This window comes from Bufo bufo, chromosome 1 (assembly GCF_905171765.1).
Source record: "Bufo bufo chromosome 1, aBufBuf1.1, whole genome shotgun sequence".
Classification (NCBI taxonomy): Eukaryota; Metazoa; Chordata; class Amphibia; order Anura; family Bufonidae; genus Bufo; species Bufo bufo.
Window position 1 is genome coordinate 81119840 of NC_053389.1, and position 72089 is coordinate 81191928.

Sequence of the window (72089 nt, forward strand, 5' to 3'; positions counted from 1 at the left end):
GTGACACTTTTTTGCAGCCTAGGTGGGCAAAGGGGCCCATATTCCAAAGAGCACCTTTAGGATTTCACAGGTCATTTACCTACTTACCACACATTAGGGCCCCTGGAAAATGCCAGGGCAGTATAACTACCCCACAAGTGACCCCATTTTGGAAAGAAGACACCCCAAGGTATTCCGTGAGGGGCATGGCGAGTTCCTAGAATTTTTTATTTTTTGTCACAAGTTAGTGGAAAATGCTTATTTTTTTTTTTTTTTTTTTTTCATACAAAGTCTCATATTCCACTAACTTGTGACAAAAAATAAAAACTTCCATGAACTCACTTTGCCCATCAGCGAATACCTTGGGGTCTCTTCTTTCCAAAATGGGGTCACTTGTGGGGTAGTTATACTGCCCTGGCATTCTAGGGGCCCAAATGTGTGGTAAGGAGTTTGAAATCAAATTCTGTAAAAAATGACCTGTGAAATCCGAAAGGTGCTCTTTTGAATATGGGCCCCTTTGCCCACCTCGGCTGCAAAAAAGTGTCACACATCTGGTATCTCCGTAATCGGGAGAAGTTGGGGAATGTGTTTTGGGGTGTCATTTTACATATACCCATGCTGGGTGAGAGAAATATCTTGGCAAAAGACAACTTTTCCCATTTTTTTATACAAAGTTGGCATTTGACCAAGATATTTATCTCACCCAGCATGGGTATATGTAAAAAGACACCCCAAAACACATTCCTCAACTTCTCCTGAATACAGAGATACCAGATGTGTGACACTTTTTTGCAGCCTAGGTGGGCAAAGGGGCCCATATTCCAAAGAGCACCTTTCGGATTTGACAGGTCATTTTTTCCTGAATTTGATTTCAAACTCCTTACCACACATTTGGGCCCCTAGAATGCCAGGGCAGTATAACTACCCCACAAGTGACCCCATTTTGGAAAGAAGAGACCCCAAGGTATTCGCTGATGGGCATAGTGAGTTCATGGAAGTTTTTATTTTTTGTCACAAGTTTGTGGAATATGAGACTTTGTATGAAAAAAAAAAAAAAAAAAAAAATCATCATTTTCCACTAACTTGTGACAAAAAATAAAAAATTCTAGGAACTCGACATGCCCCTCACGGAATACCTTGGGGTGTCTTCTTTCCAAAATGGGGTCACTTGTGGGGTAGTTATACTGCCCTGGTATTCTAGGGGCCCAAATGTGTGGTAAGGAGTTTGAAATCAAATTCAGGAAAAAATGACCTGTCAAATCCGAAAGGTGCTCTTTGGAATATGGGCCCCTTTGCCCACCTAGGCTGCAAAAAAGTGTCACACATCTGGTATCCCCGTACTCAGGAGAAGTTGAGGAATGTGTTTTGGGGTGTCTTTTTACATATACCCATGCTGGGTGAGATAAATATCTTGGTCAAATGACAACTTTGTATAAAAAAATGGGAAAAGTTGTCTTTTGCCAAGATATTTCTCTCACCCAGCATGGGTATATATAAAATGACACCCCAAAACACATTCCCCACCTTCTCCTGAGTACGTAGATACCAGATGTGTGACACTTTTTTGCAGCCTAGGTGGGCAAAGGGGCCCATATTCCAAAGAGCACCTTTCGGATTTCACAGGTCATTTTTTACAGAATTTGATTTCAAACTCCTTACCACACATTTGGGCCCCTAGAATGCCAGGGCAGTATAACTACCCCACAAGTGACCCCATTTTGGAAAGAAGAGACCCCAAGGTATTCGCTGATGGGCATAGTGAGTTCATAGAAGTTTTTATTTTTTGTCACAAGTTAGTGGAATATGAGACTTTGTAAGGAAAAAAAAAAAAAAAAAAAATCATCATTTTCCGCTAACTTGTGACAAAAAATAAAAAGTTCTATGAACTCACTATGCCCATCAGCGAATACCTTAGGGTGTGTACTTTCAGAAATGGGGTCATTTGTGGGGTGTTTGTACTGTCTGGGCATTGTAGAACCTCAGGAAACATGACAGGTGCTCAGAAAGTCAGAGCTGCTTCAAAAAGCGGAAATTCACATTTTTGTACCATAGTTTGTAAACGCTATAACTTTTACCCAAACCATTTTTTTTTTACCCAAACATTTTTTTTTTATCAAAGACATGTAGAACTATAAATTTAGAGCAAAATTTCTATATGGATGTCGTTTTTTTTTGCAAAATTTTACAACTGAAAGTGAAAAATGTCATTTTTTTGCAAAAAAATCGTTAAATTTCGATTAATAACAAAAAAAGTAAAAATGTCAGCAGCAATGAAATACCACCAAATGAAAGCTCTATTAGTGAGAAGAAAAGGAGGTAAAATTCATTTGGGTGGTAAGTTGCATGACCGAGCAATAAACGGTGAAAGTAGTGTAGGTCAGAAGTGTAAAAAGTGGCCTGGTCTTTCAGGGTGTTTAAGCACTGGGGGCTGAGGTGGTTAAGGCCGGATCCGGATTGATGCCTTTCAATGGGCATTAATTCCGGATCCGGCCTTGCGGCAAGTGTTCCGGATTTTTGGCCGGAGCAAAAAGCCCAGCATGCTGCGGTATTTTCTCCGGCCAAAAAACGTTCCGTTCCGGAACTGAAGACATCCTGATGCATCCTGAACGGATTTCTCTCCATTCAGAATGCATTAGGATAATCCTGATCAGGATTCTTCCGGCATAGAGCCCCGACGACGGAACTCTATGCCGGAAGACAACAACGCAGGTGTGAAAGAGCCCTAAGACGTTCCATATCAGCTGGTGGTGCTGGTTGTTGTGGCGTGCTGACAAAGCTTTTTCACATTTCGGCTATGCTAACCCTGCCTTCTGAGGTACTGGCGGTGCCCCAGCTGCGTTGGCGACCTCTTCCTCCTCCTCTGCCTTCGCCTTGTGCTTCCACTGTGCCCCCGCTGTCAGGTGGAAATGATACCAGCAGCGCGTTATCGGCACTGGCCATGTTGGTGGAGTACTCGAAACAGCGCAACAAGGAACACAGATCTTGCATGGAGGCCCAGTCATTGGTGGTGAAGTAGTGCTGTTCGGCCGAGCGACTCACCTGTGCGTGCTGCAGCTAAAACTCCACTATCGCCTGCTGCTTCTCGCACAGTCTGGCCAGCATGTGCAAGGTGGAGTTCCACCTTGTGGGCACCGCACATATGAGGCGGTGAGTGGGAAGGCTAAGTTAAGCTGCAGCGCTGACAGGCGAGCAGCAGCAGGGTGAGAGCGCCGAAAGCACGCACAGACGGCCCGCACTTTATGCAGCAGCTCTGACATATCGGGGTAATTTTTAAGGTATCTCTGTACCACCAAGTTCAGCACATGCGCCAGGCAAAGAATGTGCGTCAAACCGGCTAGTCCCCGAGCTGCTGCGAGATTTCGCCCATTATCGCCCACCACCACCAGGCCGGGCTTGAGGCTGATTGGCACAAACCACTCATCGGTCTGTTGTTCAAGGCCAGTCCACAGCTCCTGCGCGGTGTGGGGTTTGTCCCCCAAACAGATAAGTTTTAAAACTGCCTGCTGTCGTTTACCCCTGGCTGTGCTGAAGTTGGTGGTGAAGGTGTTACGCTGACCGGATGAGGAGCTGGTAGAGGATGAGGAAGCAGAGTAGGAGGAGGAAGCAACAGGAGGCAAACTGAAGCGCCCTGCAATCCTCGGTGGTGGAAGGACATGCGCCAAACTGCTATCCGCCTCAGGCCCAGCCACCACTGCATTTACCCAGTGTGCTGTTATGGAGATATAACGTCCCTGACCGTGCTTACTGGTCCACGTATCCTTAGTGAGGTTCACCTTGCCACAGATGGCGTTGCGCAGTGCACACCTGATTTTGTCCCCTACTTGGTTGTGCAGGGAAGGGATGGCTCGTCTTGAAAAGTAGTGGCGGCTGGGCACGACGTACTGTGGGACAGCCACCGCCAAAAGGCCTTTAAAACTCTTTGTCTCCACCAGACGGAATGACAGCATTTCAAAAGCCAGTAATTTAGAAATGCTGGCATTAAGGGCTAGGGATCGCGGGTGGGTTGGGGGGTACTTCCTCCTCCTCTCCAGAGTTTGGCAGATGGAGAGCTGAACGCTTCCGTGGGACATTGTGGAGATGCTTGGTGACCCAGGTGTTGGTGTTGCTGGCAGATCCTCTGTTTGCGAGGTGGCAGGTGGCACTGTCATTTCAGAGGTGGATGAAGAGGCCGAGACTGCATCAGAAGAGGAAGCAGGAGGAGCCAGAGACCTTTCTTGTTTTTTGAGATGTCTACTCCACTGCAGCTTGTGCTTTGCACTTAAATGCCTGGTCATGCAGTTTGTGCTCAGGTTGAGAACGTTTATGCCTCGCTTCAGGCTCTGATTGCACAGCGTGCAAACCACTCGTGTCTTGTCGTTAGCACATTGTCTGAAGAATTGCCACGGCAGGGAACTCCTTGGAGCTGGCTTTGGTGTGCTAGGTCCCCTGCTGTGGTGAGCAGTAGCAGGCGTACTGTCTAGATGATGGCCGCTCCGCTTTTGCACCCTGCTCCCTCTTCTGCTGTGCTGGTGGTTTTGTGCGACCACCGTCTTTTCCTCCGAACTACATAGGTCACTCGTATGACCTTGATTCCGTGTGGGGTCGAGGATCTCATCGTCCTCCACATCATCTTCCACCCAGTCTTCACCCCTGCCTTACTTGTCGGTCTGCACACTTTCTAAAGCCCCAGCAGTTGGCACCTGTTTTTCGTCATCAGGAAAGACGTGCTGCGATGGTCCTCCCATGTACTCTTTTTGAAAGATAAGTGGTTGGGCATCGGTGCACTCAATCTCTTCCACTTCTGGGGCAGGGCTAGGTGGATGGCCCTGGGGAACCCTGCTAACAGAGTCATCAAAAAGCAGAAGAGACTGCTGCATGACTTGGGGCTCAGACTGCTTGGCTGATTTGCAAGGGGTGAGGCGAAAGACTGATGGACATCGGCTGCAGGTGCCAACTGTGGTCTTTCAGCAGGAGACTGGGTGGGAGACAATGTGAAGGAACTGGATCCACTGTCAGCAACCCAATCTACTATCACCTGTACTTGTTCAGGGCTCACCATTCGTAGAGTCGCATTAGGCCCGACCAAATACCGCTGCAGGTCGCCTACTCGCACCTGAGGAAGGGGTTTCACTTGTGCGTGTAGCTGGCACAGATCAACCATGTCCTCTCCCTGCAACAGGAGCTCCACCAGCAGCACCACGACCTGGGTCACGTCCCTTATTTGACGCTCTCCTCATATTTCTCGAATTTAGAATATTGCCCTAAATGGGTGTTTAATTAATAGTAGAATAGAACGACAGTATGTAAAGGGTGTATTTCACACGGCTTGACCCAGACTAGGCCTCAATTAAAGATGTTTTTGCCCAAAATGGCTGTATTTCAAATGGCTGTATTTCAAATACCTGAATCAAACCCCTGTATGTAGAGGGTGTATCTCACACGGCCTGAACCACTGTAGGCCTAAATTAAAGATTTATTTGCCCAAAATGGCTGTATTTCAAATGCCTGAATCAAACCCCTGCATGTAGAGGGTGTATATCACACGGTCGGAACCAGTGTAGGCCTGAATTAAATATTTCTTTACCCAAAATGGCTGTATTTCAAATGGCTGTATTTCAAATGCCTGAATCAACCCCTGTATGTAGAGGGTGTATCTCACACAGTCTGAACCAGTGTAGGCCTGAATTAAATATTTATTTTAACAAAATGGCTGTATTTCAAATGCCTGAATCAAACCCCTGCATGTAGAGGGTGTATCTCACACTGTCTGAACTAGTGTAGGCTTAAATTAAAGATTTCTTTTCACAAAATGGCTGTATTTTAAATGCCTGAATCAATCCCCTGTATGTAGAGGGTGTATCTCACACTTTCTGAACCAGTGTAGGCCTGAATTAAAGATTTCTTTTCACAAAATGGCTGTATTTCAAATGCCTGAATTAAACCCCTGTATGTAGAGGGTGTATCTCACACTGTCTGAACCAGTGTAGGCCTGAATTAAAAATGTATTTGCACAAAATGGCTGTATTTCAAATGCCTGAATCAAACCCCTATATGTAGAGGGTTTATCTCACACGGTCTAAACCAGTGTAGGCCTGAATTAAATATTTATTTGCCCAAAATAGCTGTATTTCAAATCGCTGTATTTCAAATGCCTGAATCAAACCCCTGTATGTAGAGGGTGTATCTCACAGGGCCTGAAGCAGTGTAGGCCTGAATTAAAGATTTCTTTGCACAAAATGGCTGTATTTCAAATGCTTGAATCAAACCCCTGTATGTAGAGGGTGTATCTCACAGGGTCTGAACCTGTGTAGGCCTGAATTAAATATTTCTTTGCCCAAAATGGCTGTTTTTCAAATGGCTGTATTTCAAATGCCTGATTCAAACCCCTGTATGTAGAGGGTGTATCTCACACGGTCTGAATCAGTGTAGGCCTGAATTAAATATTTATTTGCCCAAAATGGCTGTATTTCAAATGGCTGTATTTCAAATGCCTGAATCAAACCCCTGTATGTAGAGGGTGTATCTCACAGGGCTTGAAGCAGTGTAGGCCTGAATTAAAGATTTCTTTGCACAAAATGGCTGTATTTCAAATGCCTGAATCAATCCCCTGTATGTAGAGGGTGTATCTCACACGGTCTGAACCTGTGTAGGCCTGAATTAAATATTTCTTTGCCCAAAATGGCTGTTTTTCAAATGGCTGTATTTCAAATGCCTGAATCAAACCCCTGTATGTAGAGGGTGTATCTCACACGGTCTTAATCAGTGTAGGCCTGAATTAAATATTTCTTTGCCCAAAATAGCTGTATTTCAAATGGCTGTATTTCAAATGCCTGAATGAAACCCCTGTATGTAGAGGGTGTATCTCACACTGTCTGAACCAGTGTAGGCCTGAATTAAATATTTCTTTGCCCAAAATGACTGTATTTCAAATGCCTGTATTTCAAATGCCTGAATCAAACCTTTGTATGTAGAGGGTGTATCTCACACGGTATGAACCAGTGTAGGCCTGAATTAAAGATTTGTTTGCCCAAAATGGCTGTATTTCAAATGCCTGAATAAAACCCCTGTATGTAGAGGGTGTATCTCACATGGCCTGAACCAGTGTAGGCCTGTATTAAATATTGGTGCACCAAATGGCTCTATTTCAAATCTCTGAATCTAACCCAAATGTATTAAGGGTGTATCTTACAATGACATCTGCATCAAAGGCTGCCAACTAAATTTTTTGCGCCCAAACGAGTGTTTGTTTAACAACTGAATTTGACAGCAGTATATAAGCCTGTAATTTCACACGTGCTGATGCTGCAAGGCCTGAAAATAGTGTTTTTTGTCAAAAAAGTGTGTTTTTAAAACCACAGAAAATGATGGGTGTATTTCTAGTTTAAATTGCACACTGACTAATGCAGATGTTGTAGATTGCCAAAAAAATGGTGATTTGCAATGTCCCAAAAGCTCAGATGCAGTGCTGGTGCACTGAGCTTACATAAAATGGCCGCCGCCGCCGCCCACCTAACTAACAGAATTATAAAAGTTTTTTTTTTTTTTTGGTCAATGGGCTCAGGGCAGGGTAAAATGTTTGTGCCCTGCACCCACACAACTATTTCTCTGTAGATCGCTGAGTTAGATTCTCTCCTATTCTCTCCCTGAAATCACAAGTCCAGCAGCATCCTCTCCCTACACTTGTAACAGCAGGGTGACGTGCAGCGCTATGTGACTCAAGCTTAGGCCTCTTTCACACTACCGTTTATTTTTCCCGTTTTGAGGCCGTTTTTTGCGGTCAGTATACGGTCCGTATATGGAACCATTCATTTCAATGGGTCCGCAAAAAAACCTGAATGTACTCCGTATGCATTCCGTTTCCGTGTTTCCGTATCTCTGTTCCGTGAAAAGATAGAACATGTCCTATATTTGGCCGCAAATCACGTTCTGTGGCTCCATTAAAGTCAATGGGTCCTCAAAAAAACGGAATGCATACGGAAATGCATCCGTATGTCTTCCGTATCCGTTCCGTTTTGCGGAACCATCTATTGAAAATGTTATGCCCAGCCCAATTTGTTCTATGCAATTACTGTATACTGTATATGCCAAAAATGGAACGGAAAAATGGAACCTAAACGGAAACACAACGGAAACAAAAAACGGAACAACGGATCCGTGAAAAACGGACTGCAAAACCCTGAAATAGCCATACGGTAGTCTGAAAGAGGCCTTAAATAGAGCCTGGGTCACATGCTGGTCTGGCCAATCACAGCCATGCCATTAGTAGGCATGGCTGTGATGGCTTCTAAGGTCAGACAATTAACCGCTTGTTGATTGGCTGCTCTGCAGCCTTTCAAAAAGCGCCAAGAAAGCGCTGAACACCGAACCCAAACTTTTACTGAAATGTTTCAGTTCGGGTCCGGGGTCCAAAAATCCTAAAGTTCGGTACTTTATAGTTCGGGTTCGTTCAACCCTATTTATTATTTATGGTGAAATTGTTATTTATTATTAGAATTTTTAAAATGATTTATTGTGGTTAATGTATACTTATTTGGTAACCGTTAATAAAGCAACGCAACCAATTCTTAGCCAATATCCACGGAGTGGGGTTTTGTCTTGTATTAGTGTTTTAGAATATGACGTGTGATACCATAAATTCTCTCATCTCCTACATGGTAAGGCTCCATTCACACGTCCGCAAATGGGTCCGCATCCGTTCCGCAATTTTGCGGAATGGGTGTGGACCCATTAATTTTCTACACACAGTGTGCTGTCAGCATTTGCGGAGCGCGGTCCCGATCTTCAGGTCTGCAGCTCTGCAAAAGATAGAACATGTCCTATTCTTGTCCGCAGCTTGCGGACAAGAATAGGCATTTCTATAGGGGTGCCGGGCGGGTGTGTTGCGGATCCGCAATTTGCGGGTCCGCAACACACCACAGACGTGTGAATGGAGCCTTAGTGTGATAACTGAGTGATAGACATCCAATTGAAAAAAAAAAAGATCAACCATGACATTAAAGCCACCCAAATGAGGTGAATAACATTGATTATCTGACCTCCGTTAACTAAATTGAGTTTATTCATTTTCCGTGGCTAGGGCAGCATATACTGCAAATAAGTTGCTGACAAAGACCTAAAAAGTCAAACCAGTTTAATGTGAGGGGCATGTGATCACTAAGCCAATATGTGGAGAACATCAGTCGTTAGCTGAGAGGCATATGATTGCTAAGCTAGTAATTGATTTACATTTTAATATGAGAAAAGCCTTGGCCAATCCTCCATGGACACAGTGTTTAAATTCGTAAGAATCGGATTCCTTATCACATTTTCAACCAGAACCCAAGTGAGGCAGATCGTCTTCTTCGGAGAAGACAATAACATGGAGACCTCATACTCTGCACAGATGTACATAAATGAATTTGATCCTGTAGTCTACTACCAGACATACTATTCTGCGGGGAAAGGAGGCATCGCTACAGAATGGGCAGACTTTGCCTTACAGAATCTGCATGAAATATTTTGTTCAGGTAAACTTATAAAACTATTCATTGATAAGTATAGACAGTTATTCTCTATTAAAACAAGTTTATTATTCAAATTCAAAAAGACTTGATAGCCTTTGTATGATTGTAACTTACCTGAAAAATGTGAAGTAAACTGTTATCCGGTAACCGTGTTATCCCATCAGGGCCACATCGTCCATCTGAGCAATGTCTCTAGGGGACTTGGGATGTTCATGTGAATGACAACCATATAATACTGCATTGTCTTTGCAGGAAGCCACACCTCATGACAAAATCAACTATTTTTTCACCTTGTCTTCCCTGAAAAATGTAATAAAAAATTATCCAAAAATGGTACCACTAAAATCTATAGCTTGCCCTGCAAAAAAATGGGAGCTCACACAGCTCAAATGGCAGAAAAATAAAATAGGGTGTCAGAATATGGCGACACAAAGCAATCTGTTTTTTAAGTGCTTTTTTAAAACATAAAAGCATTGTAAGTGTGGTATCTTTATACTCATACTTAATAAAGTTAAAATATTTTTACCACACGCCGAAAAAACAACCCCCCATTAATAAAAAATAAAAAGTTATAAAATTCCCCTGATGTACCGTACCTTAAAATGGTATGGTTAAAAAATTTAAACTTATCCTATATAAAATTAGCCCTCATATGCCTATGTTGATCAAGAAAAAAAAATATGGCTTTGGAAAGGTGGAGATAAAAAAAATATTAAAAAAATCACCTAGCCATAAACCGGTTGTGTCACTTTAGCAAGTGGCATTTGTCATGTAGAGAAAGTCAATACAAGGCACTTACTAATGTATTGTGATTATCCATATTGCTTCCTTTGCTGGCTGGATTCATTTTTCCATCACATTATACACTGCTTGTTTCCATGGTTACAGACCACTTTGCAATCCAGCAGTAGTGGTTGTGCTTGCACACTATAGGAAAAAGTGCTGGCCTCTCTGGTGACCAGGACCGTGGGAGCTCACATGGGCTGGTCCTTTTTCTATAGTGTGCAAGCAAGGCCACCACTGCTGGATTGCAGAGTGGTCTGTAACCGTGGAAACAAGCAGTGTATAATGTGATGGAAAAATTCATCAAGCCAGCAAAGAAAACAATGAGGACAATCACAATACATTAGTAAGCGCCTTGTGTTAACTCTCTCTACATGATAAATGTCATTTGCTGAAGTGACACAACCCCTTTAACCACTTCAGCCCCCCTAGCTTAAACACCCTTAATGACCAGGCCACTTTTTACACTTCTGACCTACCCTACTTTCATCGTTTATTGCTCGGTCATGCAACTTACCACCCAAATGAATTTTACCTCCTTTTCTTCTCACTAATAGAGCTTTCATTTGGTGGTATTTCATTGCTGCTGACATTTTTACTTTTTTTGTTATTAATCGAAATTTAACGATTTTTTTGCAAAAAAATGACATTTTTCACTTTCAGTTGTAAAATTTTGCAAAAAAAATGACATCCATATATAAATTTTTCTCTAAATTTATTGTTCTACATGTCTTTGATAAAAAAAAAATGTTTGGGTAAAAAAAAATGGTTTGGGTAAAAGTTATAGCGTTTACAAACTATGGTACAAAAATGTGAATTTCCGCTTTTTGAAGCAGCTCTGACTTTCTGAGCACCTGTCATGTTTCCTGAGGTTCTAGAATGGCCAGACAGTACAAACACCCCACAAATGACCCCATTTCGGAAAGTAGACACCCTAAGGTATTCGCTGATGGGCATAGTGAGTTCATAGAACTTTTTATTTTTTGTCACAAGTTAGCGGAAAATGAAGATTTTTTTTTCTTACAAAGTCTCATATTCCACTAACTTGTGACAAAAAATAAAAGCTTCTATGAACTCACTATGCCCATCAGCGAATACCTTGGGGTGTCTTCTTTCCAAAATGGGGTCACTTGTGGGGTAGTTATACTGCCCTGGCATTCTAGGGGCCCTAATGTGTGGTAAGTAGTTTGAAATCAAAATCTGTAAAAAATGGCCAGTGAAATCCGAAAGGTGCTCTTTGGAATGTGGGCCCCTTTGCCCACCTAGCCTGCAAAAAAGTGTCACACATGTGGTATCTCCGTACTCAGGAGAAGTTGGGCAATGTGTTTTGGGGTGTCATTTTACATATACCCATGCTGGGTGAGATAAATATCTTGGTCAAATGCCAACTTTGTATAAAAAAATGGGAAAAGTTGTCTTTTGCCAAGATATTTCTCTCACCCAGCATGGGTATATGTAAAATGACACCCCAAAACACATTGCCCAACTTCTCCTGAGTACGGAGATACCACGTGTGACACTTTTTTGCAGCCTAGGTGGGCAAAGGGGCCCACATTCCAAAGAGCACCTTTCGGATTTCACCGGCCATTTTTTACAGATTTTGATTTCAAACTACTTACCACACATTAGGGCCCCTAGAATGCCAGGGCAGTATAACTACCCCACAAGTGACCCCATTTTGGAAAGAAGACACCCCAAGATATTCCATGAGGGGCATGGTGAGTTCCTAGAAATTTTTATTTTTTGTCACAAGTTAGCGGAAAATGATGATTTTCTTTTATTTTTATTTTTTCTTACAAAGTCTCATATTCCACTAACTTGTGACAAAAAATAAAAACTTCCATGAACTCACTATGCCCATCACAAAATACCTTTGGGTGTCTTCTTTCCAAAATGGGGTCACTTGTGGGGTAGTTATACTGCCCTGGCATTTTAGGGGCCCAAATGCGTGCAAAGTAGTTTGAAATCAAAATCTGTAAAAAATGGCCGGTGAAATCCGAAAGGTGCTCTTTGGAATGTGGGCCCCTTTGCCCACCTAGGCTGCAAAAAAGTGTCACACATGTGGTATTGCCGTACTCAGGAGAAGTTGGGCAATGTTTTTTGGGGTGTCATTTTACATATACCCATGCTGGGTGAGATAAATATCTCGGTCAAATGCCAACTTTGTATAAAAAAAATGAGAAAAGTTGTCTTTTGCCAAGATATTTCTCTCACCCAGCATGGGTATATGTAAAATGACACCCCAAAACACATTGCCCAACTTCTCCTAAGTACGGGGATACCACATGTGTGACACTTTTTTGCAGCCTTGGTGGGCAAAGGGGCCCACATTCCAAAGAGCACCTTTCAGATTTCACCGGCCATTTTTTACAGATTTTGATTTCAAACCACTTCTCACGCATTCGGCCCCTAAAATGCCAGGGCAGTATAACTATCCCACAAGTGACCCCATTTTGGAAAGAAGACACCCCAAGGTATTTCGTGATGGGCATAGTGAGTTCATGGAAGTTTTTATTTTTTGTCACAAGTTAGTGGAATATGAGACTTTGTAAGAAAAAAAAAAAAGAAAAAAAAATCATCATTTTCCGCTAACTTGTTACAAAAAAATAAAAAATTCTAGGAACTCGCCATGCCCCTCACGGAATACCTTGGGGTGTCTTCTTTCCAAAATGGGGTCACTTGTGGGGTAGTTATACTGCCCTTGCATTCTAGGGGCCCTAATGTGTGGTAAGTAGGTAAATGACCTGTGAAATCTGAAAGGTGCTCTTTGGAATGTGGGCCCCTTTGCCCACCTAGGCTGAAAAAAAGTGTCACACATGTGGTATCGCTGTATTCAGGAGAAGTTGGGCAATGTGTTTTAGGGTGTCTTTTTACATATACCCATGCTGGGTGAGATAAATATCTCGGCAAAAGACAACTTTTCCAATTTTTTATACAAAGTTGGCATTTGACCAAGATATTTATCTCACATAGCATGGGTATATGTAAAATGACAACCCAAAACACATTTCCCAACTTCTCCTGAGTACGGCGATACCAGATGTGTGACACTTTTTTGCAGCCTAGATGCGCAAAGGGGCCCACATTCCTTTTATGAGGGCATTTTTAGACATTTGGATCCCAGACTTCTTCTCACGCTTTAGGGCCCCTAAAATGCCAGGGCAGTATAAATACCCCACATGTGACCCCATTTTGGAAAGAAGACACTCCAAGGTATTCAATGAGGGGCATGGCGAGTTCATCTAATTTTTTTTTTTTTTGGCACAAGTTAGCGGAAATTGATTTAATTTTTTTTTCTCACAAAGTCTCCCTTTCCGCTAACTTGGGACAAAAATTTCAATCTTTCATGGACTCAATATGCCCCTCAGCGAATACCTTGGGGTGTCTTCTTTCCGAAATGGGGTCACATGTGGGGTATTTATACTGCCCTGGCATTCTAGGGGCCCTAAAGCGTGAGAAGAAGTCTGGAATATAAAGGTCTAAAAAATTTTACGCATTTGGATTTCGTGAGGGGTATGGGGAGTTCATGTGAGATTTTATTTTTTGACACAAGTTAGTGGAATATGAGACTTTGTAAGAAAAAAAAAAATATTCCGCTAACTTGGGCCAAAAAAATGTCTGAATGGAGCCTTACAGGGGGGTGATCAATGACAGGGGGGTGATCAATGACAGGGGGGTGATCAGGGAGTCTATATGGGGTGATCACCCCCCTGTCATTGATCACCCCCCTGTAAGGCTGCATTCAGATGTCCGTATGTTTTTTACGAATCCACGGATACATGGATCAGATCCGCAAAACACATAGACGTCTGAATGGAGCCTTACAGGGGGGTGATCAATGACAGGGGGGGTGATCACCTCATATACACTCCATGATCACACCCTGTCATTGATCACCCCCCTGTCATTGATCACCCCCCTGTAAGGCTCCATTCAGACGTCCGTATGTGTTTTGCGGATCCGATCCATGTATCCGTGGATCCGTAAAAATCATACGGACGTCTGAATGGAGCCTTACAGGGGGGTGATCAATGACAAGGGGGTGATCAATGACAGGGGGGTGATCAGGGAGTCTATATGGGGTGATCACCCCCCTGTCATTGATCACCCCCCTGTAAGGCTCCATTCAGATGTCTGTATGTGTTTTGCGGATCCGATCCATGTATCAGTGGATCCGTAAAAATCATACGGACGTCCGAATGGAGCCTGACAGGGGGGTGATCAATGACAGGGGGGTGATCAGGGAGTCTATATGGGGGATCAGGGGGGATCAGTGGTTCATAAGGGGTTAATAAGTGACAGGGGGGGTGTAGTGTAGTGTATTGGTGTTTGGTGCTACTTTACTGAGCTACCTGTGTCCTCTGGTGGTCGATCCAAACAAAAGGGACCACCAGAGGACCAGGTAGCAGGTATATTAGACGCTGTTATCAAAACAGCGTCTAATATATCTGTTAGGGGTTAAAAAAATCGCATCTCCAGCCTGCCAGTGAACGATCGCCGCTGGCAGGCTGGAGATCCACTCGCTTACCTTCCGATCCTGTGAACGCGCGCGCCTGTGTGCGTGCGTTCGCAGGAAATCTCGGCTCACGCAAGATGACGCGTATATGCGTCGCTGAGCGCAGGGCTGCCGCCTCCGGACCGCAATCCTGCGTTAGGCGGTCTGGAGGTGGTTAAAGGGAACCTGTCACCAGGATTTTGGGTATAGAGCTGAGGACATGGGTTGCTAGATGGCCGCTAGCACATCCGCAATACCCAGTCCCCATAGCTCTGTGTGCTTTTATTGTGTATAAAAACTGATTTGATACATATGCAAATTAACCTGAGATGAGTCAAAGCTAGAAAATATGACTCTTCTCTGGTCACACAAGTAAGATATGACTCTTTTATGTTAATTTGCATATGTATCAAATCGTTTTTTTTACACAATAAAAGCACACAGAGCTATAGGGACTGGGTATTGCGGATGTGCTAGTGGCCATCTAACAACCCATGTCCTCGGCTCTATACCCAAAATCCCGGTGACAGGTTCCCTTTAAGTCCCAAACTAGGCTGCATCATTAAAGGGTTACATGCAAGGGTGGGATCCAGTCAGTTAGCTTCGGTGGTGCCAAACCGTTTGTTAAAATTACAGCAGGTTGGCAGAACAGGTCAGAAGCAGTGTCCTGACCCAGTGCTGTAGCTGTAATCACTACCGCAGCACTAGCGCTACATTTTGCTTCCAGAATGTCATTCATCAATCATTGCTACGATTAATCCTGTCCATGCGCTGAGCCTGCGCCCATCAGTAATGTGTGTAATTGTGGCTGCCCGAGACTAGGAGGACATCTCCACTGGTCTCAAAATGAATCCTAACACTGATCAGTGCTTGACTTGTTTTTCCTCCTGGCAGTCATGCCGTCAGCACAGCACACAAGCTAGAGCTGAGTTATATTACCCTTGTATAATTATGTACCCGGATACCCCTTAGTTATATGATCCCGGCGGGTCCTTAGTTATATTACCCCTGTATAATGTACCCTGATACCCCTTAGTTATAATATTACCCATAATGTCCCCTGACTGATACCCCTCAGTTATATAACCTATGTGCTCTCCCACAGTCCCGGCCACCAGAGACCGATGCTCTTTCCTATAATGTGCAAGCACGACTGTCACTTAAAAGGAAGCAATATGGATAATAACAATATATTAGTAAGTGCCTAATCCGGGATTTGGCTCACAATCACTGATGGAAATCACTGACCGAACACTGATGTGTGAATAAGGTATAACAGTTCGGGGATGATTAAATACTCGTACAGTCCTCATTGGGATACCTCCTTGCAGACTTTTTAATAATCAGGTGCAGAAGAAGGAAATATGTATTATTGCTGAAGAAACTTAATAGGCATACTTAACCCCTTAAGGACTTGAGACGTACCGGTACATCATGTGTTGCTCCTATCACCGCCGCCCGGGCGGGCGGCGATCGAAACCCGGTGCCTGCTCAAATTATTGAGCAGGCACCTTGGCTAAATGTGCTGGGGGGGGGTCCCGTGACCCCCCCGTGTCGGCGATCGCCGCAAACCGCAGGTCAATTCAGACCTGCGGTTTGCGGCTTTTACCTGCGGTTGCGGCGGTGATCAGGCGTGCCATCGGGTCCCCATGTGGCTGTAGGGGGGACCCGATGGCATGATAGGCAGCGCGATGCCTAAGGAAGGCATTGCGCTGCCTTCCGGTGACGAGCCTATGAGATCCAGCCCCCTGGATCTCACAGGCCGGAAGCTGTATGAGTAATACACACAGTTCGTATCGACCGGCTCTATAAAAATATCACATGACCTAACCCCTCAGATGAACACCGTAAAAAATAAAAAATAAAAAATGTGCTAAATAAACCATTTTTTGTCACCTTACATCACAAAAAGTGTAATAGCAAGCGAACAAAAAGTCATATGCAACCCAAAATAGTGCCAATCAAACCATCATCTCATCCCACAAAAAAAGAGACCCTACTTAAGATAATCGCCCAAAAACTGAAAAAAGTATGTCTCTCAGAATATGGAGACACTAAAACATGATTTTTTTTTTGTTTCAAAAATGATATTATTGTGTAAAACTTACATAAATAAAAAAAAGTATACATATTAGGAATCACCGCATCCGTGGCAACCTGGTCTATAAAAATATCACATGATCTAACCTGTCAGATGAATGTTGTAAATAACAAAAAATAAAAACGGTGCCAAAACAGCTATTTCTTGTTATCTTGCCTCACAAAAAGTGTAATATAGAGCAACCAAAAATCATATGTACCCTAAACTAGTACCAACAAGTTTCTAAAATGGGGCCACTTTTTTGGAGTTTCTTCTCTAGGGGTGCATCAGGGGGGCTTCAAATGGGACATGGTGTAAAAAAAAACAGTCCAGCAAAACGGTGTAGTTTATAGAATAGTGTCATTTTTGGGTGGTTTCTATTATGTAAGCCTCGCAAAGTGACTTCAGACCTGAACTGGTCCCTAAAAATTGGGTTTTTGAAGATTTGCTTCTAAACTTCTAAGCCTTGTAACATCCCCAAAAAATAAAATATCATTGCCAAAATGATCCAAACATGAAGTAGACATATGGGGAATGTAAAGTAATAACTATTTTTGGAGGTATTACTATGTATTATAGAAGTAGAGAAATTGAAATTTGGAAATTTGCAAATTTTTACAAATTTTTGGTAAATTTGGTATTTTCTTTATAAATAATTTTTTTTTTTTTTTACCAGTGTCATGAAGTACAATATGTGACGAAAAAACAATCTCATAATGGCCTGGATAAGTCAAAGCGTTTTAAAGTTATCACCACTTAAAGTGACACTGGTCAGATTTGCAAAAAATGGCCGGGTCTTTAAGGTGAAATAGGGCTACGTCCTTAAGGCTAGGTCTACACGACGACATTTGTCGCGCGACAAATAGGGCGCAACATTTGTCGCGCGACATTTTGTTGCACCAATGTCGCGCGACAATTTTTGTAATGGCAGTCTATGGTGTCGCACTGCAACATGCGACATGCTGCGACTGCGACGCAACAGTCGCAGAAAAATCCATCTCGATGGATTTTCTGTGACTGTTGCGTCGCAGTCGCAGCATGTTGCATGTTGCAGTGCGACACCATAGACTGCCATTATAAAAATTGTCGCGCGACATTGGTGCAACAAAATGTTGCGCGACAAATGTCGTCGTGTAGACCTAGCCTAAGGTGTTAAAGAGGACCTGTCACCTCCCCTAAAATGTCTGTTTTAGAAACTACTTGCATCCCGCATCTTATAACATTTCTGAAGCATTTATTCCAGCGGATATACTACAGGCGGTGCAGGCGCGCAATCATTCCGCCCGCCCCCTCTCATTTCCAGGATGGCAGAGCGGTTTTAGCAGAGTGTCAGCACATTGCTGACACTCTGCTTGAAACGGCTGACATCTGTGCTGTGATGTGAGCCGTTTAACCCTCTCCATGCCGCGGTCTGTAGGGACCACTGTATGAAAGGGGTTAACAGGGAGGGAGCTCCCATCGGGGCTGCTGTGCCGTTTCAGCCCCCGATTCTTAATGGGATCACAGAGGAAGGGGGCACCCCTCCCTCCCCATCACCCGCTGCTCTGTTGTGGCAGCGGGTGATGGTTACCATGGCAACCGGACGCCTTCACAGGCTTCCGGCTTGCCATGGTAAGGCTAAGTCTGATCAGACTTCTGCTAAAGGCAGAAGTCTGATCAGACTAAGCGTAAAGTGAAAATACAGTATAGTACACTATATAGTGTACTGTACTGTATTATACAGACATCAGACCCACTGGATCTTCAAGAACCAAGTGGATCTGGGTAAAAAAAAAAGTTAAAAAAAGTGAAAAAAAGTTAAAATAAAAAAACACATTTATCACTGATTGAAAAAAAAAAAATATTAAATGCACTACACATGTTTGATATCACCGCGTCCATAATGACCTGATCTATGAAACGGCCATGTTACTTTCCCCGCACGGTGAACGCCATGAAAAAATATAAATAAAAACTATGATGAAATTGAAATTTTGTCGACCTTCACAAAAAAAGTAATAAAAGTGATTAATAAGTCGTATGTATGTTAAAATGGTACCAATCAAATCAGCACCTCATCCCGCATAAAATGAGCCCCTACATGAGACAATCACCCGAAAAGTAAAAAAAATATGGGTCTCAGACTATGGAGACTCTAAGGCTCAGTTCAGACCTGAGCGTTTTACAGCGCGTTCCTACGCGCTGTAAAACGCTCAACAAGGAGAAACCAATGCTTCCTTATGGGAATGGTTCTCAACTGGGCGTTTTACAGCGCGTACGATCGCGCTGTAAAACGCCCGATGCTCAAACAAGTACAGGAGCGTTTTTTTGGGCGCTTGTCGCGCGTTCCCGTACATAGACTTTCGGGAACGCGCGACACTGTGTGCACACTTGTCTCTGTATGCGCGCTTGTAAACGTCCGTACAATCGCGCATACAGAGCGCTCCTTTCAGAACGCTCAGGTGTGAATTGAGCCTAAGGCTCAGTTCAGACCTGAGCGTTTTACAGCGCGTTCCTACGCGCTGTAAAACGCTCAACAAGGAGAAACCAATGCTTCCTTATGGGAATGGTTCTCAACTGGGCGTTTTACAGCGCGTACGATCGCGCTGTAAAACGCCCGACGCTCAAACAAGTACAGGAGCTGTACAAGTACGCTTGTCTCTGTATGCGCGATTGTAAACGCCCGTACAATCGCGCATACAGAGCGCTCCTTTCAGAACGCTCAGGTCTGAACTGAGCCTTAGGCTGGGTTCACACTTGAGCGTTTTACAGCGCATTCAAACGCGCTGTAAAACGCTCAACACATGAAAACCAATGCTTCCCTATGGCCCTGGTTCACACTTGAGCGCATTTTATATGTGCGTTTAACGCGCGTTTTTGTCGCGCGTTTTTATGCACGTTTTTTGCAATAGTAAACGCGCGTTTGACGCGCGTCCTATGGCCACAAACGCGCGTCAAAACGCCCCAAAGAAGCTGTAAAACGCTCAAGTAAGAACCAGGGCCATAGGGAAGCATTGGTTTTCATGTGTTGAGCGTTTTACAGCGCGTTTGAACGCGCTGTAAAACGCTCAAGTGTGAACCCAGCCAAAACCCTTTTTTTTTTTTTTCTAAAATGCTGTCATTGTGTTAAAGTAAAATAAATAAAAAAACTATACATATTAGGTATTGCTGCGTCCGTAAGAACCTTCTCTATAAAAAAATCACATGACCCAAACCCTCAGGTGAACACCGTAAAAAAATAAAAACTGTGTAAAAAAAAGCCATTTTTTGTCACCTTACATCACAAAAGGTGTAATAGCAAGCGATCAAAAAGTCATATACACCCCAAAATAGTGCCAATCAAACCGTCATCTCATCCCACAAAAAATGAGAACCTAATTAAGATAATCGCCCAAAAACTGAAAAAACTATGGCTCTCAGAATATGAAGACACTAAAACATGATTTTTTTTGTTTCAAAAATGATATTATTGTGTAAAAGTTACATAAAAAAAGTATACATATTAGGTATCGCCGCGTCTGTAATAACCTGCTCTATAAAAATATCACATGACCTAACTCCTCAGGTGAATACCGTAAAAGAATAAAAATTAAAAAAAGGTGTAAAAAAAGCCATTTTTTGTCACCTTACATCACAAAAAGTGTAATAGCAAGCGATCAAAAAGTCATACACACCCTAAAATAGTTCCAATCAAACCGTAATCTCATCCCGCAAAAATCATACCCTACCCAAGATAATCGCCAAAAAACTGAAAAAACTATGGAGACACTAAAACATGATTTTTTTTGTTTAAAAAATGAAATCATTGTGTAAAACTTACATTAAAAAAAAGTATACATATTAGGTATCACAGCGTCCGTAATAACCTGCTCTATTAAAATATTACATGACCTAACCCCTCAGGTGAATACCGTAAAAATAATAAAACAAAAACGGTGTAAAAAAAGCAATTTTTTATCACCTTACATCACAAAAAGTGTAATAACAAGCGATCAAAAAGTCATACGCACCCCAAAATAGTGGCAATCAAACCGTCATCTCATCCCGAAAAAAATTAGCCCCAACACAAGACAGTCGCCCAAAAAATAAATAAAGCTATGGCTTTCAGAATGTGGAGACACTAAAGAATATTTTTTTTTTATTTTAAATGCTTTGTTATGTAAAACTGAAATAAACAACCAAAAAAAGTAGTCATATTTGGTATTGTCTCGTCCGTGACAACTTGCTCTATAAAAATTCTGCATCATTTAACCTGTCAGACGAATGTTGTAAATAGCAAAAAATAAAAACCGTGTCAAAACAGCTATTTCTTGATACCTTGCCTCTCAAAAAGTATAATATAGAGAAACAAAAAATCATAAGTTCTCTAAAATAGTACCAACATAACTGCCACCCTATCCCGTAGTTTCTAAAATGGGATCACTTTTTCGGAATTTCTACTCTATGGGTGCAAAGGAAAAAAAATATTAATGGAAAATCTGCCAAAAAAGTGAAATTTTGAAATTTTATCTCTATTTTCCATTAATTCTTATGGAACACCTAAAGGGTTAACAAAGTTTGTAAAATCAGTTTTGTATACTTTGAGGGGTGTAGTTTCTAAAATGAGGTCACTTTTTTGGAGTTTATACTCTAGGGGTGCATCGGGGGGCTTCAAATGGGACATGGCGTCAAAAAACCAGTACAGCAAAATCTGCCTTCCAAAAACCGTATGGCATTCCTTTCCTTCTGCGCCCTGCCATGTGCCCGTACAGCACTTTACAACCACATATGGGGTGTTTCTGTTAACTACAGAATCAGGGCCATAAATATTGAGTTTTGTTTGGATGTTAACCCTTGCTTTGTAACTGGAAAAAATGGATTCAAAAAGAAAATCTGCCAAAAAAAGAAATTTTTGAAATTTTTAAATGTTATCTCTATTTTCCATTAATTCTTGTGGAACACCTAAAGGGTTAACAAAGTTTGTAAAATCCGTTTTGAATACCTTGAGGGGTGTAGTTTGTAAAATGGGGTCATTTTTGGGTGGTTTCTATTATGTAAGCCTCACAAAGTGACTTCAGACCTGAACTGGTCCTGAAAAAGTGGGTTTTAGAAATTTTCTGAAAAATATCAAGATTTGCTTCTAAACTTCTAAGCCTTCTAACAACCCCAAAAAATAAAATGGCATTCACAAAATGATCCAAACATGAAGTAGACATATGGGGAATGTAAAGTAATAACTATTTTTGGAGGTATTACTATCTATTATAAAAGTAGAGAAATCGAAATTTGGAAATTAGGATTTTTTTGGTAAATAAAAATGTATTTTTTGACTCAATTTTACCACTGTCATGAAGTTCAATACGTGACGAAAAAACAATCTCAGAATGGCCTGGATAAGTAAAAGCGTTTTAAAGTTATCATCACATAAAGTGAGACATTTGCAAAAAATGGGTCATGTGGATATTTGATTATAATCTAACTAATTCAATACAATTATTAACTACTAAAAAGTGCCTTAGATGTATTCACTTACTGGTGTGACAGATGGTTACCTCATAATATACAGACAAAGATGCCACATGCCGCATGCTAATGAGCTGATTTGAGTCCAGCATTTTTTTAATTCAGAGCTTTAGCCACTCCCCTGCCCACCTGCTGCTGATTCATATGGAAAATAACTGTCAATCAGCAGCAGGTAGGCGGGAAGAGTCAGGAGCTCATGAATATTCAGGACTCATCATTATGAGCTGGAGCTTTTCAATACAAGATGTTGGCAGATTGACTGGGTCAATTAAAGAAAGTGACCCAGCATTTTGCTAAGAGAATCAGTCACTTATTTATGTTGCCCTTAGTTAGGACACCATAAAACTGGTGACAGGTTCCCTTTAAGGTGAAAATGAGCCTGGTCCTCAAGGGATTAAGACCAGCATCTTAAACGCCAATGCTCCAGAATTGGTATTACGTGGTAAATACAAATAGCTAGTAAAACTGACATGTCAGGAGAGGTGACAGGGCCTCTTTAAATATTTATTTTTCACCTTTTCTTTGAATTTCTTACACCATAGGCGTCGCTACAGGTGGGTAAGGGGGGGCAATTGCCCCCCTAGCTTATTCCTTGCCCCCCTGCATTCCCCCCGCTGATTCCCCTTAGCGCTCCATGACGAGTATACACGTCATGGCATTAAACTGTCACCATGTCTGCACTGAGATTCCGGCTGTTACACACAGCCAGGGATCTCAGCTAACCGGCCCGGGACCAATGAGGGCGGTCCCAGGCCAGCGATCGTCTGATTGGCTAGTCTGTACAGACTAGCCAATCAGACGATCGTAATGCCAGATGACAGGTTCTGATCCTCGCAGTCCGTGACTGCGGGGATCAGAACCTCCTAAAATGTATATATAATATCCCCCCCCCCCCCCCCTGCAGCCATCAATGTGACCCCTCCTCATTTTACAAATGGCCGAGCGGGCGCGAGAACCACCGCCCGCGATTCTTCCCCCCTTCCCCCATTTTCAGAATGGCCGAGCGGTTTCTCAGAGTGTCAGAATACAGCTGACACTCTGCTTGAAATGGCCAACATCGGTGCTGGCACCGATGTCAGCCGTTTAACCCCTTCCATGCCGCAATCCATAGGGACCGCTGTATGGAAGGGGTTAACAGGGAGGGAGCTCCCTTCCTCTCCCATCGGGTGCTGATGTGCCGTTGCAGGCACCCGATACTTGACGGGATCACAGAGGGAGGGGGCTCCCTCCCTCATCAGCTGCTGCTCTGTTGTGGCAGCGTCCGATGGTTACCATGGCAACAGGACGCCTTGACAGGCTTCCAGCTTGCCATGGTATAGCTAAGCCGGATCAGGCTTCTGCTAAAGGCAGCAGCCTGATCAGGCTAAGTGTAAAGTCACAATACACTACAGTACACTATATAGTGCACTGTAGTGTATTATATAGGCATCAGACCCACTGGATCTTCAAGAACCAAGTGGGTCTGGGTCAAAAAAAATTATTTCTTCTTATAGCAGCACATTTATCACTGATTAAAAATTTCAATAATAAAATACACTACACATGTTTGATATCACCGCGTCCATAACGACCTGATCTCTGAAAGGCTCATGTTACTTTCCCCACACGGTGAGCACCATTAAAAAAAAAAAGAAAAACTATGATGAAATTGAGATTTTGCCCACCTCACTTCCCAAAAAAGGTGATAAAAGTGATCAAAAAGGTCATATGTACACCAAAATGGTATCAATCAAACCGTCACTTCATCCTGCAAAAAATGAGCCCCTATATGAGACAATCACCCAAAAAATAAAAAAATATGGCTCTCAGACTATGGAGACACTAAAACATGTTTTTTTTTTCTAAAATGCTTTTATTGTGTTAAAGTAAAATAAAATAAAAAAGTATGCATATTAGGTATTGCCGCGTCCGTAAGTACTCTATAAAAATATCACATGACTTAACTCCTCAGGTGAACACCGAAAAAAATAAAAAAATAAAAAGCAATTTTTTGTCACCTTACATCAGAAAAAGTTTAATACCAAGAGATCAAAAAGGCCTATGCCCCCCCAAAATAGTACCAAATAACCCCTTTAGGACACAGCCATATTTCACCTTAAGGACTAGGCCATTTTTTGCAAATCTGACTAATGTCACTTTAAGTGGTGATAACTTTGAAACGCTATTGTACTTCACGACACTGGTAAAATGAAGTCAAAAAAATTCATTTTTATTTATAAAAAAATACCACAGTAGGGCGTAGAGGGCACACAGTAGGGCGTATTTTTTTGACCATGTTCATCTGAGGGGTAAGGGGGGGTATTTTTATAGAGCAGATTCTTATGGACGCGACGATACCTAATATGTCTACTTTTTTAAATTTATTTATGTTTTACACTATATTATCTTTTTATAAACAAAAACATTTTAGTATCTCCATAGTCTATGAGTAATTTTTTTTTGTTTTTAGCCGATTATCCTAGGCAGGGGCTTATTTTTTGCGGGATGAGAGGACGATTTTATTGGCACTATTTTGGCGGGCATATGACTTTTTGATCGCTTGCTATTGCAATTTTTGTGATGTAAGGTGACAAAAAAATACCTTTTTATTTTATTTTTTGAACAGTGTTCATCTGAGGGGTTAGGTCATGGGGTATTTTTATACAGCAGATTCTTACGGACGTGGCGATACCTAATATGTAATAATTTTTGGTTTTGTGTCTCAAGTCTGAGAACCAGTTTTTTATCCGATTGTCAGTGGCTAAATTGGGATATAAATTTAGTACTCCATGGAAGTGTGGTACTCCCTGAAGCAACCAATGATGCAGAGGCCCGGATGATCGGGGCACGTGTCACACTGAGTAGTGGTATCCTTCCGTATCCCCCTCCTGTGACACACTCTGCACTTTTTTTGGGTCCGTCCCTTCTTTCCAGTATGGGGTACCACACCTGGAAAGTGTTGGCAAGGGACGATCCGGGCGCCTCCAGTTCCTGAGGTACTCCGGCCTGCTCTTTCCCGGTCAGAAAAGATCAGGGCCTTGAGGACTGCCTCATAGAACTGAAGGAATGTCCTTGTGTTGCAAGCACTCCGGGACAGCACAAAAGAGTTGTACAAGGCAACCTGTACCAAGTAGACAGCAACTTTTTTGTACGATGCCCGGGTTTTGCGCATGGCGTTATATGGCTTGAGGACTTGATCAGAAAGATGAACTCCTCCCATTTACCGATTGTAGTCGACGATACAATCGGGCTTGAGGATCGTTGCCACGGTACCTCGCACAGGGACAGGGGTGATGTCGTTACCATGAATTGTGGACAGTACAAGGACATCCCTCTTGTCCTTATATCTGACCAGCAACAGGTTTCCACTGGTAAGGGCACGGGTCTCACCCCTGGGGATAGGTACCTGGAGGAGGTAGGTAGGGAGGTCGCGTTGATTTTTCCGTACGGTCCCACAAGTGGACGTGGATCTGGCGGTGAGGGACTGGAACAAGGGGATACTAGTATAAAAGTTATCCACGTACAGGTGGTAACCCTTATCTAGCAGTGGGTGCATAAGGTCCCACACAAGTTTCCCGCTAACACCCAGAGTGGGGGGACATTCTGGGCGTTGAATACTGGAATCTCACCCCTCGTACACATGAAACTTGTAAGTGTACCCTGAGGTACTCTCACAAAGTTTGTACAGCTTCACGCCATACCTTGCCCGCTTAGAGGGAACATACTGGCGGAAAAGGAGTCTCCCCTTGAAAGCAATGAGAGAATTATCAACCGCGACCTTCCTTTAAGGTACATAGGCCTTTACAAATTTGGCTCCAAAGTGATCGATGACCGGCCTGATTTTGTACAGGCGGTCATAGGCAGGATCACCTTGGGGGGGACATGCTGCATTATCTGAATACTAGGTTTCTTGACTAGGCCCATGTGCAGTACGAGGCCCCTAAACATCCTCATCTCGGCTGCACTGACCGGGGTCCAGCCACCGGGCATTGCCAAAAAGGAGCCGGGTGTTGAGCAACAAACTGTTGGGCGTACAGGTTTATTTGCTCCACCATTAGATTTAAAAAGTGGTCACTGAAAAAAAGACAAAAGTAGTCGTATTCAGTGAAGCCCACTGTGGAAATCTGGATTCCTGGTTGGCCTAAAAAATCAGGAATCACGGGCTCAAAACGCTCTGGGGTATACCAGACAAGTTCACTGGCAGGGGGCTCCGGTGGACATAACTGGTGGGCCGGAAAACTAGTACGTGCCCCAGTGCTGCTCGTACTAGGGTGGGCCAAAGGGTCCCTAGCATGGCGGTCCCCTTGCTCTGCCTGGCTGCGTTTCCGTCGCCTTGGGGGCTCATCATCATCGCTAGATGATGAGGAGGACGAGGATGACAAAAGGAAAGTGGGGTCATCCTCGTCCTCACTGGGACTCTTGGAGTCGGAGGCAAGCTGGGCGTATGCCTCCTCGGCCGAGAACATCCGGCGGACCATAAGGAAGTGTGTGTGTGCGTGTGTGTGTGTGTGTGCGTGCGTGTAAATCTTTATTCAGTGTGTGTGGGGGCACGGGTGTTCGCAAACTTAGCCTAAACCTAACAGACAAAAAAAAAAAGACTAACTAAAAAAAGGGCAAAAAATGTGAAAAAAATATATAAAAAATTCTAAATCCCTGATCAACCATCTGGAGTTGATCAGCTGTGGGGTGTGCAATACGATAACAGTGGCCGGATGCTAAGAGTGCCGGCCACAGTCAGCGTACACACAAAAAAAAAATAATGCTTGTGCCCCAAATAAGTTGTGGGGGGGGGAGTGGGGCAAGCTGCAGCACCCCTGGGGGTTTAGGCTGTGCTGTGGACCCCAGACACCCGATTTAGGGTGATGCAATCACAAACGTTTCTTTTTTTTCTTTTCTTCCACTAACTTTTCCTAAATATCCCTGCCTAATCTAACCTGTCCCTAGCCTTTCCCTAAATACCTGGTGGTGCTGGGGATGCTGGGGCACAGATAGGGGTGCTGGCTGATGATCCTGAGCTTTTTACAGATGGGGGTGCTGGCTGGAGATCTGAAAAGTAGGGGGAGAGGAGCGCTGATGCAATTTGAAATGCCCGCCCCTGCAGCAGACCAATGAGAGCGATCCTGAGAGGTGATGTCACCATCACCTCTCAGGATCGCAGGATGGTGATTGGTGGTGTATTATCACACCACCAATCACCATCCTGTTCCGGGTTATCAGGTCCCCAGAGACCCGAATAACCCGGAAACGCAGAAAATCGCAGGTCTGAATTGACCTGCGGTTTGCTGCGATCGCCTACACGGGGGGGGGGGGGGGGGGGGGGGTCACAGGATTTCCCGTCGCATTGTCCCCAGGTGCCTGCTCAATGATTTGAGCAGGCACCGGGTTCCGATCACCGCCCGCCGGTGATCAGAAATACATAGGACGTACCCGTAAAACAGGTTAAACCGCCATCTCATCCCACCAAAAATTTGATCCTATCTAAGACAATCAGTCAAAAAATAAAAAAGCTATCACTCTCAGACAATGGAGACACTTGTCATGCCCTGCTCAGGTTATGTGCGGAGGTCTGCCAGGTTAGCAGCACGTGTGTAGCCTTTTGTTTTTGTTTTGGAGTTGAGCTGTGTCCGCCTCCCTTCAGGTGCACTGGGTAGGGTCGTTGGTTTGAGTATAATTACGCCCACTCCCAGTGTCCTGTGCGGGTTATAGCTTCTGTCTGGCTCAGAGGAAGGAAGGATTTGCTGTTCCTGCTCAGTAATAGATAAGTTGGTTTTGTTTTATTGTTTATGTCTGTCTAGGCTGGTAGAGAGACGCCGGCCCCCTTCAGGTCCTGAGGGAGCAGGCTGCCTCTTTCCCCCTTTCACCATCTTAGGGATTTTAGGGAATCTTCAGCCTAGGCACGGGGACACGTTTATTCCCACCTTCAGGGTCTGAACGTGGGCATAGAAGTCTAGGGAGAGCTGGTAGGGATTTGTCAGGAGGTGACCTTTATCCCCAGCTTCTTGCCTAGACACTTGTTTGTTGATATTCTGTGTATCTTGTATCCTGTCCGCCGTGACAACACTAAAATATGATTTTTTTTGCTTCAAAACTGCTATTATTGTGCTAAAGTGAAATAAATAAAAAAAAGTAGACATATTAGATATCTTCGCGTCCGTAGGAACCTGCTTTATAAAAATATCATATGACTTAACCCCTTAGGTGAACACCATAAAAAAAAAATCTGTGCCAAAAAAGCCATTTTTTTGTAACCTTACATCACAAAAAGTGTATAACCAAACAATCAAAAAGTCATAGGCACCCTAAATTAGTACCAATCAAACCGTCATCTCATACCAAAAAAAGTATTAGGTTAGTACAATAATAAGGTATCCCTGCATACTGTAATACTCTCGTATTTTGTAATCTTATTTATATATACGTATTTTGTTTTGTTAGTAGTATGATTAAGTGGTGAAAATTATTAGTGCTCCCCCATTTTTGACTGTGGTATCTTATGTGCCCCCCTATATATTGTTTCTAGAGTTGCCACTTATAGCTCATAAACACTTGTTCAAGTCTTATTCTTATAAGTAAGATAAGAATTGTGTTTATGAGGTCAATAGATAAGAGATAAGGAGCCATTAGCTGAGCTGGTGGACTGGAAATAGTATAAACACAAAGCCTGGTACTAGAGAATCTCAAAGCTATACAGAGAAAGGGGCTGAACATTTTTCATAAAGACCAATTGAAAAAAAAAAAGATATTTAGCTCAAAATGAGTACAATTAAATAATTTTAAAAAATGCCTTTAAAGGAGTCCATAGCCTTTAAGATAAAGATTTCTCCCTGTCAAATCTTGTGGCTAACTGTTCTGATAATGAGAAATTGTTGTAATGTGTTTTCATCTATGTGTAGCTGAAATTAAAGTGTTGGTCTTTTCTTTGTTTCCAAGTTGCTCATCAGAAGCTTATACTGTGTTTTTTCCCTAAGGAGGTGTGAAAGGAGACATACTAATTGACTTCGGAGCTGGACCCGGATTTTATCATCTGTTCTCTTCTTGTGAAGTGTTCAACAGCATTATAACCTCTGATTTTCTTGAGCAAAACCGAGAGCAATTGGAAAAATGGCTGAAAAAGGACCCAGCTGCTTTAGACTGGTCTCATTTTGCCAAATACGTGTGTGAACTGGAAGGTAACAGGTACATCATAGGAATTAAAATGATAAAATATTAAAACAATATAGAATTTGAAAGTTATTTGATGAAGCCACATATTTTTAGGTCAGATGTGAGAAACCCATTTCAAATATCTTATTGGGGCATTCTGAGTAAATACAGGAGGGGCCCTTATTTGTGGACTTTCATCAGTTAGCCATAGCTGAAAGCAGGTACCAAGAGTTTCTTTCGTTCTGGATGAGCCAACACATATGTGCATTACACAGCTTATTGACTGCACTGAGTACCATGTAAGAATTGGCATATTTAAGTAGACTATAAGTGCTGGCCTATTCCAAAACTTGGCAACACAAATAAAATCAGACTGGCGATGAGTTAATCAATTCTAAATTAATAAGATTTGTTACGAATTTTACATAAATTTTAATGCAAAATGAATCCAAAGCTTTTTTGGGATTCATTCTGAAAAAATTGCATAAAAACAGCGCCCTGACCATTTTACTGTGAATATTGACAGGGAAAATCATGAGAGCTATATGGTAATTGGGTAGATTTTAGGTAATTTAATCAGGGGAAAGCTTTACGCTGGGTTCACACCTGAGGCTGGGTCCACACTTGAGCGTTTTACAGCGCGTTCAAACGCGCTGTAAAACGCTCAACACATGAAAACCAATGCTTCCCTATGGCCCTGGTTCTCACTTGAGCGTTTTACAGCGCTGAAAAACGCCCTACGCTCAAACAAGTACTTGAGCTTCTTTGGGGCGTTTTGACGCGCGTTTGTGGCCATAGGACATTGCAGTCAATCACACAAACGCGCGGCAAACGCGCGTTTACTATTGCAAAAAACGATCGTCAAAAACGCGCGTCAAAAACGCGCGTTAAACACGCATATCAAAGACGCTCAGGTCTGAACCCAGCCTGAGCGTTCTGAAAGGAGCGCTCTGTATGCGCGATTGTACGGGCGTTACAATCGCGCATACAGAGACAAGCAAACACACATTGTCGCGCGTTCCCTAAGGCTCAGTTCAGACCTGAGCGTTCTGAAAGGAGCGCTCTGTATGCGCGATTGTACGGGCGTTTACAATCGCGCATACAGAGACATACGCGTGTAGGAACGCGCTGTAAAACGCTCAGGTGTGAACTGAGGGTTAAGGCTGGGTTCACACTTGAGCGTTTTACAGCGCGTTCAAACGCACTGTAAAACGTCCTACGCTCAAACAAGTTCTTGAGCTTCTTTGGGGCGTTTTGTCGCGCGTTTGCAGCCATAGGACACTGCTGTTAATCACACAAACGCGCGTAATACGCGCGTTGACTATGGACAAAAACGCGTGACAAAAACGCGCGACACAAACGCGTGTTAAACGCGCATATCAAATACGCTCAGGCTGGGTTCACACTTGAGCGTTTTACAGCGCGTTTTTCAGCGCTGTAAAACGCTCAACACATAAAAACCAATGCTTCCCTATGGCCCTGGTTCTCACTTGAGCGTTTTACAGCGCTGAAAAACGCGCTGTAAAACGCCCTACGCTCAAACAAGTACTTGAGCTTCTTTGGGGCGTTTTGACGCGCGTTTGTGGCCATAGGACATTGCAGTCAATCACACAAACGCGCGTCAAACGCGCGTTTACTATTGCAAAAAACGCTCGTCAAAAACGCGCGTCAAAAACGCGCGTTAAACGCGCATATCAAAGACGCTCAGGTCTGAACCCAGCCTCAGGTCTGAACCCAGCCTTAGGCTGGGTTCACACTTGAGCGTTTTACAGCGCGTTCAAACGCGCTGTAAAACGCTCAACACATGAAAACCAATGCTTCCCTATGGCCCTGGTTCTCACTTGAGCGTTTTACAGCGCGTTTGAACGCGCTGAAAAAACGCCCTACGCTCAAACAAGTTCTTGAGCTTCTTTGGGGCGTTTTGACGCGCGTTTGTGGCCATAGGACACTGCAGTCAATCACATAAACGCGCGTCAAACGCGCGTTTACTACTGCAAAAAACGCGCATAAAAACGCGGCAAAAACGCGTGTTAAACGCGCATATCAAATACGCTTAGGTCTGAACCCAGCCTTAGGCTCAGTTCAGACCTGAGCGTTCTGAAAGGAGCGCTCTGTATGCGCGATTGTACGGGCGTTTACAATCACGCATACAGAGACAAGCGTACACACAGTGTCGCGCGTTCCCGAAAGTCTATGTAGGGGAACGCGCGACAAGCGCCCAAAAAAACGCTCCTGTACTTGTTTGAGCGTCGGGCGTTTTACAGCGCGATCGTATGCGCTGTAAAACGCCCAGGTGAGAACCATTCCCATAGGGAAGCATTGGTTTCTCCTTGTTGAGCGTTTTACAGCGCGTAGGAACGCGCTGTAAAACGCTCAGGTCTGAACTGAGCCTAAGGCTCAATTCACACCTGAGCGTTCTGAAAGGAGCGCTCTGTATGCGCGATTGTACGGACGTTTACAAGCGCGCATACAGAGACAAGTGTGCACACAGTGTCGCGCGTTCCCGAAAGTCTATGTACGGGAACGCGCGACAAGCGCCCAAAAAAACGCTCCTGTACTTGTGTGAGCGTCGGGCGTTTACAGCGCGATCGTACGCGCTGTAAAACGCCCAGGTGAGAACCATTCCCATAGGGAAGCATTGGTTTCTCCTTGTTGAGCGTTTTACAGCGCGTAGGAACGCGCTGTAAAACGCTCAGGTGTGAATTGAGCCTTAGGCTCAATTCACACCTGAGCGTTTTACAGCGCGTTCCTACGCGCTGTAAAACGCTCAACAAGGAGAAACCAATGCTTCCCTATGGGAATGGTTCTCACCTGGGCGTTTTACAGCGCGTACGATCGCGCTGTAAAACGCCCGACGCTCACACAAGTACAGGAGCGTTTTTTTGGGCGCTTGTCGCGCGTTCCCGTACATAGACTTTCGGGGACGCGCGACACTGTGTGCACACTTGTCTCTGTATACGTCCGTACAATCGCGCATACAGAGCGCTCCTTTCAGAACGCTCAGGTGTGAATTGAGCCTTAGGGAGTGAGGGACTGGTCACCAAGTTGTGTGTTTAATAGCAGGGGTATAATAATGGCGTTATTTACTGTTGTAAAATGTTTTGATCTGCAGGATTAAAATAAGCTATGGGCATTCAAAGACAAATCTAGGTATCAGGGCTCTATTGCAGCCCGTGGGAAAATAGTGGCCAGCATTCCAGATGAGAACTAGTCAATCCGCCTTATGGTCTTCTTTGTGGCAGCTAGCCTGCATTCCCAAGCAGTACAGTGTCCTTGTCATCATCATCAGCTGCTTCTTCTGCTCAGACTCTTCTTTTGGCCAGGTGTCCGTAGTGGCACAGTTCTACACCTTCATCAAAATGTAATCCTTTTCTGAAATTGAATTATTTTCTGTCATCAGCTGCAGTTTTTGCCATGTTCCATTAGTTGGACTTTTGACCAGGTGGTGCAGTTCTGCATCTTAATCTAAATGTTATCCTATTCTAAAATTTAATTCTCTATGTCATCAGCCGCAGTTTTTGTCATATGCCATCAGTCTTTTGGCATAGTGTACATTGTGGTACAGTTTAACACCTTCCCCAAATTGTTATTTTGTTGTATGATATTCATACTTATGCCCAGCAGTCCAATTTTTTTCTACTTCCATGGTAAAAAAAAATTACATTTAATAAAATGCATCACTCATGGATCTGTGAAAATTTTAACACACCTCTGGTTGAAGCCTATAAATAAATCTGCTATTGCTGGCATTGCTGACTTTCTGCCTTTCTGCCCAGATGTTAATCTGCTAATTTCCCTACTAAGGCTGCGTTCACACGGGCGAGATTTCCGCGCGGGTGCAATGCGGTAGGTGAACGCATTGCACCCACACTGAATCTGGACCCATTCATTTCAATGGGGCTGTTCAGATGAGCAATGATTTTCACGCATCACTTATGCGTTGCGTGAAAATCGCAGCATGCTCTATATTCTGCGTTTTTCACGCAACGCAGGCCCCATAGAAGTGAATGGGGTTGCGTGAAAATCGCAAGCATCCGCAAGCAAGTGCGGATGCGGTGCGATTTTCACGCATGGTTGCTAGGTGACAGTGTATAAACTGTATTATTTTCCCTTATAACATGGTTATAAGGGAAAATAATAGCATTCTGAATACAGAATGCATAGTAGGTGATCAATTGAGGGTTAAAAAAATAAAAAAATTAACTCACCTTCTCCTCTTGTTCGCGTAGCTCCCGTTTCTTCTTTACTTTTCAAAGATGAACTATCGGCTAAAGGACCTTTGGTGACGTCAGATCACATGCTCCAATCACATGGTACATCACCGCGGTGATGGACCATGTGATTGGAGCATGTGATCTGACGTCACCAAAGGTCCTTTAGCCCATAGTTCATCTTTTAAAGAACTAAAGACCGGGAGAACTACGCGAAGAAGAGGAGAAGGTGAGTTAATTTAAAAAAAAATATTTTTAACCCTCATTGATCACCTACTAAGCATTCTGTTTTCAGAATGCTATTAATTTCCCTTATAACCATGTTATAAGGGAAAATAATAACATCTACACAACACCGAACCCAAACCTGAACTTCTGTGAAGAAGTTCGGGTCTGGGTACCACAGTCGGTTTTTTATTACGCGCGTGCAAAACACATTGCACCCGCGCGATAAAAACTGAACATTGGAATGCAATCGCAGTCAAAACTGACTGCAATTGGCATTCCTACTCGCGCGGGTTTGCCGCAACCACACCGGGACGCATCCGGAACTAATCCGGACACGCTCGTGTGAACCCAGCCTAACACTTCCATTACCCTACTTTCACTACCACTACAAAGCTGCCACTACTACTATGCCAACACAGCTGCAGATACATATACTTGTCTGCCTTGTCTGTTCCATGCTATGCTGCTAATGCTGTCGCTACTATTGTAGTCACATGCCTTCCAGGCTTGTTGAGAGCAAGCCCAGTATTTCTTTAGTCAATTAACACATGTGTGTATAAATACTGGCAGGCATAATTTTTTGGATGCTTGTGCAGAGCAAGGCACTGTTTTTTTCTGACATTTACCTATGTGTATAAAAAGGGCAGGGATTTTCCCCTTTTCAGGCATAATTATTGACGCTTTATCCCAACAAGCCAGTTGTCTGTTTAAACACCATCTGCAAAAAAAACCACATAAAAAATTAAAGATAAGAGAGAACAAAAAAAATATATATATAAAAAAAAAATCTGAGTCCTAGGAGTTCCATGCTATGCTACTGCTGTTGCTACTATTGTAGTCACATTTCTCTATTAATCTACCCTTTCCACATTCACACTGTACTGCTGCCATTCCTAAACAAAAGGGAATATCTTTCCAGGCTAGTTGAGAACAAGCCAAGTATTTCCTTTGTCAATTAACACAGTGTGTGTTTAAACACCATCTGGCAAATACACATAAAAAACTAAAGATAAAAAAAGAGAGAACAACAAAATATAAAAAGAAAGTCAAAATAAATCAGAGTCCTAGGAGTCTTTAGAGTATCATATACCAATTTTCAGGCCAGTTGGAGCAAATTTGATTAGTATAGAATCGATTCGGGAATAGTAACATAGTAACATAATTTATGAGGTTGAAAAAAGACATCTGTCCATCAAGTTCAGCCTGTTATCCTTCAAGTTGATCCAGAGGAACCATATAACAATATATAATAGCAAAGACAGGTGCACTCTGCGGTCTTACTAAACCCTCAAAACTGATTTTAAAATTGAGAGATTAGACAACATGTCCTACGGGGGGTAGGACATGTCTGAGCCCCGAGCACCGCGCCAAGGTTTCTCAAGTAGCTCGGGATCTATCACTCACCTACCTGTGCCGTATGGGCAATACCATGGGGCCAGTGGGGCAAATTACAGGAGGCATGAGGTCCGACTCACAGGCAACTCACCAGTTTACCTCCAGCATGTAACCATGCTAGCAATGGAAGGAGGGAGGAGTCTGCGAGGTCCCACTCAAGACTGGCTGATATGGCCCAAGCCTCGCAGGTGCACCTAAATGTAGCCTGTGGATGGAAAGCAGGCACATTTAGATTGGAGTTTATATACCTCCAGGTACCTCTATTATACAAACTGAAAAGAAAGGAATGGTATTAAACAGGCAGGAAGTGCTCAAACCCACATGCAGTTGTGCATATACACTGTGTGCAGAATTATTAGGCAAATTAGTATTTGACCACATCATCCCTTTATGCATGTTGTCTTACTCCAAGCTGTATAGGCTCGAAAGCCTACTACCATTAAGCATATTAGGTGATGTGCATCTCTGTAATGAGAAGGGTGTGGTCTAATGACATCAACACCCTATATTAGGTGTGCATAATTATTAGGCAACTTCCTTTCCTTTGGCCAATGGGTCAAAAGAAGGACTTGACAGGCTCAGAAAAGTCAAAAATAGTGAGATATCTTGCAGAGGGATGCAGCACTCTTAAAATTGCAAAGCTTCTGAAGCGTGATCATCGAACAATTAGGCGTTTCATTCAAAATAGTCAACAGGGCCGCAAGAAGCGTGTGGAAAAACCAAGGCGCAAAAAACTGCCCATGAACTGAGAAAAGTCAAGCGTGCAGCTGCCAAGATGCCACTTGCCACCAGTTTGGCCATATTTCAGAGCTGCAACATCACTGGAGTGCCCAAAAGCACAAGGTGTGCAATACTCAGAGACATGGCCAAGGTAAGAAAGGCTGAAAGACGACCGCCACTGAACAAGACGTACAAGCTGAAACGTCAAGACTGGGCCAAGAAATATCTCAAGACTGATTTTTCTAAGGTTTTATGGACTGATGAAATGAGAGTGAGTCCTTGATGGGCCAGATGGATGGGCCCGTGGCTGTATTGGTTATGTTATGTTATGTTACTAAGTCCTTATATAGCGCTCTAGAGGAACTCAATCCGATCGAAGCGCTTGTGGATGGCTGTATTGGTGGGCCCCTACGTCATCCTACACAAATAGCCAGGTCTTAACCAGCTTCCTGAATTCCAGGTAATCTGGTATAGTTCTAATATGTTCTGGGAGGGAGTGGTAAAGGGCAGAGAGCTCCAGTCCGACTCAGACGCCAGCAAGGTGGAGTACTGGTTTGGGCTGGTATCAAAGATGAGCTTGTGGGGCCTTTTCGGGTTGAGGATGGAAATGGAGTCAAGCTCAACTCCCAGTCCTACTGCCAGTTTCTGGAAGACACCTTCTTCAAGCAGTGGTACAGGTACAAGAAGTCTGCATCCTTCAAGAAAAACATGATTTTCATGCAGGACAATGCTCCATCACACGCGTCCAAGTACTCCACAGCGTGGCTGGCAAGAAAGGGTATAAAAGAAGAAAATCTAATGACATGGCCTCCTTGTTCACCTGATCTGAACCCCATTGAGAACCTGTGGTCCAACCTTCCAAAAATATTCAGCTTTGATATTAATGAGTTTTTTGGTTCATTGAGAAACATGGTTGTTGTTCAATAATAAAATTAATCCTCAAAAATACAACTTGCCTAATAAATTCTGCACTCCCAGTATATACAGGGGAGCAAATCCTGCACTTTGGCCCGTTGCCAAATCCTGCACTTGTGCCCGTTGCCCACTGTATACATTTTTGCTGGGGATCATCATTAGCAACGGGCCACAAGTGCAGGATTTGCTCCCCTTATATACAGTACACGGGACCAAAAGTTTGGACACACCTTCTCATTCAAAGAGTTTTCTTTATTTTCATGACTATGAAGGCATCAAAAAACTATGAATTAACACATATGGAATTATATACATAACAAACAAGTGTGAAACAACTGAAAATATGTAATATCTAGGTTCTTCAAAGTAGCCACCTTTTGCTTTGATTACCTGCTTTGCACACTCTTGGCATTCTCTTGCTCCAACATGGCCGTGCGGAGGCAAGTGGATCCGTCCAGACTTACAATGTAAGTCAATGGGGACTGATCCGTTTGCAGATGACACAATATGGCTCAATCTTCAAACGGATCCGGTCCCCCCATTGACTTTCAATGTAAAGTCTGGAACGGATCCGTTCAGTGCTAACTTTCAGACTTAGAATTATTTTTTTAACTATAATGCAGACGGATCCGTTCTGAACGGATACAAACGTCTACATTATAGGAGTTGGATCCGTCTGTGCAGACATCAGACGGACCCCGCTCTGAACGTAGTGTGAAAGTAGTCTTACTTGTTTCTGCACAGATTGTGGCTAATCAGTGGGGACCCTATTAATAAAAATTCCTTTTCATTATCTTATTTTGGGGGACACTGCTAACAAAAATGAATGTCTACTTTAGGAATCAGGCAGTGATTTAAATGCACGCCATGTAATTCTCAATTTGCGTATAACTGTGCTAAAGGGAAGCCTGCTTCCAGATTATCCCACGGATTACAGTTTGGGAGTTTCAGCACGGGGACCCCCCTGCGATGAGTTAACTTTCAGCGGTCCCCTTCAAACAAAAAGAATTTTAACAAATAGACAGTCCTTTTAATTAAAGAAAACTAGTGCTTGCTTCACAAGAAGCCACCATACTGCATTAAATAGAACTGAAAAGAGTACAGCACAGATATAGAGATTGAGATTACCTACAATACATGAAGGATGTATATTTTGAAGCTATTTTTTGCAAAAAGTTTATAGATGACTTTTTTTTGCTGATCATTTTTAATATTATTGCTTTTTAATGTGGTGAAGCATTGACTAAAACGTATCTGTCTATTCTTCTCAATAGAGATAATTGGAAAAAAAAGGAAGAAACGCTAGAGGAGAAAAGTAACCAAAGTGTTAATGTGTGATGCTCTTGCGGAGAAGCCATTTTGACGTACCTATGCCAGAAGCTGACTTCTGATTAGTTGTCTCTGCTTAGAAAATGCTTGTAAAGACCGGGAAGCTTACATCAATGTATTGAAAAAGCTTAAGGAGCTACTTAAACCCGGTGGTCACATTATAGTGCAGAGTATTCTTAACTGTTCATACTATCATATTGGTAATAGCTGTTTTTCCCATCTGCCCATATCTAAGGATGACGTGGAAAAATCATTTAAAGAGGCCGGGTATGAAATTGTTAAATTAAAGGTGCTGTCACGGTCTGTAAAGTCAGAAATGGAGATCAGTGATTTTGATGGCTATTACTGCATGCATGCTCGTAAACCACACAAAGAGTAAGGCTGCATTAAGACAGCTCTAAGGCGTCTTTTTATGAGATACATAAAATGTCATTTTAGATTTAGCATTTTTATTACAGTTTTTTTTAAATATATTTTTTGTTTTGCAATTACAATGGATAAACAATAACCTATTTAAAGAAATGATGATTGCATGCACTTCTCTAATAAAGCTGCCTGCACACGGCTGCCAGCTGACTTGCAGATATTCCACACCAATTTTTGTGCATTTCCGCAATACATTTTTATCAAACACCGCATGCGTTAATTGCCATTTGTGGTTCAGATTTGATGCTCTTTTACCTCAGATCTCATCCATGCATTGAAAAAGGTGAAATCTTCACAAAAGAACCACATACAATAATAGGCTTTAACTCAAATATATACAGATCTTTACAATAAATTGTTGCCTACCCCACGCCGATATTTCGCGCGCATTACGTGAATAATGCATTGCCGATTTTCGCAATCAAGAATATAATCTCGAATTCGCAAATCCACAAATATATGATGAATATTCTACAAAATATTCGTGAAATATCGCAAATTCGAATATTGCCCTTGCCCCTCATCACTAATGAACAGCAAACAGTGTCTGGAGTGGGACACTACTGGTAGCCAGCATCCCCTTTGCTTCTGGTATTTTGTAATGTGCTATTCAGCCTAATTATTTTTAGGGGTGTTACGCTTTTTCATTTATTTATAAGGCTGTATGGGGGTGTGGTGCATTATCTAATTTATGTTACTTATATGACTTTTTTTCATTGAGGTGGGAAGTGTTACATCTATTGTTCACGAGGTGTCCCTGCTGTTCCATCTTTTTGTGTGGCACTTTTTATTGTGTTTTCATAGTAATTGATTAATAAAGAGTTTGTGAATTTTTATTAATAATTGGTCTACATTCATTCTTTAGCTTTGTGCACAGGCATGTAGCCAACTTTTCTAGGTTTAGGTCAGTGGTTTTTCACGAGAAAAGATTCAGTAACCTTGACTCCAAAGCTCAAGTTTTATTGAATCTTTTCCCATAAAATTTAATATTAATCTGCTCAGCTCCTCCTATAACGTGCCGCTTTCAGCTCAGACACCATTTTCAACATAACAGGTTTTCTTTAAACCTAGTACCCCAGCACTGCAAAGCACCAGTGTGAACCACTGAGCCACCATACTGCCCAGGGGCGTAGCTAAAGGTTCATGGGCCCTAGTGGAAGAGTTCAGCTTGGGCCCCTCTTTCCCTCAGTGCTTTGTGGCCAGGAGCAGGGAAGCACATACCCTTCGTGCTGGCCGAGGAGAAATTTAAAGGGCAGCTCCACCGCCATGCTAAATTCTAGACCTACCCCCTTCCTTCCAGGTGTAACTTGACCAGCATGCACTTTTTATAGTACCAGTGTCTTCTTATGCACCACAAGGTGCTCCCTCAGGCTACTGGGCCTGCTACCTCTGCACCCCCTAAAGCTACTCCACTGATGGTGCCCACTGTGCTGCTTGTGACTATATGGACAAAACCATTCTTAGGCAGTAAATTCAGGTAATTTATTCAGTCTCATTGCCACAAGTATATAAAATCAAGCACGCAGTCTTCTTTTACAAACAAAGTGGATAGTTCTAAAGAGCAGACTGAATTTAAATAATCTAGAGAAGAGCAAATTTATTTATATTCGTTTTGGGTCTGATTTGAACGTATTGGTCAAAAATTTAGATTTGGCTCAAAAACTGTTTTACCGGAATCAAAAGTGCTCCGAATGGCCTGAAAATTGGTACATGGCATGCTGAGGTCTCCCAGAACAAATTTTTTTTTCTATCTTCTTATCTTTTATTTTTTGTTTTCAAATGTTTGTCTTTTAATTTTAAGCTCTTTATCATAATGATAGTAATAGTAAATAATATTAGAGTGAACCAAAACCAGGGGCGGGTCAGAAACACAGAACAAATGCAAATCTTTCCATTATACCCTATCTCTGTGGAGGGTCCACTCCTGGATTTGGCTCACAATCACTGATGGAAATCACTGACCAAACACTGACTGTGTGAATAAGGTCTGATACTGAAGTACATTAGGGTACTCATAGCCACATAAAAATGTCTGAAATTTGCACATACTCTCTTGGACATAGCCAACATCTTCTACAAGCCACAATACATGTTAAAAAAAAGTGCTGCATCGCTAAATTGATCATGTGCGCCATGCATGAGCATGTGTTATTTTCCAAAATGCCGTGCAGCCACAATGTTTCTGCCATTGTTACTGTCCACCTTGCTCAGTTGTAGTTAACTGGAAGACATTCTGCAGAAAATGTAATGCACATTAGCAACTGGTCCACTATGTGGCTTATCTCGTCCAGGCTAATCAGTTCTCTTGGCAACTCTTATGCTTACACATATATAAGGAGGGAGGCGGGGTGGAAGCCATGCTCTGCCCTATTTCTGTTTGGGAAAGGAGAATGACTATGGAGGATGATGTAAAGGAGGTAGATATGAGCCTGGTGTGGGAATCATACCGACTCAGATTTGAAGGTTTCAATAGGCCCTTGCCTTGTTGCTGTGATGGTGTGCTGCTGCTTTGCAAAATATTGACCCAGTGGGCTAGGGCAGACATGTATTGTCCCTTGCCATAATTTATGCAACAGGTTTCAATGATGGACCGCACCTTGCTACACAGTGACAATTTCAAGTCTATGTATCTTCAATGCAGGCTGAACGCAAGCCATCAGTCCTGTAAAGGCAGTGGAATCCACTAAGTAGTACAGAAGCAACTGCACCAGCAACAACTTGGCCAGGTGGAAGTTCAGCTTCTAGACAAGCAAATTGTTGTTTCATGGCCACATATTCCATTATTGATGACTGATGACAGAGAGGGGGACAAAGAGGAGAGGGAGCCTAAATGGAAGAAACAGTAACTTATAATGCTGATGACATGGGCACTGTACTGTTGACGCTCCCTGACTTTGCAACAGGTTTTTTGGGGAAAAAGGTGCCATTGGCTTGGCCCATGACTAGTGTTGAGCGAACAGTTCGAGCATAATTCGGGTCCGTACCGAATTTTGGGGTGTTCGTGACACGGACCCGAACCCGAACTTTTTCGTAAAAGTTCGGGTTCGGGTTCGTCGTTCGGCATGTATTTTGGCGCATTTTGAAAGGCTGCAAAGCAGCCAATCAACATGCATCATACTACTTGCCCTAAGATGCCATCGCAGCCATGCCTACTATTGGCAAGGCTGTGATTGGCCAAGTGCAGCATGTGACTCAGCCTCTTATAAGCTTGTGCGCACGTCGGGACGTGCTCACTCCCGATGTGAATAGAACAGGGTTAGACGCAGCTGATGCTAGGGCGAGAATAGGCAGGGATAATTGAATAACTGGAAGCAAATTTCTCTCCTCCACCTGTGATTCATCTGAACAACTGCAGCTGAGCTGCTTTTTTGATAGGGATTGGCTATTTTTAGAGTGGCCAGAGTGATTTTTCCATCCACATGTACCTGGGCTGACCGCCGGCCGCCATTTTGCGACTTGTAGTGCTGCAGCAGAAGCTGCCACAGTGTGCATTCCAAAGCTCCAAACAAGTCAGACATCTACACCTGGGATTCAGACCAATAGCGATTTAGCAGCACAGTCCAAGGCTATTTTTTTTAAAGGTTGTGCAGACCATTTTGTGGCACATGTTACTGGGCTGATAGGCGGCGGCTATCTTGGGACTAGTGCTGCAGCACAATCTCTCCCAACGTCCATTAATCACTTGTAATAGTGGTCTGTGCCATAGAAATCCTACATCAGGGACTTGGGTGTGCTTGTGTCACCCCTACTAATACCAGTCCACCTGTAATCCATACAGTGAAAAGCCATAAAGTATTCCAGTGAGGGAATTTTTTTTTTATTTAAAAAAGGCCAAGTTAGTTTATCTGGCGTTCAATATACTAGATACAGTTAGGCCTGCGTTTCATACATCTGGAATTAGCAAACTAATGTGCTGGGGTTGGGAAAACATATATGTACCCATACTAGAATCTGTCAAAGAAAGCGGTACTCACATATAACAGTCATTCCATCTGTAATCCATACAGTCAAAAGACTGAAAGTATTCCAGTGAGGGAATTTTTTTTTTATTTAAAAAAGGCCAAGTTAGTTTATCTGGCGTTCAATATACTAGATACAGTTAGGCCTGCGTTTCATACATCTGGAATTAGCAAACTAATGTGCTGGGGTTGGGAAAACATATATGTACCCATACTAGAATCTGTCAAAGAAAGCGGTACTCACATATAACAGTCATTCCATCTGTAATCCATACAGTCAAAAGACTGAAAGTATTCCAGTGAGGGGATTTTTTTTATTTAAAAAAGGCCAAGTTAGTTTATCTGGCGTTCAATATACTAGATACAGTTAGGCCTGCGTTTCATACATCTGGAATTAGCAAACTAATGTGCTGGGGTTGGGAAAACATATATGTACCCATACTAGAATCTGTCAAAGAAAGCGGTACTCACATATAACAGTCATTCCATCTGTAATCCATACAGTCAAAAGACTGAAAGTATTCCAGTGAGGGAATTTTTTTTTTATTTAAAAAAGGCCAAGTTAGTTTATCTGGCGTTCAATATACTAGATACAGTTAGGCCTGCGTTTCATACATCTGGAATTAGCAAACTAATGTGCTGGGGTTGGGAAAACATATATGTACCCATACTAGAATCTGTCAAAGAAAGCGGTACTCACATATAACAGTCATTCCATCTGTAATCCATACAGTCAAAAGACTGAAAGTATTCCAGTGAGGGAATTTTTTTTATTTAAAAAAGGCCAAGTTAGTTTATCTGGCGTTCAATATACTAGATACAGTTAGGCCTGCGTTTCATACATCTGGAATTAGCAAACTAATGTGCTGGGGTTGGGAAAACATATATGTACCCATACTAGAATCTGTCAAAGAAAGCGGTACTCACATATAACAGTCATTCCATCTGTAATCCATACAGTCAAAAGACTGAAAGTATTCCAGTGAGGGAATTTCTTTTATTTAAAAAAGGCCAAGTTAGTTTATCTGGCGTTCAATATACTAGATACAGTTAGGCCTGCGTTTCATACATCTGGAATTAGCAAACTAATTTGCTGGGGTTGGGAAAACATATATGTACCCATACTAGAATCTGTCAAAGAAAGCGGTACTCACATATAACAGTCATTCCATCTGTAATCCATACAGTCAAAAGACTGAAAGTATTCCAGTGAGGGAATTTTTTTTTATTTAAAAAAGGCCAAGTTAGTTTATCTGGCGTTCAATATACTAGATACAGTTAGGCCTGCGTTTCATACATCTGGAATTAGCAAACTAATGTGCTGGGGTTGGGAAAACATATATGTACCCATACTAGAATCTGTCAAAGAAAGCGGTACTCACATATAACAGTCATTCCATCTGTAATCCATACAGTCAAAAGACTGAAAGTATTCCAGTGAGGGAATTTCTTTTATTTAAAAAAGGCCAAGTTAGTTTATCTGGCGTTCAATATACTAGATACAGTTAGGCCTGCGTTTCATACATCTGGAATTAGCAAACTAATTTGCTGGGGTTGGGAAAACATATATGTACCCATACTAGAATCTGTCAAAGAAAGCGGTACTCACATATAACAGTCATTCCATCTGTAATCCATACAGTCAAAAGACTGAAAGTATTCCAGTGAGGGAATTTTTTTTATTTAAAAAAGGCCAAGTTAGTTTATCTGGCGTTCAATATACTAGATACAGTTAGGCCTGCGTTTCATACATCTGGAATTAGCAAACTAATTTGCTGGGGTTGGGAAAACATATATGTACCCATACTAGAATCTGTCAAAGAAAGCGGTACTCACATATAACAGTCATTCCATCTGTAATCCATACAGTCAAAAGACTGAAAGTATTCCAGTGAGGGAATTTTTTTTATTTAAAAAAGGCCAAGTTAGTTTATCTGGCGTTCAATATACTAGATACAGTTAGGCCTGCGTTTCATACATCTGGAATTAGCAAACTAATGTGCTGGGGTTGGGAAAACATATATGTACCCATACTAGAATCTGTCAAAGAAAGCGGTACTCACATATAACAGTCATTCCATCTGTAATCCATACAGTCAAAAGACTGAAAGTATTCCAGTGAGGGGATTTTGCTTATAAAAAATAATATATTTCATTGTGGTGCGAGTTGAATCGCAACAATGAAGAAAAATACTATTAAGGGACGAGGACGCGGTCGTGGTGGTGTCCGTGGAGCCTCTGTTGCTGGTAGAGGACGTGGCCGTTCGGCCCCAGGCGCACACAGTAGGGAACGAACTCCCTCAACTAGCCGGCAGAATGTACCGCAATATCTCGTGGGGCACAATGCCGCTCTTAGGATGGTAAGGCCTGAGCAGGTACAGGCATTAATCGATTGGGTGGCCGACAGTGCTTCCAGCACGTTCACCACATGGTCTTCCACCCAGTCTTCTGCGGAAAGCGCACAGGTGGCACCTGAAAACCAAGCCCATCAGTCTGTCACATCACCCCCAAGCATATCAGGGAAACGGTCTGAGCCACAAGTTATGCAGCAGTCTCTTCTTCTGTTTGAAGACTCTGCTTCCAGGGTTTCCCAGGGGCGTCCACCTAGCCCTTCCCCAGTGGAGGAAGACATACCATGCACTGACGCACAACCACTTATGTCTCCAGATGAAGAGGACATGGGAATACCACCACAGCAGAGTCACCGACTCTCTGATGATGACGAAACACAGGTGCCCACTGCCGCGTCTTTTTGCAGTGTGCAGACTGAACAGGAGGAGGTCAGGGAGGGAGACTGGGTGGAAGACGATGCAGAGGACGATGAGGTCTTAGACCCCACATGGACTGAAGGTCGTGGCGATGACTTTCACAGTTCAGAGGAAGAGGTAGTGGTGAGACCGAGACAACAGCGAAGCCAAAGAGGGAGCAGGGGGCCAAAGCAGACGAGCCGCCGCCCCCAGAGTTCGCCTGCTACTGGACATCGCCAACAGGGACCCAGCCCCACAAAGGCAGCTTCAAAGAGTTCCCTGGCATGGCACTTCTTTAAACAATGTCCTACCGACAAGACCCGAGTGACTTGCACGCTCTGCCATCAGAGCCTGAGGCGAGGCATTAACGTTCTGAACCTCAGCACAACCTGTATGACCAGGCATCTACATGCAAAGCATGAACTGCAGTGGGGTACACACCTTAAAAACCAGGCACTCGCTGAGGCTCCCCCTGCTCCCTCTACCGCTGCTGCCTCGGCTTCCGCCTCGAGAGGAATGTTGCCACCTGCCGAGCAGCAAACAGAGGATGTGCCACCGACACCACCACCACCGCCACCGTCAACTAGCGTCTCCACTATATCACACAGCAGCGTTCAGCTCTCAATATCTCAAACCTTAGAGAGGAAGCGCAAATTCCCCCCGAGTCATCCTCGAGCCCTTGGCCTGAACGCCAGCATTTCTAAACTGCTGGCCTTTGAAATGCTGTCATTCCGGCTGGTGGACACAGACAGCTTCAAAAAGCTGATGGCCATGGCTGTCCCGCAGTATGTGGTTCCCAGCCGCCACTACTTCTCCAAGACAGCCGTGCCTTCCCTGCACATGCAAGTGTCCGATAAAATCAAGTGTGCACTGCGCAACGCCATTTGTGGCAAGGTCCACCTAACCACAGATACGTGGACCAGTAAGCACGGCCAGGGACGCTATATCTCACTAACTGCACACTGGATGAATGTAGTGGCGGCTGGGCCCCCGGCGGACAGTTCCTTGGCGCACGTCCTTCCGCCCCCTAGGATCGCAGGGCATCATTCTCTGCCTCCTGTAGCCTCCTCCTCCTACTCGGCTTCCTCCTCCACTGCTTCCACCAGCTCATCCGGTCAGCCACACACCTTCACCACCAACTTCAGCACAGCCCGGGGTAAACGTCAGCAGGCCATTCTGAAACTCATATGTTTGGGGAACAGGCCCCACACCGCACAGGAGTTGTGGCGGGGTATTGAACAACAGACCGACGAGTGGTTTCTGCCGGTGGGCCTCAAGCCAGGCCTGGTGGTATGCGATAATGGGCGAAATCTCGTGGCAGCTCTGGGACTAGCCGGTTTGACGCACATCCCTTGCCTGGCGCATGTGCTGAACTTGGTGGTGCAGAGGTTCATTCACCACTACCCCAACATGTCAGAGCTGCTGCATAAAGTGCGGGCCGTCTGTGCGCGCTTCCGCCGTTCACATCCTGCCGCTGCTCGCCTGTCTGCGCTACAGCGGAACTTCGGCCTTCCCGCTCACCGCCTCATATGCGACGTGCCCACCCGGTGGAACTCCACCTTGCACATGCTGGAGAGACTGTGCGAGCAGCAGCAGGCCATAGTGGAGTTTCAGCTGCAGCACGCTCGCGTCAGTCGTACTGCCGAACAGCACCACTTCACCACCAATGATTGGGCCTCCATGCGAGACCTGTGTGCCCTGCTGCGCTGTTTCGAGTACTCCACCAACATGGCCAGTGGCGATGACACTGTTATCAGCGTTACAATACCACTTCTATGTCTCCTTGAGAAAACACTTAGGGCAATGATGTTAGAGGAGGTGGCCCAGGTGGAGGAGGAGGAGGAGGATGAGGGCTCTTTTCTAACACTTTCGGGCCAGTCTGTTCGAAGTGGCTCAGAGGGAGGTTTGTTTAAGCAGCAGAGGACAGGTTCACAAGTCGCCAGCCAAGGCACTGTACTGGAGGACGAGGAGGAGGAGGAGGTGGAGGGGGACGAGGATGACGCAAGTTCACAGCGGGGTGGCAGCCCAGGCCCATCACTGGTGCGTGGCTGGGGGGATACGGTGGACGATGACGATACGCCTCCCACAGAGGACAGCTTGTCCTTACCCATGGGTAGCCTGGCCCACATGAGCGAATATATGCTCCAATGCCTGCGCAACGACAGCAGAGTTGCCCACGTTTTAACGTGTGCAGACTACTGGGTGGCCACCCTGCTGGATCCCCGGTATAAAGACAATGTGCCCACTTTAATTCCTGAACTGGAGCGCGACCGTAAGATGCGCGAGTACAAGCGCACGCTGATAGAGGCGCTCTTGAGAGCATTCCCACATGTCACAGGGGAACAGGTGGAAGGTGAAGGCAGAGGAGTGGCAAGAGGTCGCCAACGCAGCTGTGTCACGGCCAGCTCATCTGAGGGCAGGGTTAGCATGGCAGAAATGTGGAAAAGTTTTGTCTCCACGCCACAGCTATCTGCACCGACACCTGATACGGAACGTGTTAGCAGGAGGCAGCATTTCACTAACATGGTTGAACAGTATGTCTGCACACCCCTCCACATCCTGACGGATGGTTCGGCCCCATTCAACTACTGGGTTTCGAAATTGTCCACGTGGCCAGAGTTAGCATGTTATGCCTTGGAGGTGCTTTCCTGCCCGGCGGCCAGCGTTTTATCTGAACGCGTATTCAGCACGGCAGGGGGCGTCATTACTGACAAGCGCAGCCGCCTGTCCACAGCCAACGTGGACAAGCTGACCTTCATAAAGATGAACCAGGCATGGATCCCACAGGACCTGTCCCTCCCTTGTGCAGAGTAGTCCTTATTAACTGCCTAAAACATGTCTTGTTGTGCTACGGGCCACTTCTTTATTTGATACAAATTTTATAAAACCCACAGTTGAATGAAACTCTTCTCTGTCTGGGCGCCGGGGCCTAACCAGATGAAAGTGGCCGGTTAAACTAACGGGTGACATGAAGCCATAACCTCTGCCATGCTACCTCTGTCTTCTGTCTGGGTGCTGAGGCCTAAGTCAAATAAAGCGGTCTTCTGCTGTGCTGGGGGATATGAAGCTAATCTCTGACCTCTCTCCTCTGTCTGGGTCCAAAGGCCTAAATCACTGAAAGAGGCCTTCTCCTGTGGTGTGTGATATGATGCCAGAATATGTGCTGTGGGGCCTCTCTCCTCTTCCTGGGTGCAGGGGTCAAATAAACTAAATTGTGGCCTACTCCTGTGGTGGTTGATATGATGCCTGATTCTCTGATGTGGAACCTCTCTCCTCTGTTTGGGTGAAGGGGTCAAAGTAACTAAATGGTGGCTTCTCCTGTGGTGGCTGATATGATGCCAGAATATGTGCTGTGGTGCCTCTCTCCTCTTCCTGGGTGCAGGGGTCAAAGTAACTCAATGGTGGCTTCTCCTGTGGTGGCTGATATGATGCCAGAATATGTGCTGTGGGGCCTCTCTCCTCTTCCTGGGTGCAGGGGTCAAAGTAACTCAATGGTGGCTTCTCCTGTGGTGGCTGATATGATGCCAGAATATGTGCTGTGGTGCCTCTCTCCTCTTCCTGGGTGCAGGGGTCAAAGTAACTAAATGGTGGCTTCTCCTGTGGTGGCTGATATGATGCCAGAATATGTGCTGTGGGGCCTCTCTCCTCTTCCTGGGTGCAGGGGTCAAAGTAACTCAATGGTGGCTTCTCCTGTGGTGGCTGATATGATGCCAGAATATGTGCTGTGGTGCCTCTCTCCTCTTCCTGGGTGCGGGGGTCAAAGTAACTCAATGGTGGCTTCTCCTGTGGTGGCTGATATGATGCCAGAATATGTGCTGTGGTGCCTCTCTCCTCTTCCTGGGTGCGGGGGTCAAAGTAACTCAATGGTGGCTTCTCCTGTGGTGGCTGATATGATGCCAGAATATGTGCTGTGGTGCCTCTCTCCTCTTCCTGGGTGCAGGGGTCAAAGTAACTAAATGGTGGCTTCTCCTGTGGTGGTTGATATGATGCCTGATTCTCTGCTGTGAAACCTCTCTCCTCCATCTGGGTGTAGGGGTCAAAGTCTTTCAAAGTCGCCTTCTCCTGTGCTGATTGATATAAAGCTGATGGTTGTGCCATCTGACATGGTTGCCAGGGTCTGATTCAATGGGGGCCTACTCCTGTGGTGGGTGATCTAAATGCCTGATTCTCTGCTGTGAAACCTCTCTCCTCCGTCTGGGTGTAGGGGTCAAAGTCTTTCAAAGTCGCCTTCTCCTGTGCTGATTGATATGAAGCTGATGGTTGTGCCATCTGACATGGTTGCCGGGGTCCCATTAAATTGTGGCCTACTCCTGTGGTGGTTGATATGATGCCTGATTCTCTGATGTGGAACCTCTCTCCTCTGTTTGGGTGAAGGGGTCAAAGTAACTAAATGGTGGCTTCTCCTGTGGTGGCTGATATGATGCCAGAATATGTGCTGTGGGGCCTCTCTCCTCTTCCTGGGTGTAGGGGTCAAAGTAACTCAATGGTGGCTTCTCCTGTGGTGGCTGATATGATGCCAGAATATGTGCTGTGGTGCCTCTCTCCTCTTCCTGGGTGCGGGGGTCAAAGTAACTCAATGGTGGCTTCTCCTGTGGTGGCTGATATGATGCCAGAATATGTGCTGTGGTGCCTCTCTCCTCTTCCTGGGTGCGGGGGTCAAAGTAACTCAATGGTGGCTTCTCCTGTGGTGGCTGATATGATGCCAGAATATGTGCTGTGGTGCCTCTCTCCTCTTCCTGGGTGCGGGGGTCAAAGTAACTCAATGGTGGCTTCTCCTGTGGTGGCTGATATGATGCCAGAATATGTGCTGTGGTGCCTCTCTCCTCTTACTGGGTGCGGGGGTCAAAGTAACTCAATGGTGGCTTCTCCTGTGGTGGCTGATATGATGCCAGAATATGTGCTGTGGTGCCTCTCTCCTCTTCCTGGGTGCAGGGGTCAAAGTAACTAAATGGTGGCTTCTCCTGTGGTGGTTGATATGATGCCTGATTCTCTGCTGTGAAACCTCTCTCCTCCATCTGGGTGTAGGGGTCAAAGTCTTTCAAAGTCGCCTTCTCCTGTGCTGATTGATATAAAGCTGATGGTTGTGCCATCTGACATGGTTGCCAGGGTCTGATTCAATGGGGGCCTACTCCTGTGGTGGGTGATCTAAATGCCTGATTCTCTGCTGTGAAACCTCTCTCCTCCGTCTGGGTGTAGGGGTCAAAGTCTTTCAAAGTCGCCTTCTCCTGTGCTGATTGATATGAAGCTGATGGTTGTGCCATCTGACATGGTTGCCGGGGTCCCATTAAATTGGGGCCTACTCCTGTGGTGGGTGATCTAAATGCCTGATTCTCTGCTTTGAAACCTCTCTCCTCCGTCCGGGTGTAGGGGTCAAAGTCTGTCAAAGTCGCCTTCTCCTGTGCTGATTGATATAAAGCTTATGCTTGTGCCATCTGACATGGTTGCCGGGGTCTGATTCAATGGTGGCCTACTCCTGTGGTGGGTGATCTAAATGCCTGATTCTCTGCTGTGTAACCTCTCTCCTCCGTCTGGGTGTAGGGGTCAAAGTAACTAAATGGTGGCCTACTCCTGTGGTGGGTGATATGATGCCTGGTTCTCTGCTGTGGGACCTCTCTCCTTTGTCTGGGTGCTGTGGTCAAAATAATAGTAAGTGACCTTCTCCATTGGTGGGTGACTTGAAGCCTGATTCTGTGCTATGGGACCTCACTCCAATTAATATTGTTTAATTTTTATTTATTTTATGTTAACTCATCATTTCCCTATCTACATTTGTTTGCAGGGGATTTAACTACATTTTGCTGCCTTTTGCAGCCCTCTAGCCCTTTCCGGGTGTGTTTTACAGCCTTTTTAGTGCCCAAAAGTTCGGGTCCCCATTGACTTCTATGGGGTTCGGGTTCGGGATGAAGTTCGGGTCGAGTTCGGATCCCGAACCCGAACATTTTTCGAAAGTTCGGCCGAACTCGTCGAACCCGAACATCCAGGTGTTCGCTCAACTCTACCCATGACCAAAATATTTGTTGTAAACACAGTAAACTATGCTTATTTAAATACTTGTAAACATTGTAGAAAAATTGCAAAGGGTTTATCCCACCTCGGACCGCCTAACGCTGATTCGCGTTCCGGAGGTGGCAAGCGCTGCGCACAAGTCCACGCATATACGCGTCATCTCGCGGAGACGCGAAATTTCCGCTCCAAGCCGGCCCCGCGCATGCGCATCGGCGGGCCGGCAAAATTTTAAAGGAACAAGTTCGTCACCAAGCCTAGCCAGCAACATCATTGGCTGAGCAGGCTGGCGATTTTTATAAAAATCCCAATCACAAGCCATTAAACAGATCATATAGTAAATATGATCTGATATATGGCTTCTCTGCTCCCTGCTGGTCCTTTCGGTCGGTTGATCCAGCAGAGAAGCAGACATCTCTGGGAGTCACCAATCCTCACTGTAGCCCTGATCACCCCCCTGCTCCCCTATTAACCCTTTGTTCACCCCTTTGATCGCCCCTGTCATCACCAGTGAAAGGAAAAAAAGTGATCAGTGTAAACTGTCACTTTTTTTTTTTTCACTAGTATTGGCTGTTAGGTTTTAGGGAAGTTGTTAGGCCCCTTGGTTAGGTAGTTAGCGTCAGTTTAGCGCCCACCCCACCGGCACCGCAGTCACTTTTATTCGCTGAATAGCGTATCGCTAATCAGCATATGTACTTTTATAGTAACTGTAAGTGATCAAAATCTGATCACGGTCAGATCAATAATAGTATTAGTGTCACTTTAGTTCGCCCTCCACCCAAAACGCAAGTGATTGCCCGATCAGGCCTGATCGGTCGCCCACACGTGCGTTCACCCCACGCCCGCCCCACCGCAGTGACAAAAAATATATATTTTTTGATCACTGCACATTTCATTTTACACGCACTGCGGCGATAAAAAAATCTGTTTTGATATTTTTTATCAACCGCAGCGGCTCCGGTACTTCGCTAGCCTCCCCTTGTAAGACAGGCTTGCCTTTTTTTTCTTGGGTAGTCTCAGGGAATACCCCTAAATTTAGTAGTCCAAAAATGTCAAACAGGGGGTATTCTTCTGAAGAGGCCTACAGGATTCTGACCCAGTCGGATGAGGAGTGGGAACCCTCATCTGACGAATCTAGCGGGTCAGAATATGAACCTGTAGAAAGCAGTGGCTCTCTGACCCAAAGTTCGGACGAGGAGGATGGAGGTCCCTGGCAGCACCAGGCGTACCCGGCCCATGTCGCTAGACCACAGGTTATGCAGGATCCGCTTCAAGAGCAGCAGAGTGGGGCTGTCGCTTGCCGGATCACGTGGTGAGGCATACACCAGCTGCGCAGCCCTCCCTGGACCTAGTCCAGCACTGCCGTACAACATGTGACGTGGCGAGCACCAGAAGGGCAGTTGAAGCTGGTACGGTGGCCTACGTGCACTAGTTACCCCGTCGCAGCCAACCGCACAGACAGGCCCGTAGAGCCCCTAGAATCCCTGAGGTGCTGGCAAACCCTGATTGGCAGTCACCAACTTCAGCCGCACACTGTAGTTCCCCCCTTTCAAACCGCCCAGGACTGGAGTTCGGGTTGAGACGGCTCAAATCGGTTCGGCCCTGGAGATTTTTTTGAGCTGTTCTTGACTGCGGAGCTCTTGGACTTAGTCGTGGCAGAGACCAACCAGTATGCCCACACAATTTATATCCGACCAACCCGGGAAAGCTTTTATGCCCAGCCTTTCCGGTGGAAACCAGTCCAAGTTTCCGAAATTAAAAATTTTTTGGGCCTTCTCCTCAACATGGGCTGACAAAAAGCATGAATTGCGTCATATTGGTCAACGCACCCGATTCATCACATGCCCATGTTCTCTGCTGCTATGTCCAGGGCACGATTTGAGGCCATCCTCCGTTTCCTGCATTTTAGCGACAACAACCACCTCCCGTCCCAGAGGCCACCCAGCTTTTGACCGGCTCCACAAAATTCGGCCCCCTCATAGACCATTTCAACCAGAAATTTGCAGATTTGTATACCCCCGAGCAAAACATCTGCGTAACGAGTCCCTAATACATTTTAACCGGGCGCCTTGGCTTCAAACAGTACATCCCAAGCAAGCGTGCCCGGTATGGTGTCAAATTGTATAAGCTCTGTGAAAGGGCCACAGGCTTATACCCACAAATTTTCGTGTCTATGAGGAAAAGATCAGACCCTGGAGCCGGTCGGTTGCCCTGACTACCTGGGGAGCAGTGGGAAGACAGTCTGGGACTTGGTGTCACCCTTATTTCGGCAAGGGTACCATCTTTATGTGGACAATTTTTACACAAGTGTGGCCCTCTTTAGGCATTTGTTTCTAGAATCGGATTTGCGCCTGTGGCACCGCGCGAACTAGTCGCGTGGGCTTCCCCCAACGGCTTGTAACCACCGTCTTGCAAGGGGGTGAGAGGGCTGCCTTGTGTAACGAAGAACTGCTCGCGGTGAAATGAGAGACAAGCATGACGTTTACATGCTCTCCTCCATTCACGGCAGACACGACAATCCAAATTGAGCGAGCACACCCGTGTCATTGAAAAGCCCCTCTGTGTCCACGCGTCTATTAATGCGCTTCATGGGAGGGGTAGGACTTCAATGACCAGATGTTGTCTCCAGTATTTAGTTTCCCGCAGAACCAGACGCTGGTAATAAGAAGGTGTCTGTATATTTAATTCAATTGGCGCTGTACAAAAGTTTTGTTCTCTACAGTAAGGCTGGGAGAACACGATCTTTCCTCAAATTCCAGGAAGAGATCATCGAGAACCTCTCTTTACCCAGGAGGTTCCGTGGCCCCATCCCCCAGTGTAGTTAGGCCGTCTACACGAGCGACTATTCCCCAGTGTCGTTCCTGGTACCTCAAACCCAACCGTCACCCCGAAAAAGATGTCGTGTCTGTAGCAGGAGTGGAATAAGGCGTGACCACCCCTATTTCTGTCCTGACTGTGCTGACCACCCTGCCCTATGCTATGGAGAGTGTTTCCGGAAGTACCACACACAGGTACACCTAGCATAGGGATTGCATCTCACAGGACAGGCACACAGGGCTATAGGGCCCTTTTACTCTCAGCTGCTGCAAACTCTCCTTTCACCTGGATAAAGTGCATAACGAACTTCGCCACATCTTTGGGCGATTTGCGCTTTGCAACAATGTCCCATGGGGAAGGAGAGGTTTGTTCTATAAAGGTAAAAAAAAACTAACAAATAAAAAATTACCGGTAAGTAAAAAGTTAAAAAAGTTTAAAAAAGTTAATATGTTCTGTTCTAAACGTTAATAAAGCTTATTGCTTTGCGGCCTGGTTTTTCTTTTTTGTTTTGTTTTTTTTACCTTCCAGGTGGACCAACCGATCGACCAGCTTCAGCACTGATGTGCATTCGGACAGAAGCATTGTGCTGCTGTCAGATTACACGCAAGTTGGTGTATGCGCGCTGCAAGACGAGATTTCTCCTCTGCAGTAAAAAGATATGTTTGCCGAGGCATATGAGCTGAGGAGGTGGCGGTGTTCATATACTTTGGCAAACACTTTGTATATATAAAAAAAAATAATCCCGCAATGATTTATCATCCACAATCGATTGATGTGAATGGAGAAATCTGGTTTGCCAGGGCGTACGAGCTGAAGTGGGGTATGGATGTTGGGCGGAGCTCCTATGTCCTGGCAGACGCCTTTCCCCTCCTTTTTCTTTTTTTGGCAGAGATTTTTTCATCCACATTAGATCGATGCGAAAGAAGAAATCTGTGCCGTTCATTTTTTTCTTTCAGCCCAGAGGCTGAACGGAAAAAAAAAATCTCATTACCCGTATGCTCAATATAAGGAGAATAGCAGAAACTCCTAATGCTGGGCATACATGTAATGATTGCGGAGACCCTCAAATGCCAGGGCAGTACAAACACCCCACAAATAACACCATTTTGAAAGAAGACACCCCAAGGTATCGCTGAGGGGCATATTGAGTCCATGAAAGATTGAAATTTTGTCCCAAGTTAGCGGAAAGGGAGACTTTGTGAGAACAAAATCCAAAAAAATCAATTTCCGCTAACTTGTGCCAAAATTTTTTTTTCAATGAACTCGCCATGCCCCTCATTGAATACCTTGGGGTGTCTCTTTCCAAAATGGGGTCACATGTGGGGTATTTATACTGCCCTGGCATTTTAGGGGCCCCAAAGCGTGAGAAGAAGTCTGGTATCCAAATGTCTAAAAATGCCCCTCCTAAAAGGAATTTGGGCCCCTTTGCCCACCTAGGCTGCAAAAAAGTGTCACACATGTGGTATCTCCGTATTCAGCAGAAGTTGGGGAATATGTTTTGGGGTGTCATTTTACATATACCCATGCTGGGTGAGATAAATATCTTGGTCAAATGCCAACTTTGTATAAAAAAAAATGGGAAAAGTTGTCTTTTGCAAGATATTTCTCTCACCCAGCATGGGTATATGTAAAATGACACCCCAAAACACATTCTTACCTTCTCCTGAGTACGGAGATACCAGATGTGTGACACTTTTTTTGCAGCCTAGCTGGGCAAAGGGGCCCACATTCCAAAGAGCACCTTTCAGATTTCACAGGTCTTTTACCTACTTACCAGACATTAGGGCCCTGGAAAATGCCAGGGCAGTATAACTGCCCCACAAGTGACCCCATTTTGGAAAGAAGACACCCCAAGGTATTCCGTGAGGGGCATGGCAAGTTCCTAGAATTTTTTATTTTTTGTCACAATTTAGTGGAAAATTATGATTTTTTTTTTCTTTTTTTTTTCATACAAAGTCTCCTATTCCACTAACTTGTGACAAAAAAATTTTTTTTCCATGAACTCACTATGCCCATCAGCGAATACCTTGGGGTCTCTTCTTTCCAAAATGGGGTCACTTGTGGGGTAGTTATACTGCCCTGGCATTCTAGGGGCCCAAATGTGTGGTAAGGAGTTTGAAATCAAATTCAGTAAAAAATGACCTGTGAAATCCGAAAGGTGCTCTTTGGAATATGGCCCCTTTGCCCACCTAGGCTGCAAAAAAGTGTCACACATCTGGTATCTCCCGTACTCAGGAGAAGGTGGGGAATGTGTTTTGGGTGTCATTTTATATATACCCATGCTGGGTGAGAGAAATATCTTGGCAAAAGACAACTTTTCCCATTTTTTTATACAAAGTTGTCATTTGACCAAGATATTTATCTCACCCAGCATGGGTATATGTAAAAGACACCCAAAACACATTCCTCAACTTCTCCTGAGTACGGCAATCCACATGTGTGACACTTTTTTGCAGCCTAGGTGGCAAAGGGGCCCCATATTCCAAAGAGCACCTTTCGGATTTCACTGGTCATTTTTTTACAGAATTTGATTTCAAACTCCTTACCACACATTTGGGCCCCTAGAATGCCAGGGCAGTATAACTACCCCACAAGTGACCCATTTTGGAAAGAAGAGACCCCAAGGTATTCGCTGATGGGCACTAGTGAGTTCATGGAAGTTTTTATTTTTTGTCACAAGTTAGTGGAATATGAGACTTTGTATGAAAAAAAAAAAAAAAAAAAATCATCATTTCCCACTAACTTGTGACAAAAATAAAAAATTCTAGGAACTCGCCATGCCCCTCACGGAATACCTTGGGGTGTAGTCTTCCAAAATGGGGTCACTTGTGGGGTAGTTATACTGCCCTGCTTTCTAGGGGCCCAAATGTGTGGTAAGGGAGTTAGAAATCAATTCTGTAAAAATGATGAGTGAAATCCGAAAGGTGCTCTTTGGAATATGGGCCCTTTGCCCACCTAGCTGCAAAAAAGTGTCACACATCTGGTATCTCCGTACTCAGGAGAAGGTGGGGGAATGTGTTTTGGGGTGGTCATTTTATAATTACCCATGCTGGGTGAGAGAAATATCTGACAAAAGACAACTTTTTCCCAATTTTTTTATACAAAGTTGTCATTTGACCAAGATATTTATCTCACCCAGCATGGGTATATGTAAAAAGACACCCCAAAACACATTCCTCAACTTCTCTGAGTACGGGGATACCAGATGTGTGACACCTTTTTTGAGCCTAGGTGGGCAAAGGGGCCCATATTCCAAAGAGCACCTTTCGGATTTCACAGGTCATTTTTTACTGAATTTGATTTCAAACTCTTTACCACACATTTTGGGCCCCTAGAATGCCAGGGCAGTATAACTACCCCACAAGTGACCCCCATTTTGGAAAGAAGAGACCCCAAGGTATTCGCTGATGGGCATAGTGGAGTTCATAGAACTTTTTATTTTTTGTCACAAGTTAGTGGATATGAGACTTTGTAAGAAAAAAAAAAAAAAAAAATCATCATTTTCCGCTAACTTGTGACAAAAAATAAAAAGTTCTATGAACTCACTATGCCATCAGCGAATACCTTAGGGTGTGTACTTTCAGAAATGGGGTCATTTGTGGGGTGTTTGTACTGTCTGGGAATTGTAGAACCTCAGGAAACATGCACAGGTGCTCAGAAAGTCAGAGCTGCTTCAAAAGCGGAAATTCACATTTTTGTACCATAGTTTGTAAACGCTATAACTTTTACCCAAACCATTTTTTTTTTTACCCAAACATTTTTTTTTTTATCAAAGACATAGTAGAACTATAAATTTAGAGCAAAAATTTCTATATGGATGTCGTTTTTTTTGCAAAATTTTACATACTGAAAGTGAAAAATGTCATTTTTTTTTGCAAAAAAAATCGTTAAATTTCGATTAATAACAAAAAAATTAAAATGTCAGCAGCAATGAAATACCACCAAATGAAAGCTCTATTAGTGAGAAGAAAAGGAGGTAAAATTCATTTGGGTGGTAAGTTGCATGACCGAGCAATAAGACGGTGAAAGTAGTGTAGGTCAGAAGTGTAAAAAGTGGCCTGGTCTTTCAGGGTGTTAAGCACTGGGGGCTGAGGTGGTTAAAAGAAAATTTCAGCACAATTGGACATCGCCTAACAAAAATGTTTGTTATTACACTGCTGTATTGACACATTAAAATATAGTTTATTGCGATGCACATATAGGAACTGTATAAAAATTGGAAACAGGTTTTTGGGAAACAGAAAAATGAGCAATTGGAAATTGCCTTCCCTGCAACCAAAAATTTACCACTGCTATTGCACACTAAAATATTTGTGCATTTATATAGCTAGTAGATGACACATGTAAAGTTATGAACAGCTCCAACGGTACACTTACTGCCACTATCCTGTCCCTAAAGGTAAAACCAAATTTCTGAACAGAAATTCAGTCTACGTTGGCATTTTTTCGGATGACAGGCAAGCCCTGATATATCTTCTTCAAAAGCCCTACATCTGTCCCTGCCAAAGACCCTAAAATTGCTGCCTTGTGTGTTATATTGCTGTGTCTGTCACAGACATAGCATAAATGTTTCTATCACACCAGCAGCTAAACTCAGAATGACATCTGTGCTTCAAAGCTAACATAGGGCCTGATAGACCACCCAATATCTCGCTTCTGATTAGCTTTCAGGCTGACTAAGCATTGAGGACTAGCAATATGGACAGTGCCCCACCTTAGTCATGCATCCCTTGTCTTCCTCTTCCCTGCCTGTTTCTCTCACTAGTGTACTGAATTTTAAACGTGTAATGGCGGGTGGCATTTTCCGCAGTCTGTCTGAAGCGAATCGACAAAACTTTAGATTGATTTGGAAGAAGAATCTTTGTCAAATTAGTGATGATTCTGATTAGTTTGGAATTGATTCACTCATCTGCAACCAAAATATACCCTGTTGGTAGAGTTGAAGCGGACACCTGTGATGTTCGGGTTCGACGGGTTCGGCGCCCGCTGAACTTCGGGAAAAAAGTTCGAGTTCGGGACCTGAACTTGACCCCGAACCCGAACCCCATTGAAGTCAATAGGGACCCGAACTTTTGAGCACTAAAATGGCTGTAAAATGTCATGGAAAGGACTAGAAGGGCTGCAAATAGCATCAGAATGTGGCTTCAGAGCATGGCAAACGCTATGCAAACAAATGTGGATAGTGGTATTTCATTGCTGCTGACATTTTTACTTTTTTTGTTATTAATCGAAATTTAACGATTTTTTTGCAAAAAAATAACATTTTTCACTTTCAGTTGTAAAATTTTGCAAAAAAAAACGAGATCCATATATAAATTTTGCTCTAAATTTATTGTTCTACATGTCTTTGATAAAAAAAAAAATGTTTGGGTAAAAAAAAAAATGGTTTGGGTAAAAGTTTATAGCATTTACAAACTATGGTACAAAAATGTGAATTTCCGCTTTTGCAGCAGCTCTGACTTTTCTGAGCACCTGTCATGTTTCCGAGGTTCTACAATGCCCAGACAGTACAAACACCCACAAATGACCCCATTTCGGAAAGTAGACACCCTAAGGTATTCGCTGATGGGCATAGTGAGTTCATAGAACTTTTTATTTTTTGTCACAAGTTAGCGGAAAATGATGACTTTTTCTTTTTTTTATTTTTTTTTCTTACAAAGTCTCATATTCCACTAACTTGTGACAAAAAATAAAAAGTTCTATGAACTCACTATGCCCATCACGAAATACCTTGGGGTCTCTTCTTTCCAAAATGGGGTCACTTGTGGGGTAGTTATACTGCCCTGGCATTCTAGGGGCCCAAATGTGTGGTAAGGAGTTTGAAATCAAATTCTGTTAAAACTGACCAGTGAAATCCGAAAGGTGCTCTTTGTAATATGGGCCCCTTTGCCCACCTAGGCTGCAAAGAAGTGTCACACATCTGGTATCTTTGTACTCAGGAGAAGTTGGGGAATGTGTTTTGGGGTGTCATTTTACATATACCCATGCTGGGTGAGAGAAATATCTTGGCAAAAGACAACTTTTCCCATTTTTTTATACAAAGTTGGCATTTGACCAAGATATTTATCTCACCCAGCATGGGTATATGTAAAAAGACACCCCAAAACACATTCCTCAACTTCTCCTGAATACAGAGATACCAGATGTGTGACACTTTTTTGCAGCCTAGGTGGGCAAAGGGGCCCATATTCCAAAGAGCACCTTTCGGATTTCACTGGTCATTTTTTACAGAATTTGATTTCAAACTCCTTACCACACATTTGGGCCCCTAGAATGCCAGGGCAGTATAACTACCCCACAAGTGACCCCATTTTGGAAAGAAGACACCCCAAGGTATTCCGTGAGGGGCATGGGCGAGTTCCTAGAAATTTTTTATTTTTGTCACAAGTTAGTGGAATATGATGATTTTTTTTTTTTTTATACAAAGTCTCATATTCCACTAACTTGTGACAAAAATAAAAACTTCCATTTACTCACTATGCACATCAGCGAATACCTAGGGTCTCTTCTTTCCAAATGGGGTCACTTGTGGGTAGTTATACTGCCCTGGCATTCTAGGGGCCCAAATGTGTGGTAAGGAGTTTGAAATCAAATTCTGTAAAAACTGACCAGTGAAATCCGAAAGGTAGCTCTTTGGAATATGGGCCCCTTTGCCCACCTAGGCTGCAAAAAAGTGTCACACATGTGGTATCTCCGTATTCAGGAGAAGTTGAGGAAGTGTTTTGGGGTGTCTTTTTACATATACCATGCTGGGTGAGATAAATATCTTGTCAAATGCCAACTTTGTATAAAAAAATGGGGAAAAGTTGTCCAAGGTATTCAATGAGGGGCATGGCGAGTTCATAGAAATTTTTTTTTTTTTTGGCACAAGTTAGCGGAAATTGATTTTATTTATTTTTTTCCACAAAGTCTCCCTTTCCGCTAACTTGGGACAAAAATTTCAATCTTTCATGGACTTAATATGCCCCCTCACAGGAATACCTTGAGGTGTCTTCTTTCCGAAATGGGGTCACATGTGGGGTATTTATACTGCCCTGGCATTCTAGGGGCCCTAAAGCGTGAGAAGAAGTCTGGAATATAAATGTCAAAAAATTTTTACGGATTTGGATTCCTTGAGGGGTATGGTGAGTTCATGTGAGATTTATTTTTTGACACAAGTTAGTGGAATATGAGACTTTGTAAGAAAATAATAATAATTTCCGCTAACTTGGGCCAAAAAAATGTCTGAATGAGCCTTACAGGGGGGTGATCAATGACAGGGGGGTGATCAATGACAGGGGGGTGATCAATGACAGGGGGGGTGATCAGGGAGTCTATATGGGGTGATCACCCCCCTGTCATTGATCAACCCCCTATAAGGCTCCATTCAGATGTCCGTATGTGTTTTGCGGATCCGATCCATGTATCCGTGGATCCGTAAAAATCATACGGACATCTGAATGCAGCCTGACAGGGGGGTGATCAATGACAGGGGGGGTGATCAATGACAGGGGGGGTGATCAATGACAGGGGGGTAATCAATGACAGGGGGGTGATCAGGGAGTCTATATGGGGTGATCACCACAGTCATGGATCACGCCCCTGTAAGGCTCCATTCAGATGTCCGTATGCGTTTTGCGGATCCGATCCATCTATCAGTGGATCCGTTAAAAATCATGCGGACATCTGAATGGAGCTTTACAGGGGTGTGATCAATGACAGGGGGGTAATCAATGACAGGGGGGTGATAAGGGAGTCTATATGGGGTGATCAGGGGTGATAAGGGGTTAATAAGTGACGGGGGGGGTGTAGTGTAGTGTAGTGGTGCTTGGTGCTAACTTTACTGAGCTACCTGTGTCCTCTGGTGGTCGGTCCAAACAAAGGGACCACCAGAGGACCAGGTAGCAGGTATATTAGACGCTGTTATCAAAATGCATCTAATATACCTGTTAGGGGTTAAAAAAAAACATCTCCAGCCTGCCAGCGAACGATCGCCGCTGGCAGGCTGGAGATCAACTCTCTTACCTTCCGTTCCTGTGAGCGCGCGCGCCTGTGTGTGCGCGTTCACAGGAAATCCCGGCTCACGCGAGAGTACGCGTATATGCGTCGCTGAGCGCAGGGCTGCCACCTCCGGAACACGAATCTGCGTTAGGTGATTAGTTATTGCGATGCACATATGGAACTGATAAAAATTGGAACAGGTTTTTGGAAACAGAAAAATGAGCAATTGGAAATTGCCTACCTGCAACCAAAATATACACTGCTATTGCACACTAAAATATTTGTGCATTTATATAGCTAGTAGATGACACATGTAAAGTTATGAACAGCTCCAACGGTACACTTACTGCCACTATCCTGTCCCTAAAGGTTAAAACCAGAATTTCTGAACAGAAATTCAGTCTACGTTGCATTTTTTCGGATGACAGGCAAGCCCTGAATATCTTCTTCAAAAGCCCTACATTGTCCCTGCAAGACCCTAAAATTGCTGCCTTGTGTGTTATATTGCTGTGTCTGTCACAGACATAGCATAAATGTTCTATCACACCAGCAGCTAAACTCAGAATGACATCTGTGCTTCAAAGCTAACATAGGGCCTGATAGACCACCCAATATCTCGCTTCTGATTAGCTTTCAGGCTGACTAAGCATTGAGGACAAGCTATCTGGACAGGGCCCCACCTATAGTCATGCCATCCCTTGTCTTCCTCTTCCCTGCCCTGTTTCTCTCACTAGTGTACTGAATTTTAAACGTGTAATGGCGGGTGGCATTTTCCGCAGTCTGTCTGAAGCGAATCGACAAAACTTTAGATTGATTTGGAAGAAGAATCTTTGTCAAATTAGTGATGATTCTGATTAGTTTGGAATTGATTCACTCATCTGCAACCAAAATATACCCTGTTGGTAGAGTTGAGCGGACACCTGGATGTTCGGGTTCGACGGGTTTGGCCGAACTTCGGAAAAAAGTTCGAGTTCGGGACCTGAACTTGACCCCGAACCCGAACCCCATTGAAGTCAATAGGGACCCGAACTTTTGAGCACTAAAATGGCTGTAAAATGTCATGGAAAGGACTAGAGGGCTGCAAATAGCATCAGAATGTGGTTAAGAGCATGGCAAACGCTATGCAAACAAATGTGGATAGTGGTATTTCATTGCTGCTGACATTTTTACTTTTTTTGTTATTAATCGAAATTTAACGATTTTTTTGCATAAAAAATAACATTTTTCACTTTCAGTTGTAAAATTTTGCAAAAAAAAAACGAGATCCATATATAAATTTTGCTCTAAATTTATTGTTCTACATGTCTTTGATAAAAAAAAAATGTTTGGGTAAAAAAAAAAAATGGTTTGGGTAAAAGTTATAGCATTTACAAACTATGGTACAAAAATGTGAATTTCCGCTTTTTGCAGCAGCTCTGACTTTCTGAGCACCTGTCATGTTTCCTGAGGTTCTACAATGCCCAGACAGTACAAACACCCCACAAATGACCCCATTTCGGAAAGTAGACACCCTAAGGTATTCGCTGATGGGCATAGTGAGTTCATAGAACTTTTTATTTTTTGTCACAAGTTAGCGGAAAATGATGATTTTTTATTTTTTTATTTTTTTTCTTACAAAGTCTCATATTCCACTAACTTGTGACACAAAAATAAAAAGTTCTATGAACTCACTATGCCATCACGAAATACCTTGGGGTCTCTTCTTTCCAAAATGGGGTCACTTGTGGGGTAGTTATACTGCCCTGGCATTCTAGGGGCCCAAAATGTGTGGTAAGGAGTTTGAAATCAAATTCTGTTAAAACTGACCAGTGAAATCCGAAGGTGCTCTTTGTAATATGGGCCCCTTTGCCCACCTAGGCTGCAAAGAAGTGTCACACATCTGGTATCTTTGTACTCAGGAGAAGTTGGGGAATGTGTTTTGGGGTGTCATTTTACTTATACCCATGCTGGGTGAGAGAAATATCTTGGCAAAAGACAACTTTTCCCATTTTTTTTATACAAAGTTGGCATTTGACCAAGATATTTATCTCACCCAGCATGGGTATATGTAAAAAGACACCCCAAAACACATTCCTCAACTTCTCCTGAATACAGAGATACCAGATGTGTGACACTTTTTTGCAGCCTAGGTGGGCAAAGGGGCCCATATTCCAAAGAGCACCTTTCGGATTTCACTGGTCATTTTTTACAGAATTTGATTTCAAACTCCTTACCACACATTTGGGCCCCTAGAATGCCAGGGCAGTATAACTACCCCACAAGTGACCCCATTTTGGAAAGAAGACACCCCAAGGTATTCCGTGAGGGGCATGGCGAGTTCCTAGAATTTTTTTATTTTTTGTCACAAGTTAGTGGAATATGATGATTTCTTTTTTTATTTATACAAAGTCTCATATTCCACTAACTTGTGACAAAAAATAAAAACTTCCATTAACTCACTATGCACATCAGCGAATACCTTGGGGTCTCTTCTTTCCAAATGGGGTCACTTGTGGGGTAGTTATACTGCCTGGCATTCTAGGGCCCAAATGTGTGTAAGGAGTTTGAAATCAAATTCTGTAAAAACTGACCAGTGAAATCCGAAAGGTGCTCTTTGGAATATGGGCCCCTTTGCCCACCTAGGCTGCAAAAAAGTGTCACACATCTGGTATCTTTGTACTCAGGAGAAGTTGGGGAATGTGTTTTGGGGTGTCATTTTACATATACCCATGCTGGGTGAGAGAAATATCTTGGCAAAAGACAACTTTTTCCCATTTTTTTATACAAAGTTGGCATTTGACCAAGATATATATCTCACCCAGCATGGGTATATGTAAAAAGACACCCCAAAACACATTCCTCAACTTCTCCTGAATACAGAGATACCAGATGTGTGACACTTTTTTGCAGCCTAGGTGGGCAAAGGGGCCCATATTCCAAAGAGCACCTTTCGGATTTCACTGGTCATTTTTTACAGAATTTGATTTCAACTCCTTACCACACATTTGGGCCCCTAGAATGCCAGGGCAGTATAACTACCCCCACAAGTGACCCCATTTTGGAAAGAAGACACCCCAAGGTATTCCGTGAGGGCATGGCGAGTTCCTAGAAATTTTTATTTTTTGTCACAAGTTAGTGGAATATGATGATTTTTTTTTTTTTTTATTCAAAGTCTCATATTCCACTAACTTGTGACAAAAAATAAAAACTTCCATTAACTCACTATGCACATCAGCGAATACCTTGGGGTCTCTTCTTTCCAAAATGGGGTCACTTGTGGGGTAGTTATACTGCCCTGGCATTCTAGGGGCCCAAATGTGTGGTAAGGAGTTTGAAATCAAATTCTGTAAAAACTGACCAGTGAAATCCGAAGGTGCTCTTTGGAATATGGGCCCCTTTGCCCACCTAGGCTGCAAAAAAGTGTCACACATGTGGTATCTCCGTATTCAGGAGAAGTTGAGGAATGTGTTTTGGGGCTGTCTTTTTACATATACCCATGCTGGGTGAGATAAATATCTTGGTCAAATGCCAACTTTGTATAAAAAAAATGGGAAAAGTTGCCTTTTGCTCAAGATATTTCTCTCACCCAGCATGGGTATATGTAAAATGACACCCCAAAACACATTCCCCAACTTCTCCTGAGTACGGAGATACCAGATGTGTGACACTTTTTTGCAGCCTAGGTGGGCAAGGGGCCCATATTACAAGAGCACCTTTCGGATTTCACTGGTCAGTTTTTACAGAATTTGATTTCAAACTCCTTACCACACATTTGGGCCCCTAGAATGCCAGGGCAGTATAACTACCCCACAAGTGACCCCATTTTGGAAAGAAGAGACCCCAAGGTATTCGCTGATGGGCATAGTGAGTTCATGGAAGTTTTTATTTTTTGTCACAAGTTAGTGGAATATGAGACTTTGTATGAAAAAAAAAAAAAAAAAATCATCATTTTCCACTAACTTGTGACAAAAAATAAAAAATTCTAGGAACTTGCCATGCCCCTCACGGAATACCTTGGGTGTCTTATTTCCAAAATGGGGTCACTTGTGGGGTAGTTATACTGCCCTGGCATTTTCCAGGGGCCCTAATGTGTGGTAAGTAGGTAAATGACCTGTGAAATCCGAAGGTGCTCTTTGGAATGTGGGCCCCTTTGCCCACCTAGGCTGCAAAAAAGTGTCACACATCTGGTATCGCCGTATTCAGGAGAAGTTGGGGAATGTGTTTTGGGGTGTCATTTTACATATACCCATGCTGGGTGAGATAAATATCTTGGTCAAATGCCAACTTTGTATAAAAAAATGGGAAAAGTTGTCTTTTGCCAAGATATTTCTCTCACCCAGCATGGGTATATGTAAAATGACACCACAAAACACATTCCCCAACTTCTCCTGAGTACGGAGATACCACATGTGTGGCACTTTTTTGCAGCCTAGATGCGCAAAGGGGCCCACATTCCTTTTATGGGGGCATTTTTAGACATTTGGATCCCAGACTTCTTCTCACGCTTTAGGGCCCCTAGAATGCCAGGGCAGTATAAATACCCCACATGTGACCCCATTTTGGAAAGAAGACACTCCAAGGTATTCAATGAGGGGCATGGCGAGTTCATAGAAATTTTTTTTTTTTTGGCACAAGTTAGCGGAAATTGATTTTATTTATTTTTTTCTCACAAAGTCTCCCTTTCCGCTAACTTGGGACAAAAATTTCAATCTTTCATGGACTCAATATGCCCCTCACGGAATACCTTGAGGTGTCTTCTTTCCGAAATGGGGTCACATGTGGGGTATTTATACTGCCCTGGCATTCTAGGGGCCCTAAAGCGTGAGAAGAAGTCTGGAATATAAATGTCTAAAAAATTTTACGGATTTGGATTCCTTGAGGGGTATGGTGAGTTCATGTGAGATTTTATTTTTTGACACAAGTTAGTGGAATATGAGACTTTGTAAGAAAATAATAATAATTTCCGCTAACTTGGGCCAAAAAAATGTCTGAATGGAGCCTTACAGGGGGGTGATCAATGACAGGGGGGTGATCAATGACAGGGGGGGTGATCAATGACAGGGGGGTGATCAGGGAGTCTATATGGGTGATCACCCCCCTGTCATTGATCACCCCCCTATAAGGCTCCATTCAGATGTCCGTATGTGTTTTGCGGATCCGATCCATGTATCCGTGGATCCGTAAAAATCATACGGACATCTGAATGCAGCCTGACAGGGGGGGTGATCAATGACAGGGGGGGGTGATCAATGACAGGGGGGGTGATCAATGACAGGGGGGTAATCAATGACAGGGGGGTGATCAGGGAGTCTATATGGGTGTGATCACCACAGTCATTGATCACGCCCCTGTAAGGCTCCATTCAGATGTCCGTATGCGTTTTGCGGATCCGATCCATCTATCAGTGGATCCGTAAAAATCATGCGGACATCTGAATGGAGCTTTACAGGGATGTGATCAATGACAGGGGGGTAATCAATGACAGGGGGGTGATAAGGGAGTCTATATGGGGTGATCAGGGGTGATAAGGGGTTAATAAGTGACGGGGGGGTGTAGTGTAGTGTAGTGGTGCTTGGTGCTACTTTACTGAGCTACCTGTGTCCTCTGGTGGTCGGTCCAAACAAAGGGGACCACCAGAGGACCAGGTAGCAGGTATATTAGACGCTGTTATCAAAATAGCATCTAATATACCTGTTAGGGGTTAAAAAAAAACATCTCCAGCCTGCCAGCGAACGATCGCCGCTGGCAGGCTGGAGATCAACTCTCTTACCTTCCGTTCCTGTGAGCGCGCGCGCCTGTGTGTGCGCGTTCACAGGAAATCCCGGCTCACGCGAGAGTACGCGTATATGCGTCGCTGAGCGCAGGGCTGCCACCTCCGGAACACGAATCTGCGTTAGGCGGTCCGGAGGTGGTTAAAGAAGAATTTCTGAAATTTTATTCCATGTCACCTATGCAGAGCAGGGGTTTATTTATGTGTAAAATTGTATAATGTCAACCCAAGAATGTCTACTTGGTAGAGCAGGGGACTATGACAGAAAAAAATTGTTTATTGTCACCCGAAAATGTTAAAGAAAAATTATTGAAATTTATTAAGCTGTCAACTAGGTAGAGGAGGGGTATATTACACCCAAAAATTTGTGAATTTCACCCAAAAATGTAACAGACAATTTTTTTTTTTAAACCTGTCTGCTAGGTATAACAGTGGTACATCACACCCAAAATTGGTGAATTTTAGTAAGAAATGTAACTGACAAATTTTTTTTTTTAAACCTGTCTACTAGGTATAGCAGTGGTACATCACACACAAAAATTTGTGAATTTCACCAGAAAATGTAACTTACAATTTTTTTTTTTTTTTTTAACGGTCTACTATGTATAGCAGTGGTACATCACACCCAAAAATTGTTGAATTTCAACTAAGAAATGTAACTGACAATTTTTTTTTTTTAAACCTGTCTACTAGGTATAGCAGAAAATTTCACCAGATAATGTAAGTGCAATTTTTTTTTTTTTACCGTTTTACCAGGTATATCAGTGGTATATCACACCCAAAAAAACTACCACAAGAGGACACAGTTTTAAATTAGAGGGGCATAGGTTTAAAAGTAATATAAGGAAGTATTACTTTACTGAGAGAGTAGTGGATGCATGGAATAGCCTTCCTGCAGAAGTGGTAGCTGCAAATACAGTGAAGGAGTTTAAGCATGCATGGGATAGGCAGAAGGCTATCCTTCATATAAGATAGGGCCAGGGACTATTCATAGTATTCAGATATATTGGGCAGACTAGATGGGCCAAATGGTTCTTATCTGCCGACACATTCTATGTTTCTATGTTACATACAAATAAAATAAAAAAATGTGTTTTATGAGGTGGAGTTCCATATGGAGTAGGAGTTTGAGGAGGCATTGGACATAGCAGTGTAGGTGGAAGCAGTGGTGGAGGAGGACGAGGTAGCCAACAAAAGTTTTGGGTTTTAATTTGTAAAAAACTGAAAATGAGCAGGAAACAGCACATAAATATGCAAATAAAAAATGTATGGACAGGTGACGCAGCTGCATATAATATACATGACCACATTACCTGCAGAAGTCAGGGGGTAATATATGCCATAATATGTCCATGCAAAAAAACATACGTAGGGCGTACAAAAAGAACCCTAAGTAAAAGGATAGGGGAGCAAATTTATAATATTGGAAGAAAATATGAAGGTCATCCTCTCTCTAGGCACTATAAAGACAAACATGGGGGAAACAGCAATGGTACCATATTCAGTGGGATAGAGATGGTTAAAAAAGACAAAAGAGGAGGAGATTTTATAAAAAAAAATGTCAGAGCAGAGAGCCGCTGGATTTTCAACCTAAACACATTGGTACCTTCAGGGTTAAACTCAGAAATTGAACTATTTGCTTTTGAATAATCAATAACTTAATGCACAAGGTATGAAGAGGTTAAACAAGGGAGGAGATACGGACCTTTAAAAGTAACACTAGGAGCCTGAACAAGCATCCCTGACGAAGAATAGCGTACTATTCGAAACATGTTGGAGTAATTATGGTCCTCCTAGTCACCCGTAGCTCTTGCTGTGACGTCACACAGCGCTCCGTGTGAGCGCGAGTAAGCAGCCCTTTCAAACTGAGCTGTGCCACCGGCCAGGGCAAGCTCAATATCAGCTTAATCAGTAGGGTCCAGCCTCCTGTATTCCCTTCACTCTGGATGTGACAACATAAAGAAGACAAAGAAAACACAGGACAGACAGTCAAACAGACGAACACTCAGAATCAGGTAAATTACCAATCTGAGGGCATTTGAGTCACTGTATAATGCGGGTTCTTGAGCACTGACAGTTAGTGGAGGCATGCAGGAAGCGTATCGCGCAGTACCTTAAGAGAGATTATACACATTATTTTTGACTAGCAGCGGTGGCAATGCCGCTGCGGTACAGCAGCACCAGAAAGTATTAGTGCAAGCGCCTGTGTAGTATAATCAAAAAGTGAATTAGGGTACGCTCCAAAAGAGTGTTAAATATCCAAAATACAAGAATGAGCAATTGCGCTGCAGTATAACAATGGCTGGTTAGTGCTAGTATACATGTCTATTCTGCACAAGGTACGGACATGTCCTGTGGGATCCATGCCTGGTTCATTTTAATGAGCGTGGGCTTGTCCACATTGGCTGTGGACAGGCGGCTGCGTTTGTCTGTGATGACGCCCCCTGCCGTGCTAAACACACATTCAGATAATACACTGGCCGCAGGGCAGGCCAGCACCTCCAAGGCGTAAAGGGCAAGCTCAGGCCATGTGCCCAATTTGGAGACCCAGAAGTTGAAGGGGGCAGACCCGTCATTCAGTACGTGTAGGCGTGTGCACACATACTGCTCCACCATGTTGCTGAAATGCTGCCTCCTGCATTTTCCATATCAGCTGGTGGTGCTGGTTGTTGTGGCGTGCTGACAAAGCTTTACCACATTTCAGCCATGCTAAACCTGCCTTCTGAGGTGCTGGCGGTGCCCCGGCTGTGTTGGCGACCTCTTCCTCGTCCTCTGCCTTCGCCTTGTGCTTCCACTGTGCCCCCGCTGTCAGGTGGGAATGCCACCAGCAGCGCGTCTACCAGCGTGCGCTTGTACTTGCGCATCTTACGATCACGCTCCAGTGACGGAATTAAGGACGGTACGTTGTCCTTGTTACGGGGATCCAGTAGCGTGGCCACCCAGTAATCAGCACAAGTTAGAATGTGGGCAACTCGGCGGACGTTGCGGAGACACTGCAGCATGTAATCGCTCATGTGTGCCAGGCTGCCCAGAGGCAACAAAAAGCTGTCCTCTGTGGGAGGTGTATCGTCTGTGTCCTCTGTATCCCCCCAGCCATGCACCAGTGATGGCCATAAGCTGGTCTGGGTTCCACCCTGCTGTGAAAATGGTTCCTCCTCCTCCATCTCCTCCTCCTCATCCTCCACCTCGTCATCCTCCGGAACTATGCCCTGGCTGAACAATTGTGTACCTTGGGTTTGTGGGTGCCACTTGTGAATGACTGGCCGGAAACACTACGAAATGATCCCTCTTCCTCCTCCTCCTCCTCCTGTGCCACATCCTCTTCCATCATCGCCAGCAGCGTTTTTTCAAGGAGGCATAGAAGTGGGATAGTTATTCTGAGAACGGCGTTATCGGCACTGGCCATGTTGGTGGAGTACTTGAAACAGCGCAACAAGGAACACAGGTCTAGCATGGAGGCCCAGTCATTGGTGGTGAAGTGGTGCTGTTCCGTCGAGCGACTCACCAGTGCGTGCTGCAGCTGAAACTCCACTATCGCCTGCTGCTGCTCGCAACAGCCTGGCCATGATGTGCAAGGTGGAGTTCCACCTTGTGGGCAAGTCGCATATGAGGCGATGAGCGGTAAGGCCGAAGTTATGCTGTAGTGCTGACAGGCGAGCAGCAGCAGGGTGAAAACGCCGAAAGCGCGCACAGACGGCCCGCACTTTTTGCAGCAGCTCTGACATATCGGGGTAATTTTTAAGGAACCTCTGCACCACCAAATTCAGCACATGCGCCAGACAAGGCATGTGCGTCAAACCGGCTAGTCCCAGAGCTGCTATGAGATTTCGCCCATTATTGCACACCACCAGGCGGGGCTTGAGGCTCACTGGCACCAACCACTCATCGGTCTGTTGTTCAAGGCCCGTCCACAGCTCCTGCACGATGTGGGGTTTGTCCCCTAAACAGATAAGTTTTAAAACTGCCTGCTGTCGTTTACCCTGCTGTGCTGAAGTTGGTGGTGACGGTGTTACACTGACCGGATGAGGTACTGGTACAGGATGAGGAAGCAGAGTAGGAGGAGGAAGCAACAGGAGGCAAACTGAAGCGCCCTGCAATCCTCGGTGGTGGAAGGACATGCGCCAAACTGCTATCCGCCTCAGGCCCAGCCACCACTGCATTTACCCAGTGTGCTGTTATGGAGATATA

The 72089-nt window shown here is 44.0% G+C and overlaps 1 protein-coding gene across 1 annotated transcript; it reads left to right on the forward strand.

Annotated features, from left to right (window-relative positions):
• The first annotated feature begins 9207 nt into the window (after positions 1-9207).
• Positions 9208-38242, forward strand: LOC120996795 (indolethylamine N-methyltransferase-like). Its single transcript, XM_040426790.1, has 3 exons — positions 9208-9464; positions 29251-29455; positions 38166-38242. The coding sequence occupies exons 1-3, from the start codon at positions 9218-9220 to the stop codon at positions 38227-38229; spliced, it is 516 nt and encodes a 171-aa protein (XP_040282724.1). The 5' UTR covers positions 9208-9217; the 3' UTR covers positions 38230-38242.
• The last annotated feature ends 33847 nt before the right edge of the window (positions 38243-72089 follow it).

Excerpts from the sequence above, each read along its gene's own strand:
- LOC120996795 (XM_040426790.1), top strand. The coding sequence starts at position 9,218 with ATGGACACAGTGTTTAAATTCGTAAGAATCGGATTCCTTATCACATTT. Across the intron at positions 9,465-29,250 it reads GCATGAAATATTTTGTTCAG|GTGTGAAAGGAGACATACTA; the intron begins GTAAACTTATAA and ends TTCCCTAAGGAG. Across the intron at positions 29,456-38,165 it reads TGTGAACTGGAAGGTAACAG|AGATAATTGGAAAAAAAAGG; the intron begins GTACATCATAGG and ends TCTTCTCAATAG.